At 39.7% G+C, this 72,089-nt stretch overlaps 4 protein-coding genes across 6 annotated transcripts; 3 read left to right on the top strand and 1 right to left on the bottom strand.

Moving 5' to 3' along the window:
- Positions 1-5,801: 5,801 nt before the first annotated feature.
- LOC148853414 (nucleolin) lies at positions 5,802-6,682 on the bottom strand. Its single transcript, XM_088941574.1, has one exon. The coding sequence runs from the start codon at positions 6,479-6,481 to the stop codon at positions 5,939-5,941; it is 543 nt and encodes a 180-aa protein (XP_088797700.1). The 5' UTR covers positions 6,482-6,682; the 3' UTR covers positions 5,802-5,938.
- A 14,167-nt stretch (positions 6,683-20,849) lies between these two features.
- LOC148853413 (protein TIFY 9-like) lies at positions 20,850-24,751 on the top strand. The gene is made up of 6 exons (XM_088982287.1): positions 20,850-21,241; positions 21,386-21,608; positions 21,724-21,811; positions 21,988-22,087; positions 22,237-22,294; positions 24,307-24,751. Exons 1-6 carry the CDS (start codon positions 21,175-21,177, stop codon positions 24,395-24,397), a joined length of 627 nt encoding a protein of 208 aa, XP_088838413.1. The 5' UTR covers positions 20,850-21,174; the 3' UTR covers positions 24,398-24,751.
- A 19,854-nt stretch (positions 24,752-44,605) lies between these two features.
- On the top strand, positions 44,606-59,827 carry LOC148853412 (long chain base biosynthesis protein 2a). Its single transcript, XM_088983771.1, has 12 exons — positions 44,606-44,873; positions 44,965-45,030; positions 46,232-46,320; positions 48,872-49,017; positions 49,086-49,210; positions 49,322-49,415; positions 49,565-49,728; positions 52,542-52,703; positions 56,981-57,107; positions 57,227-57,393; positions 57,699-57,806; positions 59,327-59,827. Exons 1-12 carry the CDS (start codon positions 44,748-44,750, stop codon positions 59,420-59,422), a joined length of 1,470 nt encoding a protein of 489 aa, XP_088839897.1. The 5' UTR covers positions 44,606-44,747; the 3' UTR covers positions 59,423-59,827.
- Positions 59,828-61,988: 2,161 nt separating this feature from the next.
- Positions 61,989-65,476, top strand: LOC148853411 (Tetratricopeptide repeat (TPR)-like superfamily protein). 3 transcript variants are annotated; one of them, XM_088982554.1, is made up of 3 exons: positions 61,989-62,092; positions 62,228-62,992; positions 63,073-65,476. In XM_088982554.1, exons 2-3 carry the CDS (start codon positions 62,927-62,929, stop codon positions 65,035-65,037), a joined length of 2,031 nt encoding a protein of 676 aa, XP_088838680.1. In that variant the 5' UTR covers positions 61,989-62,092; positions 62,228-62,926; the 3' UTR covers positions 65,038-65,476. The 3 variants fall into 3 exon arrangements, with proteins under 3 accessions (XP_088838680.1, XP_088838678.1, XP_088838679.1); XM_088982553.1 differs by lacking the exon at positions 61,989-62,092 and having other exon boundaries at positions 62,196-63,367; positions 63,440-65,476; XM_088982552.1 differs by lacking the exon at positions 61,989-62,092 and having other exon boundaries at positions 62,127-65,476.
- The last annotated feature ends 6,613 nt before the right edge of the window (positions 65,477-72,089 follow it).

Raw genomic sequence — 72,089 nt, 5'->3', positions numbered from 1 at the left:
TGAATCCGGAGGAGACTTAAACAACATATGGATAAACAATCAAATGAATTCAGTTTTAAGTTTTAATTGAAGAGGACTACGTATCGTCGACCCATCTAATTACCTCTGTAAATATCACCCCAGCTTTTAACCCTTTCTCATGGACATGTCTTAAGTTTTAAATTAATCAAGTGGAAGCGACTTGTATGGACTAGATCACTAGACTCTCTTAATTAGGGCAGTACTGTCTGTTTACATCAACGACCAATTTAATTTGGGTTCATCAAATAATGAATTTTGTTCTGCGGACTGTATCATGTGGGAGTACTGAGTTTCCAATTTAATTTGTAATTGAAAAAGAACGTGGTTATTAGTTATTACTTACTACGAGATAGAATTAGCTGAACAGCTAAAGCGTTCAGTTCTGTTACCACTAACTCGCTAGGTAAGTAGGTAATGTACCAAAGTGTCTGCATGATAGTGAAAGGCGTCTTACATTTTATTTCGTCTCTTAAAGTCTTAATTAGAAGGAATAAGGAAAGAGGAGGGTCACGAAAGCTCATTAGTGCCTTTTTCTTTTTCAGTTTATTGCTTAGAGCGCAAATAATAGCAATTACTTATTTCATCATTGCTCAAATTTTAAAGGTCGTACAACTTTGAAGCACAACGTACCACAGATCGATCAAATCATTGGCATTGGCATGGTATGTAAGATTACAATTAGATCCCCCTTCACGGGTTAACCTGGGCCAGACCCAACTGAGCAAAATCTCCACCAAGGCCCAAGCATAACCAACCCCCACAATCTGGTCCATAAATAAAGAAGCCCAAGACAAGACAGGGGCAGAGACGGCTTCCATAACCAGCCACAGTTTTAAGCCAAAACAAGAAAATATAAGGGTGAGTATGGACACTAACGTTCTTTCGGATTGCTAGGGTTGAGTATGATGAACAATCTACCGAAACAAGTACAAATGGTTTTTGGTGTAAATCGTTAGATCCGCCAATCAATTCAAATGCCTTCATCCCATCTCAAGATTCCGCCACCACCACCAGACACACACACAGAGAGAGAGAGAGAGAGAGCCAGTGCCCGAACCCAAACATCAGCGGAAGATCAAGCAAGTTAACACACAACGGAACGAAGACGAACCAATATGTTACAAAAGAATAGACAAGATTAATTGGTGAGAAAATTGCCCTTCGTGCCCATTTGAGAGGATTTCAGATTCTAGCTTTGCAAGGTAAGCCCTACATGGACAGCCCAAATGCATTGTTGTTCAGCCAAAAATTGGCTTTCCGGAGAAGCTTCTTTTAATAACTTCTTCCAAGCTGCTCAGTGAAAACAGCTCAACCAAAACTTAGCCCTCCCAGATGGGCCCCTACGTCTACAGATGGGCCCCTGGTCTACCACCAAGAGAAGCCCAGCGGTATTGAGTTCGATCAAGCTCCAAGAAAGCTGATTTCTGAATGAGGCTGAGCTGACGAAGTTGCCAGAAGTAAAGAAAGTTAGCTGAACTTGCTATTTAATCAAAACCATGTATACAAAGGCCAATTATTTGTAAACTATTTTCAAAATGGATCACAGATTATAACAATTGCTCATGTCTTTCCAGAACAGGTATCAAGAAAGTCGTTCAATTGTATCCTATATTAGCCGATGAACCATTTAGCTGAGACCTGAGAATGAGATGGATCATCGGCTAATAGGATACAATTGAACGACTTTCTTGATACCTGTTCTGGAAAGAGTTATATTCAAGGAGGTTTTCTAATTACAGCTTCTACGCTTCGTATAGCGCTTCTCTTCAAATAGACTCTTCGCCTAGGCTCGTTCATTACAGGTTACATCAACAAGCTGATGTTATCATGTTATCATCTTGTCCCACCTAGACTGTCATAGTTCTCAGGAAATTGCGAAACGCCGTCAACTTTTGAATCTGCTCTAATGAATGTTTTAGTGAAGTATTATAGAAAGAGGCAAGTTCATTCCCTGCAATTTTCTTCCCATCACATATTTTGGAATCTTATCTCATCCCTATGGCTATTTGATTTATTTGTTATTTTCAACATATGTATTGATTTGTTATAACATATGTTTTATATACCTCGAAAACCTCTCTCTCTCTCTCTCTCTCTCTCTCCGATGTGTGACTGTGTCCCGTTACATGTTTCAGACATGGGTATTTCACACGTAACAGGACCACTGCCACAAACTTAATGAAGATGCAAGAAAAAATGCAACAGAGCCAAAACACAGACGCACACACAGGATCTGCGCTTGCTCAAGGCAATAGCCAACAGGCTTCACAGTGATGTCTTGGGGTCAAGCTCCCTACCAAGATTGATTCCTCCGCTATAACCACTTTGGTGTAAAAAACAAAGCAGATCTCTTGAAACTAAGATATGTAACCATGTTAGCCTTAAGAGCAAGGTCAAGCTGCTGTTAGCCTATATGTTCGAGAACAAACCAAATGGAAAAGATCGGGGTATAGCCCAAACTAAGTGTAAGTAAACCTAGAAAAGTTCGGGGATTTAAAATAGTGCAAGTAAATCTGATTTAGCGATCTGTGTCCCTTTCATCTCAAAAGTTGGATTTTGTTCCTGCCATCCATTGATATCTTTCTGTAATATTTTCTTCAAGTTTTTGTAATCATCAAAACTGAATTCTTTTTTTTTTTTTTCTCATGCTTTATTCTGAAACTGCCTTATTAGAGAACCAAATCAACCAATCACAGAAAGGATAAAACATAGCCAGGAACAAAACTGGATAATGGCCCTTTCAGGTTTATCCCGCATTAGTACTCGTTAAGATCACGTCTCAGGAAATAACATGCCATGTTTATTCAAATGCACCTTTTTAATTTCTTGGCATGGAGCTAAGAGATTAAAAGTGCAATTCAATTACAAAGCCACTACAATCCAAAAACAGCTTTATATATGAAGAGAAACTATGACAATTGAGAGTTGTTAACTACACCGAAGTGGGCTAAGTGAACGAGATGCAAAAATATTCAAGAACAAGGAACAAAAAATGAACATATCACGGTTGTTCACATCATGATAAAAGTTGCTCTATAGGCAATGACAGGGAGAATTCAATGGCATAGCTAATGCATGGTACCACTAAAAAGCAGAAGGTTGCAGTTGATTGGATGGCTGAAGGGGCAGGTAGATCAACTTTAATGGCTAGGAATTTTTTGCTTAGTTTTTCAGGCCATGCAGGTGATGGTATCTCTCAAAGAACTGTTCGCTCTCCTCCCACAAGGGTAAAACTAAGATTCTTGTCAGGCTGGGATAACCAAATGATAAAGCTATAGCCTTAAACCTTAAAGTTTTTTGTTAGAAAAGCAATAACCCTGTCAATTAGTGTCAACTGCTCATTCAGGTAGACTCTATAAGAGTGGAAAATAGCATGGCTGACTCTCTACCTAGGCAAGGACCAAGGAGCTTAAAAGGAAAGTCTGATTTAGGGATTTGTAAGCCAGTGAAAATATTTAGTATTACATTGTAGTCGATCAAGTGCTGTCCTGAAACAGAGTCCTGGCACACCTGAAGTTTATCAAATTTCAATATTAAACTGACTTACTGATGCTTATAAAAAGGATTTTTGCAGCTATTGCTAAAGAACAAATTGAATGAAACCATGCTCACAAGGTTTAACGCTGAAAATAGATATAAAAAAAAGCACCTAGGTATTTTTCCCAGTAATATATCTTCACAAGCAACTTATGAGAAAAGGCCTAGCCATTTGCAAGCACCTTTGAAACTTACACAAAGAACTTGTTTGGAACAATAGGGGCACAAGCAAAGAACCAATGAACTTTACAGCTTTTGAGGTGAATAAAATGATTATACGCCATATGTCCTATACGGTTATACAATGGAAATGCACCCTTCCTCTTATTGGGACCTTAAGAATTCAGATTAGAATGCTCTGTACGGCAGCATTTAAGACAGATGCAAAGAAACAGGGCAATTAGTCATGTTATCTAGAAAAAAAAAGTGGACTAAAAAGTATATGACTCTTGCAATTCTAGAGTGTCTTCCTTCCTCTAACTGGAGCATTTGACATCATCAGGGAAACTCTTAAGGAATGTGCAGGCCCAAGGAAATTATGCACTGCCTACAATGATCATTACTGAACACTGTTTCTCAAAAAAAAAAATTACTGAAAACTGATCCAGTTATGTGGGGTCTTGGGAGGAGTGGACTAAGAATGCAATGGATAATTCATTAAACCTAATCAGTCATGTTATCTGGAAAAGAAAAGAAGTGAATTAAGCAAATCACTCTTGCAATTCTATAACAGCTTTCTTCCTCTAACTGGAGCATTTGATATCATCAGAGAAACTCGTAAGGAATGTGCAAGCCCAAGGAAATTATGCACTGCCTGCAGTGGTCATTACTGAACACTGATCCCAGTTATGTGGGGTCTTGGGAGGAGTGGACTAATTGGGCCCAACCTTCAACAAGTTAGCATGGAAAGGCCTTTCTAGACTCTAACTGCATTTATCAGCACAAAATTTTGTGCACAGCCCAGGCATCTAAAATGAATAATAAAGGAGTAACCATTCCTTGGAAAATTTTGGTATCTGGTTTTAATGGCATATAAAGTTCAGTTTGTGGGATTTGTTTACTGGCACTAGCTCCTGAAATTATTAAGCTTCATCCTGTAAGAACTATCAAGATGAACTTCAATTGTTCCAAACATGAAAATTTGGAATACTGATAAAAAAAAAATGACAATTTGGAACGTGTGATACATGCCCACATCCTCAAGATTCTTGCTTTTTTCATTTACCATTTTATAGCATACAGACTGCAGAGTACAGAGATGCACTTGATTATGATTAGGAAAAAATTACAAGAATGGACTTTGTGAAAACTCCCTAATTTATTGTGCAGGCCCAGCTTGTGGTACAGAAGATTTAATGTGGTTCAGCAATTTGTTTCCATGTTCACAGCTAAAATTTCAATATTCTCAATGCAACAATCTAGCACACAAGCTGTTTTATCATCAAATTAGGTTTTCTGTGCATCCCTAATATGTGGTATAACAAATACCAAAAAGACCCCTCTACCAACAAGGTACTGTCAAATTTTGCCTACCATTCGTTCCCGTTTTTCTTATAACAGATCCTTTGAAATGAAAGGCATCTATTCATCACCTCCTAAAATCATAAGACCTCAGAAAATATCCAATAACTGAACTGTGTTTCCACAGCTATTCAGCTACTGAGTGTAAGAAGCCTTTAACAATCAAAACTCGAAGAACCCCGCATGCTTCCTACCAATTGTAATTTAAATGGTCAAACTACCGATAACAGAAGGCAGTGGAGTGGGAATTGAAAGGCTAAATTAAATTCTCTGTGGTTTTTCCAATCTAAGTGCTAGTACTCTGACGCTCAGTGAGCATCTATATCCCCTTTCCTAAGAATCCCTATAAATATTATGAATTGTAAGTGAAAAAAATAAATAAATGTATGAAAATCAACTGTTCATAAATATATGTGACAGAGCCCAGTTGATAAGTTATTCTATTAAGAGGCAATGTTCTTCCGTTCATTAACAAAAATCTCTCCTTTTTTTTTTTGCAAATTTCCTGGTTAGAAGCCTATAGAGCGACGTCGTGAACAAAAAATAAAAATCTAGCTAAACAAGGCTCCCCTCTTGGGGGGGAGTAAGCCATATGAGAAAGAAAGCCACAATGAATCTCATGTTGGGAACGCATGACAGGTAAATAATGAAAACTATAAAGGGAAAAGAAGAACAATGACAGTGCGTGAGGCAAAAGATTAGGGCATTAAAAGGAAGGAAAATAATCCATAACAGAGAAGTTGTATTATATCATGTGTTCAATGATACTACATTGTTTGTAGGACAGGCTTAAGCTTCCCACATGAAGTCCAAGTTTTCTAAAGAAAATGTAGCTCCACAGCTACTAACCTTGCTCAAATTAAGCATCACTATCGTCGCTGTCGTCATCCTCGTCAAGATCATTGACAAGATAAGCTCCAGGTTCAGCAACTCGCCTCCGAGTTCTAGAAGGAAGGATATTATCTAGATCGACTTCAGCAAGAGGATCGTCAGAGAGATCGCTATCGTCGTTTGAGTGATCCCCACCATCACTGGAATCGTCGTCGTCGTCGTCGCTTCCATCTTCTGCCTCCAGCTTCCCTTTCCCCTTGTCTACCTTCATAATCCCTTTCCCTTTAGTATCGGCAACAGATTTTCGATTAGAATGCTCGTCTTCTTCTTCCTCTTCGCCGTCTTCGTCGTCTTCATCCTCTTCATCTTCGTCGCCCTCAATATTCTCCGCCTCTGCTTCGACGTTAGTCTCGATTTTGTCAGATTTCTCTTCCACAGCGGGAATATCGTTATCAGAAATATCTGGTCTTTTCTTTTTTCGGTCGTCGTCATCATCTATGCATTCGAGTTCAGGTTTTCGTTTGGCAGGCAACGGTGGCTCCTCTGTGGTTTCGTTATTGACCCCGGCCATGACTTTGCTTGAGAATTAATTCGAGAACAGAGAATAGGGTTTTCAGAAGCTTGGAGCATGCTAAGAGGAGAGAGGGTTGTATTGTCTCTCTCCGACTGTCCGCTAAGCTTTTACTTCGAAAGCTGTGAGGTTAGGGCTTTGTGTCAGGGTGTTTCTCCATCAGTTTTAGATTGGGCCCGGATCTTCTCTATAAACAGCACTACACACACCGACCTCACGGCATAATAACTTGTATGTTATTATTAATAAGAGATGTTCTCAATATACGGTAAAGTGTGGCTGTGAGGTCGGCGTCAGGAGCGAAGAGCAAATCCCAATTCTTTTAGATTACGATTTTACCCTTATAAGTCAGCGGATCATCTACCGCTAGATATTATGATTTTGGGTAAATTATAATCGTCCACCCCCGACTTTGGGACAGTAACACTTCACCCCCCTAAAACTTTCTTTTGCGACGAAAACATATCCTGAATTTTCAGATTCCAACACTTTGCCCCTGCCTCGTTAATGGCCTCAACCTCAAACGTAGTATTACTAAAATTCTCATTTAAAGTCCGATGATAGTAGAAAATATATAAAAACGAATATATGCATATTAAAACACAATATTTCTTGTTATATTTTAATTTTTAATTTTTTTTGTAAATTTAGTGTTTTCTTCGTTTATTCAATTTTTTTTGTTGTATAATTTCCTACTGTTCCTGTTATTTTATGTTTTTCGTTGCATATTGTCAATTTTTTGCAAAATAGTTTCATAAAATAACACCAGGGCAATTTGTGGTTTTATAATTATTGAAACACTCGCATAAGTAGCATAAGTAGCATAAGTAGAAGTGCAAGTCAATCCGGATTAGGTCGAATTGAGGTCAATCCTAATCCAATCCAATATTTTTTGACTACTCAACACTCTACTTCATACAACATAATTAGACTTACAATAACTTTATAGATTTTTCCTTTTAAAATAAATGCTATTCGCCTATCATATTAAAATCCTTATGCATCCCTTCCTTTTGCCTTTTGCGCATCATACTCAAATTCTTTGGGTGATGTCTTCTTCAATTTTCCTTTATTATAAATTATTGAACAAAGGTACCAAAATGGTCATATTGAGTAATTTCTTGGCTTTCCAATTCTAAATAATCATATTTTACTTTTATTATTACTGTATATGTATATATAGCATACTTTATTTTAGTCCTACTTATTTTTTATATTATGCATTTATTAGTTTCATCAACTAAAACAATATCATATACAAACAAACGATATACGATATAAAATTTTCTCATGAATATGTTAAAAGGTCAATTGTTATTGACACCTTTATCCATGGTTGCCCGTGGGGTTGAAGTGCTTTGGTGTTTTTTTATGCTTCTAGCAGGATTATTCCCCGCTAGTACTACTTTCTTTATTTGTATTAAAAAAAATAAAATAAAAAGGGTGGAGCACGTAATATAACTCAACTTTTTTTTTCTTTTGTTGGTATTAACGGTGGATGCAAATACCGAGCACGTAGGCCTAGGCCCATAAGCCCAGGTTTTTACTTTTTTCAATAAAAGCCCAGGTTCTTACCACAAAGGCCATATTTACTTTTTGTATAGTTTTGAGCTCTGACTTCTGATTTATGGTCTCGGTGTCAGACGAGGCATGTGATATTGCACTGCGATAGTGATACACCAGTGGTGACAGATACTAATAGCTCTAGAGTATGGACTACTAGATGACAGTCCACATTGTGTCATGTGCATACGAAAATTGACGTGGTAAAAAGAATGGCACGAGCACTGAGCACGTATAAAAGATGTTTTTCAGCTCATATTTTGAAGAATAGCTGAGCAGGGTTAACCTAACGATAGATGGAGGCCCAATTAAATGGAAAATTTTCACGCTGAAATGCCTGACTCCTATTTTTTAGTCATGACTCATGAAAACATTGTTTGTCAGCGCTTAAAGAATATCGAGATGGCCCATGATTTCTTGTGGAGCGGTAGTAATGATGGGTAATCGATCAATCAATCATAACGCTTGGGCTGGATTCATGAAGTCGAAGGCCCAACAGACATGTGTGACCTTGGGTTCAAAGATGAGGGTGCAAGAGCAATTACCCTTGGCCTTGGGTACTTTATCTTAAGGTCTCATACACCTTTTATGGTGTCCGGTTCGACAACATATATCATTCGAGTGGCCGGTTTTATCGATCAAGAAGAACGGACGTAGATGGGTGAGCATTTGATGCACTCTCAACTGAAGCAATTCTTCGAACACCTTTACGACGGGAGAATATGGACGAATCGATGCGAACGACAATGGACAAACCGGTGTGGAGTGTGGACGACACCCCAGCACCGCCGCCGCGTGTACAATTTTCATTTACTTTCTTCTCGACCTATGAATTAGTTACTCAATATGAACCTGGTTCTTCAGCAATCAGCACCGTCTGTGACGGCCCATGGCCTTGCTATATCTTGAAAAGATTTTTGGACGTTACGAGCCTATGACTACTACCACTTCGGTTGCCTATATTCTTATGTATAGCATCATAGCATTATAAACTGAACCTGAGGATGATGTATAACTCACATTATCAAAATTTGAAATCCATAGAATGATGGAGTATTTTTATTTGAATATGCAAAAGTAGGGATTATTACTTATTGATTAGGAGAAAACCAAAGACCGAGAAGAGTTTTCATTAATAATCTGGATAATTGAGTAATAATAAGAGATCGGCTTCAGTCAGAGCAAGACCCGCCAAACAGTGTTTGAACAGTTTTACAATCTTTCATCAGGAATATCTGCATACTTCTGTGCTTTATTTCATGGAGAGATATTCCCAATGCAAGGCAGTGATAGCTGTTCAAAGGGACTTTGCTCTAATTGAACCCGACCTCGGTATTAACATATATCTATAGCCCAAACAGCAATACAAGAAAATTTTTGCAGTCCACACAAAGAGAAATTCATAAGTGAATTCACATATGTGCCCTACAACGTCCCACCGCTATGTATTGAAAATATCTCCCGATGATGGCGTTACCATTTTTAATATTATCATCGGTATATGTTCCCAATAAACGGTGGGAATTTATTGTGAGACGTTGGGGAGAGCCCCCTTGTGAGGCGGAGATGTGAACTCTTCATAAAGTACCCAGATGCTTATTTTGTGTGATACCACATATTCGTGCATTTATGGATGATGTTTAGGAAGGATGGATGGATGTAGGACGATGGAACGCCATCCTCTAATCATGCAATCTACGTGATACCTATAAAACATTCTAACTTTAATTTAATAAATAAGAATTGCACAATTGGATGGATTAAGACAAATATTCCCAACGTGGTTTGTGATAGAGGGTGATTTGACCCCACCTATGAAACGGTGACACATGGACACTGACTCAGCACGAGCAACAGCTCAGCGTTGTAGCCCGGTACGACCAAGTGATGAGCCTATAAAGCAGCTCGCTATATTGTAGCTCGCGAAAGGAGTTCGCCGCGACGCGAACCCTGGGCTCCCCGAGCTACTTTGAAGAGATACTCCGAGGCAATTTTAGCTCGTGAGCTAAAGTCATTAGCTTGTCCGAGCTCCCAAGCAGACAAGCCATCCCCAAGGCCAATTCTACTAAGGGTGACCTTGGAGTGTTCCAAGTTCGCTACAGAATAGCTCGCGAATGAACCGCACGAGCACGCCCTAGGAAGCCTCCGACTGACAGATAGTACCAGTCAGATTGTGCCATATCCCTTACTAACGGTGCAGTCTTAGTCCTTTCGGCAGTCTGTGTCCACGTTTCACAGCAGGCAAGGGTGTGTCTGTCACTCCGGAGACGTGTCATTCACCCGGGCGAGACGTACGCCACAACGACCACTTACGCAGCCCTGGCAAGTAACGGCTGTGGTAGGAGCCCAGTGGCGGTTATGCCCGACTTGATGTAAATGCCCCTATAAATGCCCTCAGGGCAGAAGAGAAACTTCTTGTTGAGATCTCTAATCTCTAAAGTATAGTGAGAATGCACTATCTGCACTCTTACCCTTCGTTTCCTCCTTGCTTCTCCTACATAGTACTAACTTAAGCATCGGAGTATCCCCACTGGGTAAACTCCTCGAGGATTCTTCTTCTTCCTCGTCTCAGGTACCTTCCAGGAGCCACATGAGTGCCAGATAGGAGTGACCGGATCGCGCTACATTAGCTTGTAATGGAGCAAATAGTATCATCACATGGGTCACATTTAGGTCATTGACTCATTGTTGTAGATATAGTAAAAGCTTTTTTAGAGAGAGAGAGGGAAAGGTTCATCTATTTTGAATATTCTTATCAAAATATATAAATCTAATAATCATAATTAATCTATCTATATCTATATCTATATCTATCTAGATACTAAGACGATTCACGTCAGCATGACTCCTTACTCCATTATACCCACCTTTCATCTTTCTTAACTCTCTCCCCTTTCCTCTTCCCACCACTCCCATTAAACTATATCACCATTCTAAACTCAACTACCTAAAAATATTTATAGAATCTTTCTATAAAGGTATCTTCTCTAATCTATTAGGAACTATCATGTTACTCCACTCTCTAATCAATTTCTAAAATCTCTCTTCCAATCTCTATCCGCTCTCTCTCATTTAAAATACTCATATTAATTAATAACTAGTTAAATATTGTTTTATTTAATCCAACCCAAATTCAATGAGTATTAAATAGTCTTATTAGCAAAAGTTAATATGGTTAGTAAATTACCAAAAATTAAATATTATTATTAATACGATTAGTAAATTACCAAAAATAAATAAATATTATTATAAATTAGCTCATCATGACCTTTTAAAATATTTTGGGCGCCTCGCCTTAAACTTGATCGACACTTAAGACGAGGCGGGAAATTCAAGAATTCCCCGTCCCAAACAGGGAGTGGGTGCCTTGCCTTGAACCTACCTGACATTGGGGACAAGGCGGGGGGATGGGGTAGAGTGTCTTGACTATAGAGTGGGGATAGGGATGGAGTACCCCCACCTTTAACTTGCCCCGTTGCCACTCCTATATAATTTTTTATTATTAGTGAAATTAATAAAATCATTATCTTTTATAATTATTTTTATTTTTTAAAGCTAATAAAAAATTCGTATGAAGTAACGAAAATAATAATAGTTATTAAAATTATTAAAAATGATTAATAAAATTAAATTTATTAAAAAATATTTAATTATAGTAAATTAACAATAATTACTTTCTATAAATCAACATTAAATAGAAAATACAATTATTAAAATTTTAAATGTTAACAATAACTTTGAATACTTTTAATTAATTAATAATAAATTTTAATTATTAATTAAATAAAATTATTCAATCTTTCAATATTTCGTCGTACATTGCATAAGTCCCCGCTAATAAATTAAATTAATACGGAGATGGATATATTTTGTTCGCATCAACCTCTGGCGATCCAACACATATCCCTTGGTGAGATGTGTCCCTTGTGGCTTGGAACATGCAAGAGTTAAAAGTTAAAACCGACCCAATTATTAATGAAAATAAAATCATAAAACTAGAGCCAATATAATCAGTAAGCCTTTAGGAGTGTTTCATCGCCAAATTGAAATCATTCCCCTCTCATTATGGTAATTTGGGAATGCCAATAGTTTCATCATTTAATAGTTGGTACAGCTGTGATGTCACTAATAACTATTCCCTAGTCTTCTTTTTTGGGGGGATAAAAACTATTCCCCAGTCTTCTCTCTTCCGGTTTCGGCAATACTCTTTAAAGTTCAAATGGTTTATGTCATTGACCAGACCAAATATGGATCATTTTGTCCAAATGGCAAATGCAAATTATCGTATAAAAATTTATGATAATGGGAATAAAGAGTAACCACACAAATTAATGATAATTCTCACATGTTATTATAACCCGGGTTGGCAAATGCTGGTATAACCTTTGGGATTTGAAGGATGGAAAGATAAAATCTCTGAATCTTTTAAAGGCTGGCTTAGATTTCATTGACCGTCGAAATTCAATAAAAGACATTATCACATTGACGCATGTCCCCGGTTAGGTGATTATGCAACCTGTGAAGCTGTGATCCAATTGGTGCCGGTCATACCAAAGGATAGCACCGACTACAACTTTGTTGCGGTGCGAGTTCTCGCAAGTCGCAACGAAAGACGGAAAGAGAACAAGTGGACAACCAGCCGTCCAATCTGATTGATGTTGACGAATGACGACACAACCTTGTCCAATTCCCATTCCCGACCCGCTGTGTAAATTATAGTAAGGAACCGAGTAACAAACCCAGTCCAATCCCTAAGAGGCTAAGACCACCCCTTATGGCCTATCCTATGCCATGGAAATTAAAAGGGACCCAAACAAACCTCCAACCAAACGAGGTACAACCAAACATACACGCACGTGTCAATGACTCAATGCCCCTTTACCATTACCCATCAGCACTGCGCCCCACCCATAATAAAAAACCTAGCAGAGCATTGAGCGCGTGGTTGGTAGACCGTGGACCTGCACCGTCGTTTTGGAAAAAAAGTTATTAAAATATTTCTCCCAAAAGTGGAGTAGGAAACTAGCTATGACTATGACTCACTCGTTTGATATATTACTCCTGTTGGGGATTAATAAGTGAAGATCCTTGGATTTATATCCAACAGTTTCTGAACCGGGTGGGGGGGGTCTCTTTCCAATTCCTACACTCAGAAATTTTATACAGAGGTTTCCTTCCCTTTTCTTTTAAATCAAATATAACCTTAAAAAAGAATTTGGCATTCTTTATGGTTTTGATTATGATATGAAAAAGAAATAATATCCGAAACACAATGATCAATAAATTAGAATCATAAACGTAATAACAAATAAATTATTATTTATCAAAATTCATGGATGATTTTAATTGATCAAAACTCTTTCTTTACCATATCTTTTTCGCATCATAGATTTTAATTTCTGAAACCATGGATCGAAAACCAAAAATGAACAATTAACTAAATCTTTTGAAACAACGTCGGAGTTGGAAAAAGAGGAATAACAAACACCAAATATTTCTATATACCAGTAGTAGGGTTATTAATTAGGCAGTTAGGCTTGTGGGTGGAGCCACGAGTAGAGCAAATTTTCAAGATTCTCAAACAAACGATTTTGTTTCAACGCTGACAAAAAACATCATTGGATGCATAAAAGTGAAGTAAGATTATCCCTCCATCAGAATAACAATGATCCATCATCATCCATCCCTCTTTTGTTTACCGTTTTGTGTTTTGTCCCGCAACGTGAGAATGTACTCAACTTAACGTCCCACGTTTTACACAAGCATGCTTTTATTAGTAATTAGAAAATCATTTCTGTCACGCCAATCGCCAGGTCGCCAGCCAGCCCATCGAATTAATTCTTCACGGGACGGGATCATCTCCCGATGCAACACCTTGCTTACGTTTCACAGCAAGCGTAAACGGTCAGTTATTTCTCCTCTGTTGGGACTTGGGACTTGGGAATGCCTTCAGTCCAACCTTACCTACCTTCGCCTATTCCATTTGGACAACTCCTCGTTTATCAGCCAGTCAAGAAGACAATAGTAACCCCGTTCATTACTTACCCTAGGTAAGGACGCGTTTGGGATGGCTTCGTTGAAAATTAAGCTCTGCTCTGCTGCGCTTCAACTCCCTTTAAAAGCATGCACTGACCAACCTATTAAGCATACAAGCTGTTGGAATTTTTTACCAAACAAATCTCAAATCTTATAAGCGAGGCCCACCTCGAATAGCCACTCCACCGCTGCTCTGCAGCCCTCCCCAACTTGCAATTTTGCATGGGTTGGGCTTGGGTTATTAATTCAAACTTGACCTCAGGTTGGATTAAGTATGAATCCGAGGTTAATCTCTTTGTATGTATTTACACTATACATATTTATATTTATAATCTTTTATACAAATACATATATATATATAGTGTCAACTGATTGGTTTTGGGTTGGATCCAAACCAAAGCGAAACTAATCACATTGGATTTTAACAGTTTTGATATAAAAATTGGGTTGGACTAAATCCAAAATAAATTTGTCTGAATTCCTGTCGGTTTGAGTTGGACTTAAATCAAATCTTCACAATAGAACCGAAAATCAGAACCAAACCCTAGAAATTTGGAATTTTGAAACGATGAAAAACCCTTGTTCGAACTTTGAAGGTTTGAAGTCTCAAACCCTTGTTTGAAGGCTTGAAATCTCACTCTCCGACTGTGCTTCTCTTTACAAAATAGAAAGCAATATCTTCTTTCACTCTCTGACTTAAATCAAATCTTCGCTTTAATTTTCCTCGGTTGATTATATACTTTCTTTTTCAATTTCTCTACCGCCATCTTTTGCTCCTCCACCGTCAATCTTGAGTTACCTTGTGGAGGTGATTGTATATTCCCTTCTCCCATCATCCTCCCATGTGGGAATTGTTAGACAAAATGCCTGAACAGATCTAGGATTCACCATTTATGCCATCTCATTATGGAGAACAAGAACTCTTATTGAACTGCCAAGCCATTCATGTTGATGGTAGTATGTCAGATGATGATAGATAAAAGAAAAGAAGGTATAATGAAGACAAACAACTTGGATAAGATAATATCTTGGACATTTTCTTGATAACATACGGTTTCAGAACAAGTTTTAATCTCAACATTTCAGTTTCAGAATTTCCTAGACCTTTGTTTCTCTCAAAAAGCTTGGAATTTATTGACAATGTTAGTTTCTTTTTCAAAGCTTGTTTTTTCTTGACTTCTATCATTATCGTGTAATTTTAATCAATTATTAACTTAATGTTATATGTTTTACATTAGTTATTTGAAAATTAAAGAGGAAAAGAGAAAAAAGCCAACATATTGTTATCACATTTTAAAAAATTTTCATATTTGTTATGCTTTTAATATTTTTATTGCTTATTTTATCTTTAGGCATGGTAAGAACCGTTTTTTCTAAGAGGATAAAGAACAATATAAGATAATTTCAATTCCTTTCTGCTTGGGTAAGTTTATGAGAGGCTGTGGGGTTCTAGTCTTTTAATGTCTTTTTATTCTCTCTTGTGTGAAAATGGATGTGTGTTATTGCCTTTAACTGTCACGCACAGGACTCATGTAGCCAACCCCTTATAGATAGGACAGGGTTTATGATGATAGTCTTGAAAAAAAAAGTCATGTTCATTTGAGTTTGATATTCATAAGTAAATCCTGTAATTTGTCAGGCTTGTTAAGAAATGCAGAACTTGAAGAAATAAGTTGTTCATGGACTTCCTTGTTGCACGATTTATTGACTGCTGATTTAATGATTTTGTAGGATTTAAGGTTTTTTCTTTTTCTTTTTTTTTTTTTTTTTGACATGAAGTGCAAGTTGAAGCTGCCATATCTTAAGGTACCCTTTGTTTATTCTATTGCAAGTAGGTTTAACTACAAAAATAATTGCTTCACTATACCCATTTTGCCCTAGAGCTTTAGGGTTGGATGTTTTTAAGCATGACACAGTTTTTCTAAGTTTTGATTCAGTAAATCCCATTTTTAGAACCCATTAAATGAGAAGGCACACTTATCCTCTGTATTTTCACAAGAATATACATTGATTTATCTTCTGTAGGGTCCATGATTAATGGTTTAGAATCGGATTGAAATAGTTGCATGAATGTGGACAGTTTTCATTTAAGCTCTTTGCTGAACTGAAGGGATAGAGCATGGGGTGATGGGTCTAGTCAAAACAGTGTTCTTAGACTTGGATTGCACAGAAAACCACACCAGAATGCTGATGGAGTGAGCTCATGGATTGGTTAACTAATCACCAGGTCGAAATTAAAGAGTCCAGATATAGAGCATGGGGGAGATGTGAGTGTTGGTTATTTATTGTAACTTTGTGGTTTAATTGGCTAATAGAGTAGTCAATGTAATGTTTTGTTTCAAATGGTAAAACATATTGTTTGAAGTTGGCTAGCTTGAGTATTTTCCATTCCCATAACCCTGTTCCAACTGATTAATTAAGCATCCCACTAGATTGAAATAGCATCCAGATACCATAACTTGGTTATATATTGATTATTAGGGCATTAGTCACATTAGATTGATTATTATGGTAAAAAGAACATTTTGTGAAGAAGTTTTGATTTTAATGTTTCAGATTTTCGTCATTTTAATATACTTTTGTAATTTTTTATATATTCTAATTTTTAATATAATGTTTTATATTTTACTGGATAATCCAATCTATTTATATTTTAGTAGTGATGAGGGTCGATTTGGACCTCCAATGATATTGTGGCACATGGCACATGCACGAATTGGCGGCCTGGCCCATACGCGAATTGGTGGCCCGGCCCTATCGCAACCTAACGGCTTGGCACAGGCGCGACCTGGCGGCCAGGCCCTGGCATAAACCGGCGACCTCACACAGGGGCCGACTTGACGACCTGCGAGACGTGCTCGCCGACAAATTTGGCATGCATATCCCAACACTCCCACAAACCTTTGAAGTTGGCCCACGTACCGAACGATCCAGAGGGTGGTCAACGTGCATGGTGGTTGCCTTTAGGAATCTCAAATTACTTAGGCGACCTGTCGGAAATCTCGAATATGGTGCGTGAAGCTCACGCCAAACAATGCCTATATAAAAGGCACAAACGCCAATGACAGGAGGGGGCAAATTAGCATATTCTATCTCTTATACTTTGTGATTTTTAGCTCGCAGTCTACTATGAGAGTACTGACTTAAGCATTGGAGCGACCTCATCGGGTTAGCCACCCCGAGTCCTCTGACATTGGTTCCTCACAGGTCCGTAAAGAACTACGAGGCTCAACAATCAATCCAGTTCGGCACCAGCCAGCTCGGCACTCTGGTCAGCTCGACAACTAATAGGCAACTCGGCCCTCTGGTCAGCTCGATAATTAATAGGCAATTCGACCCTCTGGTCAGCTCGACACCTAATAGGCAGCTCAACACTCTGGCCAGCTTGACACCTAACCTGACTAGCTCGGCATAGTCAGCTCGTCACCTAACCTACCTAGCTCGACCCAATCAGTTCGACACCTAACCTGCCCAGCTCGGCCCAGTTAACTCTCGGCACCTAATCTGCCCCCAGCTCAGCCTAGTCAGCTCGGCATCCAGGTCCTCATCCAGCAAAAGTTCACTTCGGCCTCTGAGTCATCGGCCACTTGGAAGCAGACCAAATGGCGAGGTACTTAGCACAAAAAATTGATACATCACCAAAAATTGATTCATCAATTGGCGCCATCTGTGGGATACGCTACAAAAAGCTAAGTTCTCATCCTCCGTAGGGCTAAGTCCTCTTCTTCCAGAAAGCTAATTTCTTACCTTTTAGAAACTAAAAGCTCCCACTTTCTAGCTTCCATTTTTTTATGAACTCAAAGACTATGCAAGAAGTTGATGGCCAACATACTAAGTACCTCTACCAACTCTATTTCAACTCGGATAAAACATCATCAGTCCTCTTCGCGAGGTACCCTCTACAAAGATGAGCTCTTCGTGGCTTCTGTGGGAGTAGGCAGCCAACAGGCTGCATGGACGCCCCTGCCGGTCAAGCCTTCCAAGGCTCCTGTGTGAGGTGGTGGCCTAAAGTCAATAGTGTTGCCCCCGTAAGTCGAGCTCCAAGTAGCTTCTTGTAGGAATGGGTAACTAACGTCACAAATGAGGCTGATGCAACGCAGCCGTAGCTCTAAAGTGTTGAACTGATAAAAGGCCTCGGCACCACATAAGACCCAATCGCCTCTTCGGCATGGGCAAAATCAAGGGTAAGGATAGTGAACTACGAGTCGCTCCTAGAGCCCAAGGGCTAAGGTATCACATAAGACCCAATCGCCTCTTCGACATGGGCAAAACCAAAGATCAAGGAGAGTGGACTACGAGTTGCTCCCAGAGCCTAAGGGCTAAAAAGACTTTGGCACCACATAAGACCCGGTCGCTTCTTCGGCATGGGCAAAATCAAGGGTAAGGAGAGTGGACTGTGAGTCGCTCCTAGAGCCTAAGGAATTGAATCGACGCTTACGAGCTCATCGAATTAGTCATTTCAGGCCAAAAGGAGCAATCTACTCCCTTCATCGAGTTACTTTCAGCTCGGGAGTGGGGGACAAATGATGAGGGCGGATTTGGCCCTCCAATGATATTGTGACACATGACATAGGCGCGAACTGGCGGTTTGGCCCAAACGCGAACTGGTAGCCTGGCCCAGGCGCGACCTAGTGGCCTACACAAGCGCGAACTGGCGGCCTGGCCCTAGCGTAACTTGGCGGCCTGGCCAGGCGCTGAACTAGCGGATTGGCCCTAGTGCGACCTGGCAGCCTGGCCCTGGTGCGACTTGGTGGCCAAGCCCAGGCGCCGACCTGACGACCTGCGAGACGTTCTCGCTAACAAATTTGACATGCATATCCTAACACTCCCACGAAACTTTGAAGTTGGACCACATACCGAACGATCCGGTGGGTGGTCAACGTGCATAGCGGTTGCCTCCGGGAATCTCAAACCACTTAGGCGACTTCTTGAAAATCTCGGATATGGTGCGTGAAGCCCACGCCAAACAATGACTATACAAAGACACCGACCCCAATGACATGAGGGGGGCAAGTAAGCATATTCTTGCTCTCATACTTTGTGATTTTTAGCTCGCAGTCTACTATGAGAGTACTGACTTAAGCATTGGAGCGACCTCATCAGGTTAGCCACCCCGGGTCCTCTGACATTGGTTCCTCGCAGGTCTCTAAAGAACTACGAGGCTCAACAATCAATCCAGCTCACCACCAGCCAACTCGACACTCTGGTCAGCTCGACACCTACTAGGCGGCTTAGCACTCTGGTAAGCTCAACAACTAATAGGCAGCTCGACAACTAATAGGTAGCTCGACAACTAATAGGCAGCTCGGCAACTAATAGGCAGCTCGACCATCTGGTCAGCTCGACAACTAATAGGCAGCTCAGCCCTCTGGTCAGCTCGGCACCTAATAGGCAGCTCGACACTCTGGTCAGCTCGTCACCTAACCTGCCTAGCTCGGCCTAGTCAACTCGTCACCTAAACTGCCTAGCTCGGCCCACTTAGTTGGGCACCTAACCTGCCCAGTTCAGCCCAGTTAACTCGGCACCTAATTTGCTCCCAACTCGGCCTAGTCAACTCGACAACCAGGTCCTCATCTAGCAAAATTTCACTTTGGCATCTGAATTATCGACCACTTGAAAGCAAACCAAATAACGAGGTACTTAAGACAAAAAAAAATTGTTACATCAAGTAGATTGAATTGGATTCAGTTTATATTTGATTTGGATTAAATCGGGTCAAATCTATTTATAAATAAATTTACATTGGACTGGATGGAAATTGAGTTTATATATATATATATATATTCATTGGGGTGGGACCAGGATTGAACCTCTACCCGACCCAACCACGGATCATGAAATGGGGGTATAAGGAAATGAAGAGAAAAAACTTTGTACCGGCAGTAATTGAGTGTGCTTGTTTCACGGATGATGATGCTTTGATGGCTGATGCATGGACTCAGGATCTCCTACCTAACGAGAACTATACCTACATTTACCCACAATACACTTGGGAATATCTCCCCTGTATAATACTATGCAGAGCAAGATATTCTTTATTTATGGCTGCAATGCTTTATAGGTAAATGTGGGCAGTGTTTGTGTGGGCAGAAAATCTAAACTCTATTGCATGGCCCCACCGCTTGTACGAAGGTGCAAGTGCCAACTTTCGATGTAATCTTGCGGTTGTCAGTTGTTTTTTGCTTATCGCCATACAACACCAGATCCTCGTATTTATTGACTTCAAAAAAGTAAAAAAATGACATCACCTCACTTTCCCTCCTATTTCTAAAATCACGTTAATGATATCATCATATAATTTTAACAATATCTTCCCTAATCCGGATCTGCTCCGCCTCACATCGATTTCATAGCATATCTTAACCGCACATCAGAAAGTGTCATGTGGCTATTAAATCGGTGTGAGGCGCATGCTGTGAGTAGCAGTTCCCAATATTATATTTCTATTATCGCATCCCATTCAAATGGAGTTTTGTCCTCATGTCACTACGGCCTATACCCTAACCTTTGTTACTTGAATTTTAAGCTGAAGGGTTTTTTTCTTTTATTCCTCCACCCTAAAAACTTTTAAAATTTTAAAAAATTTATACAGTTAGCAGAAGAGGGTATTTACATATTCGGCTTTTTTGCATAAAAGCTCTAGTAATACTTAACGGCAGGGGCTTGGACTTGTTAAACATAGAGATAGGGGGACCAATGAAAAATTAATCAAAAAATACATACATCACGCCCAAAAGTCCTTATATATGGATTTCCTACTTTTCCGCGTATTTTCATTATTTTTCAAAACCCCGTGGAAGACGTGCGATTTCAGACTTGTCAGCTTGTTCTTTGTGAATTTGTTGTCCTTCCCCCCCCGACCCCCACCCCCCAGTCCCTACTTTTCTTTTTCCTTTATCTGTACGCTGTAGGCTGTAGCCCCTCCCATCCCTCGCCTTTCTCGTGGCCTCCATCAATTTATAACCTTCCGCCCCTTCACCACTCCATTTAATTGTGATTTATTAACAGTTAACTTATTCCTTGGCAAAACCCAAAGCGAGATATCGAAGGGAGCAAAGTTGTCCAGAGCCACTGTGGAGCTCGATTTCTTCGGCATGGAGAAAGAGAACCCCAGCAAATCTCAGTTTCAAAAGTTTCTCGATCAACGGAAAACTATTCGAGGTCTGCCTCTTTCTGCAGCGCACGTCTTCTGAATCTTCATCTTCATCTTCATTTAGTTAATTATCCACTCTCGCTGGGAGTTTCTTCTTTCTTTCCTTTTTTTTTTGTGCGTTTCACTTGAACTCCTCATTTTCTTTTATACAGACATTCAAAGCGCCATTTCGAAGATCAACCCTCAGCTTTTGAAAACCGTCATCGCTTCCGGAACTACGGAGGGGAGTTTGGATGGAAAGTTTCAGGTAAACGGAGGCATTTTCCGGCAAAATGGAGGCAAGTTACCACCGGAAAATCCATTTTCGGTGCCTTCAACCCCGAAAGAGAATCAATGCCTCCCTTCGAATTTACCCGTCCTCGACCGGTTTCCTAGGTAATTAACTGCACTAGGACAGGCGAAAGTCTTAAACCCTCCAATCCATTTTACTATATTTTTCGTACAACGAAAAAAAAAGAACAATTTGTTAACATCCAAACGTAAATTTCAGGTCCATTTCTGATCTTCCATCAGAGACAGCTCCTTTGACAATATTTTACAACGGTACCGTTTCCATTTTCGACGTTCCTCGCGACAAGGTTGGGATTTCTCCCTCTCCCTATTTATTTTTATTTTATTAATTTATTAGTTTTCATGTTTAAGGCTTAAAAACTTTAAAAACGTAGGTCGTAGGTTGAAGCATGCTCTCTCTCTCTCTCTCTATATTTACTGATTACTTGACGATAAAGTAGTTTTTACTTGATTCCTCGTCTAGGCGGAGAAAATCATAAAACTTGCCGAGATAGGAAACGCCAAAGCAGTTGAAATGGCCGATCCAAGCGGCGAGCAGCATCTGCTGGAAAACTTTAACGGAGGTCAGCATATATTTTCCCTTCTTTTGTAAATCCTTCCTGTTCCCAGTTCCCAGGGCACAACTGGAAAGTAGGAAACAACATGACAGACACAGTGCGAGGGATTTTAAAACTTTTTCTAAAATAGCTAGCTTAATGTTTTGTCTCTGCAGATCTGCCCATCGCCCGAAGCAAGTCCCTTCAGAGGTTCTTCGAAAAGCGCAAGGAGAGGTAACTTCGGGTGATTACGTGTTTAATCTTTCTGTTAATTAGAGCGATCTGAAATTCTCAATATACGTTCATTTCTATTAAATCCCCTTTGAAATTAATTGGATTCGTTTTTTTTATAGTGATCTCTGTAGATAAAAAATAATAATAATAATAATAAGAGTTCGTATGCTTTTGCTATTCGTAAACATTTGGGTGGGAAAAATAAACGACCGGTTGTTGACTTGTTGCTGATCGAAATAAATATTTTAAAAAAACTGTAAATTGTAAAATCTTCACATGTACCTTGTTGGTTGCGAGAAGCACACACGGCTCGAGGACGCACCTCAAAAGAGAGCCGCTGCAACGTGATTCACCACGTGACCAAAAGAGATGACCATCAAACGGTGTATGTGAAGCCACCTCATCCGGTATTTAAAAATTTTTAAAACAAAAACAAGGAGGCTTGGCCTTTCATCCACACCGAACACAGCGATTAATACCTACTATAAAGTTTTTTTGAACCACGTCGTGGCTTTAGCCTTCAAGACTAGCCCCATTTTTTTCTTATTATTAAATACCCTAAGAACATTGCTTCCAGTTCCAGCTGCAAATGGGAATATCTACGGAAATTTTTACCCTGAGAACATTGCTTTCTGTAGATCTGGGCTAAGTAGAAATCGCGTTATTACTTATTAGTCTTAAAATATCGCATAAACGATTTGTTTATTGCCACGTGGTCAATAATTTTCGCCATGTCAGAGAACGAGTGAGGGTGACTCACCAGCGAATGACCCAATCGTTAATTCATGAACGTACAAGAGAAGACCCTGACCCTAAAATTCCCTCCCAATTTTGAGGAGAATCCATGACTTGTGTTGAGTCACATATGGTGTGTCATGTACCCTACAACATTCTGTTTACCAGAACAACCCAGCTGTTTGAACTTTGAACGAATTTCAGAAGCGGCTTACTTAAGAAACTCAGAAGTCGAGGTCCAGAATAAATGGTTCTGTTGTGCTCTGTCGGTCACTTGGTTGCAACTTCTGAATGTAGCCGATTCAGACCACGCTTAGGTCAGGGTCAACCTTGGATTAGCTATCCTTGCTGGTTAGTGAAGAAGACACTAGGAGATCGTGGATTCGTTCTGGATCTGGTTTGCCCTAAAAAAAAGTTTAAAACAACCAGCCACACGGCAAATCAAATTGCGGAGTTTCCGCGTTTTAGTTTAGACAGCATGTTCTCCGCTTGACTTGACTCGGTATCTGCTGTCGGCAAAAACCATCTTTTGAGTGTTTCCCGGAACAATTGCCTTTGCCTTATGGGTTAATTGAACCTGTGAAGGGAAGCCACGTATCGTCAATATTTAAAAGTCTGATCTCGCTTCTTGGCCAAAACGTTTTCTTTTTTCTGTTTTCTTTTCTTTAATAAGAATGTACCATCAAATGAGGGAAGCCATTTATCGTATCATACGGATGCAATCTGGATGAATTGATACACTATTGTGTATGTACGGTGTAGGTACCATTTGTAAAACCGAAAAAACTGTATGGAATTTAAGAGAAGACACAGTAGCTCACTTCACATTTATTTGAATATTGATATTTCATATATTGGAGTTTTTGTTTTTTTTTTTTTTGAAATATCATTAGAAAACAAAAAATTATATGATTACATTTTAAGGTATAAGAGATAAAAATAAATAAATAACCAATTTTCTTTTAAAGCTAAAAGATTTAAAAAAAATAAGAATTAAGAAAAAACAAATAAGCTCTAAATGGATTTGTCATTTGTCTAGGATAAATTAATAATATTATTATTATATTAAAACAACAGGTGGATTGACTGATTGAAAACCTTTATACACGTTTTTTTATTTAATATCTATCAGAAATGATATTTCATTTGTTAAGTGTAAACTAAATTTTTTGCGAGGATGCATGTATTTTGAATAGGCCTGTTGCCTGCTGTTTGTATTTTTATTGATATAAATGAGTAGCTAATATCAACACGTGGGCTTGACATGATTGCTGCAGATTGACTTTGATATCACCTTACGGGAGCTCGTCGGCATGTTCCGTGGAGAAGAAATTGACTGTGGCCTGCGTGCAGCCCTACAGACCATAGATAAGTCAAATTAATGATAGAGATATGGCAGGGATTCTATCTATCTATATATATATATATTGGTCGCAAAAAAAAAGGAGGACGTGGAGATAAAGCGTATTTGTTTGTGCTGTTGCAACTGACTTCACTTACTTTATTTTTATTTAACTTGTATTGCCTTACCTCTGTCTGGGGGTGGCGGTGGTTGTTAGGTTACCAATCAGTATTGGCCCTTTTGGATTGGGCCTATTACTACTACTATGTTCTTTCGTCTCACCTTCCTTTCGTCTTTCGTTACAGTCTTCTTGTTTTACTTTCTACACCATGGATGCTACAAAGTACAAATATTCATATATAAATATTGATGTTTTCATATGCTTTTGTTCTTTGCTTTTACCTATTAACATGATCTCCTCTGAACAAAACACTTTCAACATCCTACCAATAATATTTTAAATCTTACATCTTATCATTAGATTATGTTTTGAGGGTTATAGATCTATTCCTCACACTCACATCCTACCATACATTATGAATATTTCTTATATTTAATCATTATTATTCACAAGAGATTTTTTCAATGCACTGTAGATGTTCTTATAAGACACCCATCTATGAGGAGCAGATCCCATTCCAGACGGAAAGGGATAGTTTCTTTGTAATTTGTTCACGTGTTTAATCTTTATGTACTATTTTATTTATTGGGAAATAATAATATTTTCTCCTTTAAATGTATAATGCTGTATCACACCGGATTTAATGTAGGTGGTAGGCGCATTACATAAAAAATAAAGAAAAAGGAAACAATGACATTCAATGCTTGTATTTCACTGACTAGAAATAATAATAAAGAAAGTAAACTACTTAACCACGAGACGGGATCTGTTGCTCACAAATGGACGCTTTATATATACATTCCTGGTGTATTGAGAACATTTTCCATGAATAAAAATTAATTAATACGGGAGATATTCCCATGATAAGATGTACATGTAAGGCGCCTGTGAGATGCCCCGTGTGGGGAGCAGATCCGGTCCCCTTAACCACCCCCAATCAGCCATCAGCCATCAAGAATCTGGATGGATATACACCTAACAAACTAACGAAGAAGCAGCGGTCAATTATGGTTCCTGCAGATTGAATTTAACTCCACGTTTTATTATTCTTGTTTACCTGCTCAAGCAATGTTGCTTTCATTACTTTATCATTTATCAACACCGCGTGGTCAATTTAAACGCCCCCTCCCTCGATCTTCACCCACCAATGCAAAACGTGAAAAGAACCAAAATCGGCAAATGCTGGCTTCTTCCGCCTTTTGTTTTATGTGCATTCTTCACGCGTATAACATTTTATTATATATATATATATATAGGCGTCTAATTGCAAATTGATCATAGACAGACCTGCGTTATAAACGGGATCCATGCTCAGTCGCAATGATTTTTTTAATTATCTAACGTAGCCATTTAAACCAAGGATCTTGATATCTCTTTAGGGTGGTGCCTTAAAAGGTAGATTTGATGGTGCGCGATTTGGCTAGAAGAAAAAAAATATGAGAAAAAGCATTTCGTTATATATACATTTGATGGTGCGCGATTTAGCTATTCCTATATAGAAGGCAATTCAAACTCCAATTGGGCAGTGAGCTGGATCATTCTGTAAAACAGTGGATCATAGAACCCGGGGTGCCTAACCCGGTAAAGTCATTCCAATCTTTAAATCAGTACTTATGTTGTGAATGCGAGTTGAATGCTTTAGAACTTGAGTGTTAGTGAGTAGAATAATCATGCATACCATTGCCTTAAGGTTTCATATCTTTATATACTGGAGTAGCCGTGGGCCTTACGAAAGATCTCTGAGATCTCCGGAATGTGCAGGTAAGGTTTGTTCCATTTTTTAAGGAAAACAGTATGTTGATAAGGTTCATCATATTACCTCCGATTCAAGTAGAGCTAGGACGAGCCTTATCGTGATCCCGAGAAATTCGGGGCCTGTTGGGGAGGCCTTTGGAGTCGATCATGTGACGTTTCGGCTCTCTAGTCCTGAACTGCCACTTTGATTCTTTAGTCCCGAACTGGATTGGGTGTTGAGGTGCCTCTACACCGAAGTGGTTTTTTGGGCCGAGGTGGCTGATACCCGAGGTCCGAATGTTACGAACTAGGTTCGCTTGGCTGAGTTGTCACCCCTCGATCAAATCGCGCCTACGTGTCCCCTACTTGCTAGGTAGTGCCAAATCACCTTCATCAATTGCCCTCCACTCCTCATGCCAGGGGTCCTAACCCAGTGCGGGGAGTTCATGGCGAGTCCAGGTGGCTTTGGCACGAAGTCTAGATGAATTGAAGGGCGAACCATTGGTCGGGCCTGTTCAACCACCTGGCTCAACCATGAAATGGCCCAGGTCGCGTCTCAACCACTCGCGGACGTCACATTGTTTATAAACTCCGCGGGCGTCAAAACATGCGCTAAATCGATTTGAACCTCGGGGGGCGTGCAACTAGTTTCCTTAGGAGTCGTCAGATCGTGTTGATCTTAACCGTTGATTCCCAGATGTACCGGTTATAAATAGGGGCCAAAGGGCCCATTTTCCTCGCCACAAGTCCGCAAATCCACAATTTTTTAGGTCGTGCTCAAATCTTCCAGTTCGGTATCAGACTTTTCTGGGTCCGAGGTCGCCTTCTTTTCTTCGGTCTTCCTTTTGGTGAGTTCACCTTCCTTTGCTTTTTCCTTTTGATTCCATTGTCCTTTCCTTTAATATGTCTAGCCTTAGCTTAGATAGTCTTTTAGACGGGAGCAACAAGTCCACTGGGGCCGATGTAGGTACCTCGGCTCAGACCGTAGATCCTCGTCCTACCGAGGTGGTCACTTCGGAATAGGACGCGATCCTCAGTCCGCTCGGGGTTAACTCACCTCGGCGAGAGCGAGAGGCCTCTAGTAACTTGGCTTCCACCTCACACCGAGGTCAGCTGCGAAACAACTTCTGCCCATCGATAATGATGATGGATAGGCTTTTAGCCTTAGTAGCCCGATACAGACTCCCTAATGACCTTGTACATAGCATCCCCTTAAGCAACTTTCCTTGGGATCATGATCACAACGAGATCGTGATCTTCGAGGAGCATCTCGTAGCCGATCTGCGTCTTCCACTTCACCCTCTTATAATTGAGATCGTTAAATTCTTTAACATTATCATAGACCAGCTACACCCAAACTCTATCCGTAATATCGTAGGGACCATTTCTCTTTTCCATGACTACAACCGTCCCCTTGACCTCGACATCTTCTCTTCGATCATTTCCATTAAGAAAAAATCGTTCCACATTCTGCTCGAGCACAGGCAAACTTACTACTTGTCACCTCGTCCTGGATACGACTATTGCACGAGCTTCCTAATAAGGTCCCACCTTGAAGAGGCGTTACTTCGTGGTCCGCAACACCGAGGGGTGGCCCTTCCCGACTCATTGGAGGGCAGCCATCCAGGACCCCGGCGTTAGACTAGACCTTAAGACAAGGAGGAGGTCTGATCTTGGGCGGAGCTCGACCTAAAGTTCGAAAACTTTGTGACCGAGGAGAAGCTCGTGTAGGCCGGCCTAAGTCCTCCTGGTAGGTCGCTATTTGCTGTACTTTTTCTATTCGTTTTACTTTGGTACTGTATCTAACTTAGCTCATTTTTATCGCAGAGCCCGTCCTAGCAACCGCCACTTCTTCAGGCAACGATGCTCCAGTTCGGAGCATTTTGACTCCAAAGTTCAGCCTTCTCAAGAGCAAGGATGCGGTGTTCACTGAGGAGGTTGCTCATTGGGCCGACTTGCCAGTTGCTTAACTCGGAGCCCGAGCGGCCACACAATGTATGGTGGTGCACTCTTGAACTTGTCTTTCAAATTGTCTTGTACTTAGATTTTTTGTATACTGATAATCGTTTTCTTCTCTTGGTAGGTGAACTCCTCCATCCACGCCTTGGCTTATCAATCCGAGGTGAACCAGAAGCGGGCTCTCGAAGCCGAGGAATCTGCTGTTGAGGAGTACAAGTCCTCAATGGAGCTTCAGGAAAGGCTGGTCGAGGTAGGGACAATGGATTACCGCAAGGGGTTCAAACTTAGCAGGTGGTTGACCCGGCGTGAATTTCCCCACCTCGACCTTAGCGCCATAACCACGTCGAAGATCACCAAGGAGATGGCCATCGAAGCTACCAAAGATTCAGACTCCGAAGCAGAGAATGATGATGAGCTACTTGACGAGGAAGAGGAGACCGATGCTGGTGAGGACTGTATGGAGACAGATCCTCCTATCGAAGTGTTCAATAAGGATTAAGAGCCCCAAACTAATTGAAGCCTCTTTTCTTGGACCCCCTTCTTTTTGTAATGCTCAATGTTCCAAGCCTCCGAGCTCGGTCAATTGTAATCTTTCTCTCGTTTTTTCTTTTTTTTTTTGTACTTGAAGTCCTATATCAATGAAATACAAGTGTTTTGCAATCTTTGTGTGCAAATTTTTCTAAGTGTAGATTACTCCCGAACTAGCAAAATAAACTAAATAGGAGTGAACTTTTCTAGATATAGGTTATTCCAGAACTGGTGAGCTCGACACTAGTAGGAATGATCTAATTGCCATTGTATGCCAGGGCGAATAGACTCTGTAAGGTAAATACCCGATTTGTCTATGCCTGGGTTACTCATTTGCCTAAGTGTTGGTTATCCCTAAGTGTTGAGATAACGAGCTTGACTCCAGGTGGGATTAATCTTACGTTGTTATATGCCGAGGTGAATTAGACACCGTAGGGTTTGCACCCGAGTTGTCTATGCCTCATAGGCGTGTTAGACTTGTCTGCCTATGCCGAAGAGGCGACTAGGACTTCTCTACCTATGCCGAAGAGGCGACTAGGACTTCTCTGCCTATGCCGAAGAGGCGAATAGGACTTTTTCTGCCTATGCCGGAGAGGCGACTTGGACTTGTTTGCCTATGTCGTAGAAGCGACTAAGACTTGTCTGCCTATGCCGAAGAGGTAGCTAGGACTTGTTTGCCTATGCCAAAGAGGCGACTAGGACTTGTCTACCTATGCTGGAGAGGCGACTAGGACTTATCGTAGTGCCGAGGTTTTCTGTTAGCACGACGCCATAGCCCTTAGGTTTCTAGGAGTGACTTGTAGTCCTCTCTCCAATTAATCGTCTTTTTCGACCAGTTCGGTGGTCACATAGACTTCAAGAAATTTTTCCTTAGAGTTAGAAGTTCATAAGTATTACCTTCTTAGGTTATCGATATTCCATGCTCGAAGTGCCTGCTTCCCTTCCAAAGTCTCGAGCTCATATGTGCCTTCCCCGAATACCCGCTTTACTCGGTATGAACCTTCCCAATTCGGTCTGAGCTTACCAATGCTAAGCTCAGGTAGCATAACCTTCTGAAGAACTAGGTCGCCGACACGGAAGTGTCATTTTCTGACCTGGGCGTTATAGTACCAAGCTACTCTTTGTTGGTTAACTGCGATCCGAACGTAAGCCAGGTCTCGTACCTCCTCTACCAGGTGTAGGTTGGTACGGAGCTCGTTATCGTTCATTTCTGAAGGGATGAAAGATCCATCATATGGATGGCTAAACCCTGTAGGAAGGTTGGGTGAAATTTCAAAAAAATTTCTCTCCAATGTGGGAATCGCATTCCCTATTTTAGAAAACTGCCTTTTAAAGATTCAATCTTTAACCCAAACCAGACCAGATCTGAAACCAAAAGGGAGTGGAGGGATATACCTGATACGAAATAATAATAACCTCCAATGAAGGTGTTCACGCCCAAGGAAAAACCCAAAAATTGCTTCCACCGAAAACGGCACGGTGCAGGATGAAGCAGAATCAATAGGATGGTTCTTCAGCAAGAACCGAATTCTTTAGCAAGAATCTGATAGAGGGCTAAAGATTGAGATCGAACTAGTATGGCGGCAAGAGCAAGAGGGAAGAAGACAGTGCAGTCAAACTGTGTTGTCTCTCTCTGGAAATGAACAGTCAGTTAGATGATCTGGAGGTTCACCCTGCTCTTCTATTCATAGCCTTAAAGAGAGGTTTTTCTAATCCCATTAGGAGTTTCCTAATCCAAATCTTGTATTTGGATCTGGACTCTCTTTAAGAGATAAGAATAATCCCTTATCTTATCTACGGATAAAGATCAACCCTCTTAATCTAATTAGGAGTTTCCTGATCCAAATCTTTATTTGGATCTGGACTCTCTGAGTGGATAGGGATAATCCCTTATCCTATCTGTTGATCTAAATCCCAGAACGACCATCTTTTAATTAATCTCATTAAGTCAGTTCGAATTGGGCTTTAGGCCCATTAAGTCCATCTGCTCACTTAGCTTCCTATCTGGTACCCAGATGGTTATCCTTGTATGGCGTGGGACCCAAACATTGATCTACACATCAGCCACATGGGTTCAGCCCAGTCTCTGTTACAAGGACTGGCCGAATTCACTATAGGAGATAGTGAATCCCTGAGTCCATCACCATGGGCTCTTAATGGTTCCAACATTTACAGTAAATGGTCCCTGGGTCAAGCCACCTTATAAAAACCCAAGGACTGTGAGCAAATGCAAGATTAACCCATAAGGTATTACACTCAATGGTCTTACACTTAACCTCTCAGCCCATAATGATCAAATACTACCCAACAAAAGAAGACCTCTCCCTCGGCTACAAGGTATAGTGTTGCACTCTGTAATCACATGGATCCCGGGAATTCAAACATTTTGCAAACATTTTGAAACCATAATATGTATATATAGTACTGCTGGTACAGATAGTACTGTTGGTACTAATGGAACGGTTGGACTTGCTGCATCTGGATCTGAATTGCCCGGACGCACTGAATGAGGTCATGAAACTGGGAATGCCCGATTCCGGGGGGAGGGGGGAACCACGGATGGCTCAAAAAGAGTCGCGCCTACCACTGGGGGAAGTGGGACGCTCACTTGCGTGGTGCTCTGTGGTGCGGACAGGGACGGGACTCCGGATACTGTGAGCGGAATAGTAAACTAACCGATGCATACAGTAGGACCTTGGAGGAAGGTTGATTGCTGGGCTTGCCCCCCGGTGACGTTCATCTCGATACTTTTTCCGGTGTGGCTAGAAGATGCCATTAAAGTTGCAATTGAGTTTGAAACTGTAAAGAAATAGGGATGAACTTTCGATCGTTTCCCACAGACGACGCCAATTGATGGTGTGCGATCTGGCTATTCCTAGCTGGAAGGCGATCTGAACTCCAATTGGGCGGCGAGCTAGACCATTATGCAAAACAATGGATCATAGAACCCGGGGTAGCTAACTCGAGAAGGTCGCTCCGATGCTTAAGTCAATACTTATGCTGTGAATGCGAGTTGAATGCTTGAGAACTTGAGTGCTAGTGTGTAGAATAATCTATTTACTGGAATAACCGTGGGCCTTACAAAAGATCTCTGAGATCTTCGGGCTATGCAAATAAGGTTTTTTCTGTTTTTAAAGGAGAGCAGTATGTTGATAAGGTTCATCGTTTTACCTCCGATTCAGGCGGAGCTAGGACGAGACTTATCGTGATCCCAAGAAATTTGGGGCCAGTTAGGGAGGCCTTTGGAGTCGATCATGTGACATTTTGGCTCTCTAGACCCAAACTACCACTTCGATTCTTTAGTCCCGAACTGGATTGGGTGTCGAAGTACATCTACACCGAAGTGGTTTTTTGGGCCGAGATGGCTGAATACCAAGCTCCGAATGTTGCAAATGGGATTCGCTTAACTGAGTTGTCACCCCTCGATCAGATCATGCCTACATGTCCCCTTCTTGCTAGGTCGTGTCAAATCACTCTTCATCAACAATCATTTAACATATCAAAATTGCCTTTAACATATCAATTGAAAGATTACCATCCTTCAAAATGAAAATTGAAATATATGAGGCAACGCCATACAAATAACCCTATTTAAGAATTTTAATACGCAATTAAAGTTAGTAAAGAGCAGATTGGCTAAATTTGGGAAAGAAAATAATTGGTGGGAAGGCAAACTCTCGTGTGTCCAGATCCCAACTTTCAATTTTCAAACGGATATTATTGTAGTATGTTGTCGTGACCAATTAGAAAACTGGGGTGGAAAACTGGAATTGTCAGCTGATTCGCCTCTTTTGAACTTTCAACCACAATCAACGCAAGTAAGTATGATAACGTGCAACATCAGATCTTAGACTTACACAATGATACTTGATGTAACCGTTTTCAGCCACGTACCAATGTTTTGTGATGTAAATTTTTTTAGTTAAGTACCTCGTCATTTGACCCGGTGGTGGCGTGCCTTAGTGATGAGCTACTTGGTGGTGAACTGCGTACTGGCGAACTGCTTGGTGGAGAACTGCCTATGGGCGAACTACCTGGTGGCGAACTGCCCGGTGGCGAACTGCCTGGTGGCGAGCTCCCTGGTGGCGAACTGCCTGGTGGCGAGCTCCCTGGTGGCAAATTGCCTAGTGGCGAACTGCCTGGTGGCGAGCTTCCAGGTGGTGAACTGCCTGGTGACAAACTGCCCGGTGGTGAGCTGCTCGGTGGTGAACTGCCTGGCGGAGAGCTACCTAGTGGCGAACTCCCTACTAGGAGGTCGATGACTTAGAGAATAGTGGAGCTCCCTGATGTAGCGCAATCCGACTACCCTCAGCATGAGGCGGTCTTCTTTCATTTGTAGGCAGTGGGAGCTGAGGGACCTGTGAGAACTCCATCTTTTCCTCCTCTTTGTAGGTGGCGGGAGCTAAGGGACCTGCGAGAACTCCACCTTTTCCTCCTCTTTGTAGATGGCGGGAGCTGAGGGACCTGCGAGAACTCAACCTTTTCCTCCTCTTTGTAGGCAGCGGGAGCTGAGGGACCTGTGAGAACTGAATCAGAGGTCCCGGGGGTATTTTCCCGACGGAAGCTCTCCGACGCTTAAGTTAGCACTCTGATTGTAGAGAGCTTTGAAGATAATATGAGAGAGCTAGAGAGCGGGGGTTACTTCCCTTTTTTCATCCTCTTCCCCTTTGGGGGTGAGGTCTTTATATACCGGAGCCCTCGCGGGTTAGGTGGGTGAAAAGCCTCCAAACGGTAAGACTCGTCACATCCTGCCAGAACCGGGGTACGGTGATTAACTCCTCGAGGTCGTCAGGCTGGAACTTGTGTCAGGCGGCTAGGTTAGCGCCTGGGCCAGGTTGTCAGGGCGGCGCCTGCGTCAATCGGCGGGTCAGTGTCTGGGCTAGGTCGTCAGGCAGGAGATCTTCCTGCGATACGCCAAACTACTCCTGTACTGATCTTCTCTACATGTGGCGAGCTGCCTATAGCGAGTTGTCTGGGGGCGAACTCCCTGTGGCGAGCTCTGCCAAATTGTTTGTGGCGAGCTCTACCGAGCTGCCTGGCTCTTTGGCGAGCTCCCTGGTGAGCTACCAAGCTCGTGGGGTATGTATGCCACTGAGTTTATCGGTGGGCGTCTTATGGGCGGCTTGGCCGGATCATGTGCTAGGCTGGTCCAGGTCGGCCAGGTTGTGCAGGCCGCTTGCTAGGCTGCGGCCAGGTCGCGCAGGCCACGTGCCAGGCTGCGGCCATGTCGGCCAGGTCACGCAGGCCGCGGCCAGGTCGCGCAGGCCGCGCGCCAGTCTGCGCAGGTTGCGCCAGGCCGGCCAGACTGGTGCCCGGGTGGGTCACCAACTTCGTAAGTTCGTTGGCTAGGTGTTTGCCTAGTTGTCACAAGGTGCCACGTGTCACAATTCAACCAGAGGGCCAAATCTGCCCTCATCAATAGCCCCCCACTCCCGAGCTGATAGTAACTCAGCGAAGGGAGCAGATTTATTTTGGCCCGTAAGTCGATGAGCTAGTAAGTGCTAATCCAATTACTAGTGTGGCTCGTAGGCTTTGGGAGCGACTCGTAGTCTACTCTTCTTTGACTTTTGCCCGTGCCGGAGAGGCGACCGGGTCTTAAGTAGTAATGTGGCCCGTAGGCTTTGGGAGTGACCAGTAGTCTACTCTTTTCTAACTTTGCCCGTTCCGAAGAGGCGACCGGGTCTTAAGTAGTAATGTGGCCCATAGGCTTTGGGAGTGACTAGTGGTCTACTCTTTTCTGACTTTGCCCGTGCTGGAGAGGCGACCGGGTCTTAAGTAGTAATGTGGCCCGTAGGCTTTGGGAGTGACCAGTGGTCTACTCTTTTCTAACTTTGCCCGTGTCGGAGAGGCGACCGGGTCTTAAGTAGTAATGTGGCCCGTAGGCTTTGGGAGTGACTAGTGGTCTACTCTTTTCTGACTTTGCCCGTGCCGGAGAGGCGACCGGGTCTTAAGTAGTAATGTGGCCCGTAGGCTTGGCCTGTGAGGTGTCGAGCTATGATGGTGCTGCATCAGCTTCGTAATACCGATCACCTACTCCTATAAGAAGCTACTAGGAGCTTGACCTTTGGGGGCAGCACTACTAACTTTAGGTTGCCAGCTCACACGGGAGCCTTCGAAGGCTTGACCGGTAAGGGCGCCTATGTTGTCAGTTGGCCGCCAACTCCTTCGGAAGCCACGAAGAGCTCATCTTTGTAGGGGGGACCTTGCGGAGAGGACTGATGTGGCATTAACCGTTTTTGGCCACGTACCAATGTTTTGTGTTGTAAAATTTTTTGGCTAAGTACCTCGTCATTTGACCCGGTGGTGGCGTGCCTTAGTGATGAGCTACTTGGTGGTGAACTGCCTACTAGCGAACTACTTGGTGGAGAATTGCCTGGTGGCGAACTGCCCATGGTGAACTGTGGTGGCGAGCTCCCTGGTGGTGAACTGCCTAGTGGCGAACTGCTTGGTGGCGAGTTCCCTGGTGGCGAACTGCCTGGTGGCGAGCTCCCTGGTGGCGAACTGCCTGGTGGCGAACTCCCTGGTGGCGAACTGCTTGGTGGCGAGCTCCCTGGTGGCGAACTGCCTGGTGGCGAGCTCCTTGGTGGTGAACTGTCCGATGGTGAACTGCCGGGTGGCGAGCTGCTTGGTGGCAAACTGCCTGGCGGAGAGCTACCTAGTGGCGAACTCCCTACTAGGCGGCTGGTGACTTAGAGAATAGTGGAGCTCTCTGGTGCGGCACAATCCGACTGCCCTCAGCATGAGGCGGTCTTCTTTCCTTTGTAGGCAGTGGGAGCTGAGGGACCTGTGAGAACTCCATCTTTTCCTCCTCTTTGTAGGTGGCGGGAGCTGAGGGACCTGCGAGAACTCCACCTTTTCCTCCTCTTTGTAGGCGGCGGGAGTTGAGGGACCTGCGAGAACTGAATCAGAGGTCTCGGGGGTATTTTCTCGACGGGGGCTCTCCGACGCTTAAGTTAACACTCTGATTGTAGAGAGCTCTGAAGATAATATGAGAGAGTTGGAGAGCGGGGGTTACTTTCCTTTTTTCATTCTCTTCCCCTTTGGGGGGTGAGGTCTTTATATACCGGAGTCCTCGCGGGTTAGGTGGGTGAAAAGCCTCCAAACGATAAAACTCGTCACATCCTGTTAGAACCGGGGTATGATAGTGAACTCCTCGGGGTCGTCAGGCTGGCACTTGTGTCAAGCGACCAGGTCAGCGCTTGGGCCGGGTTGTCAGGGCGGCGCCTGCGTCAGTCGGCGGGTCGGTGTCTAGGCCAGGTCGTCAGGCAAGAGATCTTCCTGCGATACGCCAAACTACTCCTGTACCGAACTTCTCTACAAGTGGCGAGCTACCTATAGCGAGCTGTCTGGGGGCAAACTGCCTAGGGGCGAACTCCCTGTGGCGAGCTGCCTATGGAAAGCTCTGCCGAATTGTTTGTGGCGAGCTCCCTGGTGAGCTACTGAGCTTGTGGGGTATGTATGCCGCCGAGTTTATCGGTGGGCATCTTATGAGCAGCTTGGCCGAATCATGTGCTAGGCTGGTCCAGGTCGGCCAGGTCGCACAGGTTGCGCGCCCGGCCACGCGCCAAGCCGCACGCAGGTCGCGCGGGCCGCACGTCAGGCCGACCAAACTGGTGCCCGGGTGGATCACCAACTTCATAAATTTGTTGGTTGGGTATTTGCCTAATTATCACGAGATGCCACGTGTCACAATTCCATGTGGTGCCACATGTCACAATTCCACGTGTCCCATCCCCATCCCCGACCCTGAGCCCGGATACCCGTCGGGACGGGGAAAATAGCCATCCTTATCCATGATCATTCGTAACTTCTTTAAACTCTATCTCAGTTTCTATCGACCGGACAGTCAATCAATCAATGCCGCCTTTTTTATTTTAATTTAAAGTATATTAAATTTTAAAATATGTAAAACGATTAAAAACACAGTAGCATGTTTATACTTCATTAATTGCTCCCACAAATTCCATCTTGATACCATGCAACACTGTCGTATCTGCGTATCTACACTTTTGATACAAAAAAAAAGCTTTGGGCACACTAGTCAATTTATTTTGATAAGGCCACAAGGCTTTATTGTGTACAGCCCTATGCTGTGTAAAGTTGACACTTTGACAGCTGAATTTTTTATACCTGGATGACCTGACGCTTACCAAGCCCGTTTCTCGAGGGCAGATTTCGTCCTCACGAAATTGTTGCCACAGCTTTTTTTCAGTCTTGGATTGGGAATATTTTCCTATTTATATTTTGATTGGGGAAGATATTTGCAAAGCATAGCTACAAGGGGTTGTGAATATGAAGTGATGATGATGTTATAAGGACCAAATCCAAATTCCCATACCTTACCATTTGGCCAGTTTTATATATTTTGATTGGAGGAGATATTTCCAAAGCATAGCTACAAGGGGTTGTGAATATGAAGTGAGGATGATCTTATAAGGACCAAATCCAAATTCCCATACCTTACCATTTGGCCAGTTTTAAGGAATTGGGATCTGTTCTTCACACCAATCTCACAATGTGTCCCAACCCCAACCCCCAACCGCATATTGAAAACATCTCTCATATTTTGTACTATTATTCATGAAAGATATTTCTAATACATGGTGGGATGAGGTTGTAAAGTCAGTGTGAGATGCCCTCAATGAGGAACAAATCCTAATTTAGTCTCAGGGTATAATTTTTTCTCACATGCAAACTAATTAATGTTTGAAATTTTGAATGGCGAAATTTATGGTGTTGGAAAAACATCAGAAGATTTTTGACCAGTCAAGACCCATCCAGAAAATTTTGATAAATTCCACTGACTAATTAACATGTTTATGATAACTGTTGATTGATCACAAATGTTTGGAATATCATGTCTTTTTGTCTTTCCAGTATCAGAGTCGAGCCCTTTTGAACAGCCTCGCCTCTGATTTTTTTTTTTTTTTGGTGAATGCCTTGAGCTAGGTTCGGTATTCTCTCACGTGTAATGTATTTCAAGCCCTTATTATATCAATTTTTAATATGAAAATATCTATCATTGTTTGACACGTTTATTTGTCTAGTGGTCTTATGAGCATGGATTTGAGACTTGGACTTGGTCCAGTGGCAAATCTATTCCATCATTCCTCAATGGTATGGCAAAGAGAAGAGTTAAATCTATTTTTTATGATGAAATGGTTAAGAGCATGGTTTTTAAAACCAGACCGGATGGTCACACCGGAAAAACTGGGAATCGGTCAGCTGTTTTTTCTCAAAATTGGATTTTTATAAAAAAACCGTTGATTTGATCAGTAAATTGTTGATTGGGGCATTTGAATCGTTCAACAGTTTTGACCGTTTTTATTTTTTTATTATTTTGTCAGAATGGGCCGACCGTTCAGTTTTGACGGTCGAACCTTCCACCCAGGGAATGGACCCCTGACCGATTCAGTGTCCGGGTCAGTTTTAAAAAACCTTGGTTAGGAGTATTGTTGGAATTTGGGTCTCTAAACCAGTCGTTGTGTAGCTCATGATACCCTAAGTTTAGACTGTCACCCCTCAGAGATTTTGCAAACTTCCTCATGCTTAAAGTAGCTAGAAGCTGATAGTTTAGAAACCTCAAGAATGGGTGTGATTGATGGAGACCTGTTCTGGAAACATACTCTTATTACTCCTTGCATTGTATGAATCTATTTATTTGGAGGGCTGTAAATGACTCACTACCCCACTAAGGTCAGCCTAGCCAAGCACCAGGTCCAAGATGAGGAGTGTCCTCTTTGTGGTGAATAAGAGGAGGGCTCGGAACATGTTTTGTTCTACTGTCCTGTAGTTAAGCCAATCTGGTTTGTTTCCACTCCATTTTTGCATATAGACTATGTTTTCAAGTAAAAGTGTAGGAGAGTGGCATTGAATGGTGGAAGGAAAGACATGATCTCTTGAGTGGTGCTGATTGATGTGGTTCATCCGGTGGCATTGGAACAAGAAGGTATTTTGAACATCAACCTTTTTATTCCCTTCTCAGTTCTTTTAAGAGCACAAGCCAATATCAACTTTGTGTTTCAGTCAACCCAAAAATATTTCTTTTCCACTGGTTGAACAGGAGTTGCCTGGACATGTTTCGAGTCGATGGATTAAGCCTCCCTAAAACTGTATAAAAATTAATGCTGATGGAGTTACTAGCACGGAGGCTGCTGGTGTTGGTATTATGCTCCGTGATCATAATGGTTCCCATTTATTTTCATGAGCAATCCTCCTTTTTCCTTGCACATCACCTAAAGCGGAAACTCTTGCTTTTCTCTATGAACTAGAGTTTGCACTGGAATTGAATCTTCATCAAGTGGTTATAGAAGGTGTGCTTTAGTTATAGTTCAGCTTTTGTTGGAGGACACAATACCACCACCGTGGCAAATCAGCTAGCGCATTTGACTTTATCTTGTAAGACCAAGTAATTGGTCTGATGTGGTTACCCCTATTGAATCTTTTGATGTTTCTCACCCGAGATAAAAAAAAAAAAAAAAAAAAAAAGAAAGAAAAAAAAATCCAAACATACCGTCCACATTTACTTGCAATATACGATTACAAAAAATATTTAAGAAATAAATGGATATATATATATACCACTTCAATAAGTCAATCTTAGTATTTAATTTTTTAAAACCAATCTCAATCTTTAATGGATTGGCTAAATAGCGTATGTAATATATAGGGGCATATTTGAAACTGTGGCCGTTTTTCATAAAAAAATGGTGTCACGTCGGATCACATAGGTGTTTCAACAAATGCCCATGTATCTCATTGTTTGGTTCAACCGATTATTAAAAAATCGGGCATGCCTCGAAAACCAGGACCCCATTGATGCATGAAACGCCCACAGTTGACTAATGTGTATCCTATGTGGTGCTTACCAGCTGTCATTACATACATGAAAAATGGTGATGAAAATCATCTTACCAAACAGCATAGTGTTGCTTACTGCCTAGATTAGGATTGTCAGTGAATCAAGGTCTATGGGATAGAATCAAATTGGCAGAATTGATTAAGTCAATTCTGGTTATATGGGTTTGTCCCGGTTAATAATTGGATCAAAGTTGGTTGTTGTTGTTGTTGTTGTTCTTAACCAATTTAGATCCAAACTGATTATGTGGTTAACAATATATAAATGCCTATTTTCTTTGTAATTTTTTTATACTAGCGGGGACCCGTGCAATACACGGTAAAAATGAAAGATTTAATAATTTTATTTACTATTAATTAATATTAAATTAATAATCAAAATTTGTTGTTAATTAACTAAAAGTTTTCAAAGTTATTGTTAATATTTAAAATTTTAATAATTCTATTTTTCATTTAATGTTGATTTGCAGAAAATAATTATTGTTAATTTAATATGAATAAATATTTTTTAATAAATTTAATTTTATTAATAATTTGTAGTAATTTTAATAATAATTATTATTTTTAAATAAAATTTTGATTTTTAAATAATTAAAAAAGCTAACATTTTTTTATTAATTTCACTAATAATTAACAATTATATAGGAATGACAACGGAGTGGGTTCAAGGTGGGGCACCCCATCCTTGTCCCTGCCCCATAGTCAAGACACTCCACTCCATCCCCGCCCCATCCCCATATGTTAGGCAAGTTCAGGGCAAGGCAACGACTCCCCAATGTTGGGTGAGTTTAAGGGCAATGCACCAAACTCCTCATTAAGGATGGGGAATTCTCGAATTTCCCCGTTCCGTCCCCCGTATTGGGCATGTTAAAGTAGAGGTGTAACTCGGGTCGTGTTGGGCCGACATGGCACGACCAACAAGTGGCCTGCACAAAGTGTGGGTCGTGTCGTGCTGGCCCATGGGGCGTCCTGGGCCATGCCTCCCTCCCCTGGGATAATTTGGGGGTCACTTCAGCATGACCCATGGCCTGAGTAGAGGTGTAAAGTGGACCGTGTCGGGCTGGCACGGCATGGCCCGCACAAAGTGCAAGTCGCGTCGCCCTACCCGCTGAAAATTTTGGGAGTCGACCTAGCACAGCCCACGACCCAGGCCCACGTGGGCCTGTGCCGTGCCGCGGGCCGAGCTGGCCCATGGGCCAAGCCTTGGCCCAAGTTGAGCAATGAATTGGACCAAAGCTATTTTTGCCTATTTATTTAAAAAATTTGAAAAAAACTTAAAATTTTAATTTTATATGAATTTTGAAGTATACAATTGCTTATATATACAATAATTAAATAAATTAGTATAATAAAATTGAAAAAAATATTAACTTTATTAATATATATTATATTATTATATAATTATAATTTATATAATATATTGTATATATAAACATATAAAATATATATAATAGTATATATGGGTCGTGTCGTGGGCCGCAGGCGGCATGACCCACTTCATCGTGTTGTGTCGTGCCGGCCCGTGGATGGTCCATCCTGATTTACACCTCTAGGCCCGAGCACGCATGGGGCCATGCCATACCATGGGCCGAGATGGTCCATGGGTTGAGCCTTGGGCCAGGTCAGGCTACGAACTAGACCAACCTATGAGAGGTCCATTTAAAAAAAATTGAAAAAGATGTTTAATTTTTTATGTATACAATTGTTTATATATACAATTAGTCCTATTCATGGGCTGGGTAGCCTAACGGCTCAGCTCGACCTAACTCATTATTTTTCAAGCTTGGGCAAAATTTCAGACCCGTGGGCTCAAGCTCGAGCTTTCTCAAATAAGCCCGACCCGGTACTACTACATGTATAAAAAATTACTTATGTTATATATATATATATATATATATATATATATATATATATGCATCTTAAATTAACAATAAATATCAATTTACTATTAGGAAATATAAATTGGACATTTTGTGTACAGATTGGGCTTCAGGCTCGAGCTCGCGCTTCAAGCTTTATATAAGGGTTGGGCTTGGGCTCAAGATCTAGTCCTGATGGTTAGGTCAGGCTCTAGCTTGCCCATTTTCTATTGATTAAGAGGCCCGCGTTGATTATAAAACTATGATTTTATACAAGTTAAAATTTTTATTTAATTATAGTATAGAATAGTATAGTATAAAAAATACATAACATTTATATATATATATATATATATATATATTAATATAAAATTTGTTATTTAAATATTATAAAATAATATTTACCATATATGGATATAACTTCCAAGTTGAGCTTATTCAGGGTTATTTAACTTGGGCCCTATCCGCTAAATCCATCATTGGACTTCAAAAGTTTGATACCCAATTAGACTTCAAATATGATTATCCCTGATAATGTGTGGGTATGGTGCATATCTCAATTAGACCTAATTCAAAAGAAAATAGTTGCTTTAGCCTGCAAATTTATAGATCTAATAGTTACTTAAGTTATAAACGATTTGTTAAATATTGTTAGCTATTAAAATATTGTAATTCTTAAATTACTATATTTATTTAAAATATAATAATTTATGGAAATTATCATATTTTCAAAAAATATTGCTAATTTCTTGGATAAAACTAATAAAATGTAATTTTCTACTATTTATAACTTAAATTATAATTATTGTTAATTACAGTTTAAAAATAATTATTGTTAAATTATTGCATATGTTTCTTGAAGCGCACCACCAAACAGCGTGAAATGGAAAAACGTTTAAAGTGGGCATTTACCATATAAACGCCCACCCAATAAACATAAATGGAACCAAACACATACTAAATTATTGCTTATGAGTAAATTTTAAAATAAAACATGTTCTACATTTTAAATTTTCATTATGCACAATAAAGGTCTCAACTCATAAAAATTATTAATTAATTAAAAATGCATTTTTACAATAATAATATTATTAAAACTATCAATTAATATTTTTATATATAAATTTATTTTTTAATTAATTGTTGGTATTTTTCATTATTAATAAAATGGGTTCTACATTTTCAATTTTCATTAATTTTTATCGTTTTTAATGAGTTCATTATGCACAATAAAGGTCTCAACTCATAAGTTATCTAATAATATTATTAAAAGTTTAAAACTATCAATTAATATTTTTATATTTAAATTTATTATTTTTATTAGTGTTTATTAAGTTTGATTTTTAAGTGGAATTGAAACACATTTTTAATATTTATATTTAGTGAAAGTTTAGTGGATTTTTAAATTAATAATTTTTTTATTGTTTAACCTTAACCTATTATATTATTACTACTCTCTCTCTCTCTCTCTCTCTCTCTCTTAAATGTCTTTTTTAAATGTAATAATAGCATGCGAGGCCTTGTAAAACCTAAAGGTCTTTTTCTTTAATAGTATGCAATTTCATTAATCTAATCAAGATAAGCAATGATTACTGTTTTATATTTTTAAAACAAAAGAAAATAAGAAAAAATATAAAAATGGAGAAAATAGATAAATAGCTTTTCTCAAAGGAGAAACATGGGGACATGGAGAGACTGATTTTATGTACAAAAGGGCAAAGTTCATATATAGTATATAATATAAGACAATTTTGGTTAAAAATATTGTTTTATCAACATATAAATAATTACTATTTTATTAATATTATCAAAAATATATTTTTTAATTATTATTAATGATATATAATTATAAATCTCAAGTATTATTGGGCCCCTATTGTCCCGATTCAATAATTATTTTTAATAAGACTCATCATATAGGCTATGTTTGGTTTGAAGGAAAAAGTAAAAAAAGAAAAGGAAAGAAAGTGAAACCTTTACAAATCTTATATATGTTACTCTGCATTTCCCTACTTTTTTCCGTCAAATCAAACATAACCATAGGGATTCTGATTTCTAAGAGCCGCCAAAGCCCGCAATCACGTAGTACTCAGTCGGATACCCTCTCTAAGTCTTTCTCAATCTGGCCCTGTCCAACATCGGAGACCAGACAGGATGCGTAACCAAGAATGACACCGGGTCAGAACTCCAGAGAGGGCATAGGATTGGTTCAACCCTCAACATGACCCAGAAGTCATTCCAATCCAAATCGAGCCTGACCCGGCTACAGCCACCCTTAAACAGAAGATCAACGATGGTCTTCACATCAACCTAAAACCTAGTTGGCTTAAATCGGTTTGGGTTCCAATTGAGTTGATGTTTTCACTTTTCAGAACTCAGGTTGGCCAAAAATCAGTTTCAACCCAACCCGATTTCGATTTGGTTAGGAGTTAGGACAAGGTCAAAGGTTGAGACTTTGCCAACTTTTGAATCTGATTCCTTATATTTCATTTATGTCAATATAACATTAACATGTATGAACTATTATTATACCCCCTGTAAATATCTTTTAGTAATTTTAGTTTTTAACGACATCCAGAAAAAGTCATTTTAGGGTCAAGGTAAGGCTTTGGCTCATCAGGTCGAGGGGTCAGGGTTAAAGAATCCAAGTATCCAATCTTTTCATCAGGTTGGGTTTGGATTGACTTCAACGCGGCCCAACCGGCCCGAATCCCTGTAACCGACCGGATTGGCAGATTGAGTGTACCAGTTGCCGCATAGTTTTTTATTTTTATTTTTATTTTTATGCTACGTTATCTATCAGGGAGAACTTACGGCGAGCCACTGATGGTAACAGCCTGTGTGCAGTCGGAAGCCAACAGGACTAAACTATTGTTCACTATTCACTTGTAGTAGCAACGGAAAAAAGAAGGGAGAAGTACAAATCAGCCCAGCTCAGAATAGGTCGCTTCATTGGTTTTGGTTGGGCCCATCCATCAAGATTTTTCGTTTGAAAATCTCTCCTCGGCAATTTCCGCGAATCCATCAAGATAACGATAACGAGTTGCTAGTCTGGTTATTCCACCATTCCTCTCTCTCTCTCTCTCTCTCTCTCTCTCTCTCTCTCCTATCGTGGAAGAAGAAGTCTTGAATGGCAGTTTGAGGATCTCGGATCTCCGACACTCGACCTCTCTCGACCGACGAACACTGACCTGCAAAGATTCACCTTAAAATAGAACTGACTCGTATTATTCTAGTTTGCAGATCTGGTCTTCCATGCTCGAATGATCGCAGGTTCAATTTCATAGCAAATTTTCTAGGTTTCGGTTACAGATCGAAATGATTACCATTCCCTACTTGACTGCCCTAACCACGTACTTCAGCTATGGGTTGCTATTCGCATTCGGGCAAATCAGAGATCTTTTCAGAAAAATTCTCGATTGGTGGAGTGCCAACAACCTTCAGGTCTGTCTGTCTATCACTCTAAGGTTCTGTTGGAGGTGTCATTCTCATTGAATGTTTTTATGTTCGGTAACGGCGTCTTTCTATGGAACAGGGTTATGCGCCGATCTGCTTAGGGCTGGAGGATTTCTATATCCGGCGTTTGTATCTTCGTATTCAGGTATATACTTTATTTTGTTCGTTGCGTTTTGTGCCATCTATTGGTAATCATTTTTCTCAGAAAAAAAAAAGATAATCACTTTTTTTCAGTTCATGGTAATTCGTCCTGACAGAGTTAACTTTGCTCTTTCATCGTAGTTACTTTTTATTGGATTTTGTCTCGATATTGCAGATTATTTTGTTCTGACATATTTTAGTAGGCATATTTCACATGCCTATTTACTTGACTTGATAATTCTTGGCATAAGACCAAGTTAAAAAACCTCAAAAACAGAACACGATTATGTCAATGTGTGAAGAAAAATAGATAGTCCTTGATGTTATTGATTAACTATAATTGAACTGTAAATGGATTTGGCAGGTCATCATTTGAACGCCTGATAAAATAAGTTTCTTCTCTATTTCATTCTTTAGGAATGATCTGATAGTGTTTCAAATGTCAGGACTCAGGATTGCATACCACCCAGCTAAACCTCGCAGCATGTAGCATTTAAGCATGAAAGAAAGACAACTTGTAGTTGTGAACAAGAATGGGAGAAGTTTGGTGTTTTAATGTCAGGACTCAGGATTGCATACCACTCGGCTAAACCTCATAGCAGTCTATCTGCATCTAGCATCTAAACATGAAAGAAAGACAACTTATAGTTGTGAACAAGAATGGGAGAAGTTTGGTGTTTTAATGTCAAGACTCAGGATTGCATACCACTTGGCTAAACCTCATAGCAGTCCATCTGCATCTAGCATCTAAACATGAAAGAAATACAACTTATAGTTGTGAACAAGCATGTGAGAAGTTTGGTGTTTTAATGTCAGGACTCAGGACTGCATACCACCCAACTAAACCTCATAGCAGTCCATCTGCATGTAGCATCTGGGCATGAAAGAAAGACAACTTATAGGTGTGAATAAGAATGCGAGAAGTTTAGTCTTTAGAATCACCTTCAATGATTAAATTTGTAATATTCAGTTCTCTCACATGCTGCAATCCATGAAGCATTGCTAGAAGGGTTAAGTGAGTCCCTAGCCTATGTTGTGGGATGCATGACAGGTTGTAAATAACATTAGTTTTGTTATTCTAATAAAATTGTCAGTAACCAATAAAAAATATGTAGAAGATTATTATATGTTACTACATAGCAATCTCTCAAGTTCTATTTGTAAAATAGGAAATGAAATTCTCTCTCTTTTACTCCTGTGGTCAGGACTGTTTTGGACGGCCAATAGCAAGTGCTCCTGATGCTTGGATTGATGTGGTTGAGCGTTATTCCAATGACAACAACAAGACATTAAAGTGAGTTTTTTGTTCCTATTTTATTTTGGACTTTCCCCCCCTTTCAATAGTATTTTAGCTTTTCCTGTATGTACACTTCTGTTTATTTTCTTTTGGTAATTTTTATCAACTTCTGTTGCACAGATACATTTATTAATGATTCTGTTGACAACTTGTAATGCTTGTTATTGTAAACTATAAAATTATTATTTTTTGTGTGAAAACTATAAAATCATTTAATGATTCTGTTGACAACTGGAAAGTGGTGGATCACTTTCCAGCTGTTTGGGGTATTAGGCAAGGGGACCCTCTCTCCCCCTTCCTCTTTACCCTAATTGCTGAAGTGTTAGGGAGGTTGATTGAGAGGGCAGATTCAAGAAGCTTGATTAGTGGATGGAGAGTGGGGAGGAATAGGGTTTCGGTCACTCACCTACAGTTTGTAGATAACACTATTCTGTTTTGTGATGGAGAGAAGATTAGTTGGGTGAGTAACTTGTTCTCCGTGGAAGTCGATCCACGCCATCCTTTAATCTTTTTTTTCCCTTCATCAGGTATGATCTTGGCTCTAGCTTGTTAGTAAATTTTTGGGAACACATTTGGGAGGGGGATTCCCCCTTGAAAGAGCAGTTTCCCTCTTTGTTTGCTCTGGCTAGGTTTAAAAATGAACCTGTAGCTACCTTTGCTACCTTGTCTAATTCTGCTATTGATTGGAACTTGGGTTTTAGAAGGGCACTTAGAGATCCCGAATTGGAACCCATTTCGAATTTGCTTATGATCTTGGATGATGCAATCCTTGAACCTTCCACTGGGGACTCTAGGGTCTGGTCTCTTGTCCCTTTGGGTATCTTTTCTTGCTCCTCCTTTTCCAAAGCACTGACACAGCCTAGTCCGGTTCTGGGGTCTTCTTTTCTAGTCCAAGAAATTTGGGGTAATCCAATCCCTCCTAGGGAAGGCGCATTTTGCTGGGAAGCATTCCTAGAAAAGTGTAACACTTGTGACTTGCTACAAAAGAAAAGGCCTAATTGGTGTTTATCCCCGCACTAGTGCATCTTATGCAAGAAGAATGGTGAAAATTGTTATCACTTGTTTGTTTCTTGCCCTTTTGTTTCAGATATTTGGTGTTGGTTTTTTTCTCTATTTGGTTGCAGGTGGACCTCCCCTTCTAGTGTGCAAAGCTTGTTTAGCTCCACATCAGTGAGGGGTTAAAAAAGAAAGGGAAAATATTGTGGAGTTGTGCTAGAGCTGCTGTTTGTTGGACGGTATGGGAAGAAAGAAATCGAAGAGTATTTCATGAAAAAGAAAAAAGTAAGGAATCCATCATAGAACTTATATATGTTAGGGTGGCTCATTGGGAGGCCTTTAAAGCTCTTTGAAGATTATTCAGTAGGAGACATCATTAGAAAGTGGGAAGAAGTGGCTCAGTCAGCTCCCATGTCCACTGCTCTTGGACTTGTTTGGACTCCACCAGATTCGGGTTTCATCAAATTGAACTTCGATGGTAGCAGTGAAGGAAATCCAGGCCATTCAGGTATAGGTGGTTTCTTCAGGGATGAGGAAGGTTGAATCATTGCTATGTTCTCAGGACCTATAGGTTGGGGGGACTCACTGAGAGCTGAAATCTTGGCAGCTCTAGAAGGATTTAAGAGAGCTAAGCAGCTGAATATTAGTAAGTTGTTGGTGGAAGGTGACTCTCAGTTGACTATTAGATGGTTGCAGAAGTGTCCAGCTTGTGGAAGTTCTCTAATGAAAGAAAGAAAATTATTCAGTTAACTCAGAATATGATTGTAAGGTTCAATGGGCCAAGAGGTGTACTAACTCCATGGCTGATACCTTGGCTAAACAGGGAGTGGGAAGAACAAATCTCTTTTGGGCTATATTGTAACATGTGTTTTCAGTTTTGTTAGGGAGGGTTAAGACTTTTTACCCCTCTTCTAGTTGTAATTTCTATATCTCTTCTAATAAAATTACTGTTATTGATAAAAAAAGCGTGGACTTGTTTGGGCTTGCCTCGAGGGGCATGGCACAAAGGCGACACGTAGAATCAGGAATGTAATATATTTTACATTACATTAGCTACGTGAAGTAATGCAATTGAGTGAAAAAAGAGATTAGAGGTTTTAAATGCTTGAAAATGTTTTATATGTGTGATTTTATTTTTAAATTCTTATTTGAATACGCTTTACAACTTATGTTTATGTATTTTAATTTTAGATAATAGGTTTTTTAAAACATTATTAAAATTTAAGTTTATATTTTTTATTAATATTATGTTTAATAATTTTTTTTTTGAAAATTTTGGCTTTTTTTTTTAAATTTCTGACATTTTTTTTTTATTTTTAGCATTTTTTTATAATTTTTCCCTTGCTTTACAAAGGCGCACGCCTCGCCTTGACCCCTGCGCCTTGCGCCTCAAGCGCAAATTGACCCCTGCGCCTTGCGCTTTTAAGACACTGAAAGAGCATTGAACCACTTCTCATTAAAGATCTTAATATTCATATGTAGAAAATTCCTTACATGTAAATAAAATCTGAAATGTGTTTAGGATATATTCTAATAATTGCTTTTATTACAGACGGACAGCGAATATAAATAGATGTCTAAACTTGGGATCATACAATTACCTTGGGTTTGCTGCATCAGATGAATATTGCACTCCCCGTGTATTTCGGTCACTGGAGACGTTTTCAGCAAGTACCTGTAGTACTTGTGTAGATGGTGGTATGTATGTATTACAGGATCCTGTTCTTTGTGTTTCTGTATTCTAGCTAATGCAAGTATTCCATCAGGCACTACTGTATTGCACAATGAGCTGGAAGAGTGTGTTGCAAAATTTGTTGGAAAGCCAGCTGCTGTAGTATTTGGTATGGGCTACGTCACAAACTCCGCCATCCTCCCAGTTCTGATTGGAAAGGTTTGCAGAATTGCTTACTTTATATAAAGTTGTACTTTAGGTTCATTATCCCCTGGGCATTATGCTCTGGTAGTTAGAAATTATGCCTTTACTCATGCTGATCATCTACAGGGAGGGTTGATAATTAGTGATTCTTTGAATCACAATTCAATTGTCAATGGTGCTCGAGGATCAGGAGCCACTATTCGTGTTTTCTTACATAATAGTAAGTTTTTAGCATGATACATTGTTGCCTCCAACCTCAGAGCTGCAAAAATGTAACCCTAATAGTATTTTTGTTCATGTCACTTCTTTACCTGCCTTACTGATGAAAACAGAAATATTTACCTGTCATATTACTTTGTTGCTTTTTAGCACCATCTCACCTGGAGGAAGTTCTGAGAGAACAAATTGCTGAGGGACAGCCGCGGACACATAGACCTTGGAAAAAGATCATTGTTGTTGTAGAGGGAATATATAGCATGGAAGGGGAGCTCTGCAAACTTCCTGAGATTATAGCAGTCTGCAAGAAATATAAGGTTGTGCTTCTATAAGATGGTAACTTTTCTATTTTCCTTTTTGAGTTGGTACTTTTTCGCATTGACTATGTGCGGATTCTGAGTTCATGACATATAAACATTATGACGCTAATGAAAAGTAGACATAATTGTTCTGTGAAATGGTGTTAATGATTGCCAGCAGAACATACATAATCACATGTGCTAAACATGAGCAAATGGTGGTGAAGGAAGTCAAAGGGAAATGCGTGTAAGTACAACTGAGTGGGACACCTACAAAGAGGAAATCTAGATAATGACTTCATTTTTCCACAGTTAACCACTTTAAGGTTTCCAATTACAGTTTTGGACTGCTTGAAGTGGAAAAATGGGAATAATAACACAATGAGGTCTTCCCATAAATGATAAAGATATAAAAATGCTTATATACTGATAAAAATAAGCATAAGATGTAATGGTCAGTTTGGTGTACAGTTTATTGCCAAGGTTCTCAAAAGTTGTTTCCCACTATCACCTCTTAGTTTCTAAGAGCTTTCATTAAAGGGAGAGTGGGAGACAGATAACAGATCAAATCGTGGTAGCTACTAAAGGGAGTGTGTTCAAGAGCTGCAAATGGATTGAGTCAAATTCAGGTATATCTATACAAGGAATACTTCATATCCAGATTCAATTTGATATCTATCAAAACAAGAATTTGAGTTCGATTTGATAATAGATTAATAGTAATTGGATTTCTGAATTAATCCAATGCGGTTAGTTATTGATACATACTTAAAAAGATTCAAGAGCAAACAAACCTAAAAAATCCTTAAAAATCATGAGACAAAATAGAAATTAGCTAAGGGATGTTTTGATGTAAGTAAAGGTATTCCAGGTCAAGGATAACATTCTCAGATTTCCTACAGTGAACTGGAGACCATAAAAGAAGCCATATATAATCCCCAGCTACTACAATTCCACAACAAAAAGTCGTGAATTTTCACTTTTTCAGTCAAAACCCTAAACCCATCTCAGATCTCCCCTGACCCAAAGAAGTTAGAAGTTTGAACTACACTTATTCAGTGATGAAACCAATGACATGCTTAGAGAAAACTTCTAAGATTGAAGGATTATAGATCGCTACAAAACCAGTATTCTACTCTGTTGAGAAGTCCTTTGCTTCTAGGAAATCCAACATTTCAACTAAAACATCAACATGTTGATAGAAAATCTTCCAAGCTCCACAGTGGACAATTGGGTGGTGGCTGTTCTGACTTCCAACTCCAGAAACTTCCAAACTTTTCTCAGCTTCTCAATTGGCAGGTGCAGGTGGCAGTAGTTGTTCAAAGTTGTCAGCCTCTTTTCAACAAAAGAAGGTGAATAAAGTCAAGAATAGATGATGCCTAGCCTTATTCAGGCATGTTTTCTTCTTCTCAACTCTCCAGTTCTCAACTTAACCAGTAAGCAGTGGTGTCTATCAAACCCTCTTCTCATGAAAGTGAATACTAGAAAGAAATGAGGCGAAGAGGATTTTCCTTGCCTTAGGAGAAGTGTTTTTTAAAAGTTGAAAATAGGTTTGACTTTTTCAAATCCCTTTATAACTCTAAACATGTTTAAGCATATAAGAGGGGGTATATATAATATTAAAATGTTTTATGTGATGTACTTGTCTGGCCATATCAGATTGAATCGGAGTTTATCTAAATTTAATCTTATTGATAAACAAATCATATTTCCAGATTTGACTCAAATGGATTAGGCTTGAATCTAATTGGATCAATGTCTGAATCTTTTGCAGCCCTAGTTCAAGAGGTATGGAAACTAGGAGGAAAAGCTGGGTGTATTAGTTGGGTCAAGAAAATGGTTATGATCTAGGGGGATGGGGATTGGTCTTTCTTGAATCTGGTGATGGAAAAGTGTGGGTTTGGGGAAGACCAGGATATGGAGAAAGAAGATTTAGTCAAGGGAACTCTTTATCTCCTTTCCTATTTACCTTAATTATAGATTTTTTAATAAGATCATCTCTAGAATGGATAATTTTCACTTAATAAAAGGAATGAGAGTGGGGAGGGATGAGGTTTTGATTTCTTGCCTTTATTTCTTGCTTGCAATTTGCAGATGCTATTATTATTCTCTAAGGATGGAGGGTGGAAGGATTAAAAAACCTACAGACTTTAATAAACCTTTTTGAAACTTGAAAATATCTCAAACTTGATAGGGAATTTGGAAAGAGTTGACTTAGGATTGATTACCTTTAGGAGGCAACCCTAGAGCTATTAACTTCTGGAACCTGATCCTTGATAGGTTTTTCAAGAAACTTGCATTTGGCTAATGAATGACAGCCTTGTCATATTGCAGTTCCAATTTATTGTGATGGAGTTAAGAGGCTTGGTAAATGATACTATCATAAGGTTTCAGTGGCACCAAAAACTGCTAACACAATGGCAGTTGGCAGGTGTGGCAAAGTAAGGAGTGAATAGACAGCAGCTTTTTGGGGGGACAGATGGCGTCTGTAACATAACCTAGACAGGGTAAAGATGAAATTAAAAGATGTGGTTTAGTCAGCCTTGCTGGCCTATGCTTTTGGGTGCTTATCACTTGTTGTAAATATTATTCTTTTCCCGTAATTAATAAAATTCAACTGTTATCCATAAAATAACGTAGAAGGCATTTGACTCTCTCTCTCTCTCTCTCTCTCACACACACACACACACAGTGACACAGATGCAGGCATGCACATGCATTTGCGCATCCATGCACATTAGCATGCCATTCATGTTTTTACTTCAATCTTGTTCCAGGTTTACAATTTTTATTTATTTTATTTGTTTATGTTATTTTTAATCTTGTCGTAGGCATACACATATTTGGATGAGGCCCACAGCATTGGAGCAGTTGGGAAAACAGGAAGAGGTGTTTGTGAGCTCTTAGGTGTGGATACTGCTGACGTGGATATCATGATGGGAACTTTTACCAAGTCATTCGGATCATGTGGTGGCTATATTGCAGGATCTAAGGTTTTATTTCTTTTGCACATCATCTTAGTACTCTGTTTGAATTCAAGGAATTAGAGCATGATGCATCTTTTGACATGGATTTACCATATCATCCAGAAGTCACATGACACTACTGAAGTTTACTGCCCTCAACAAACCCTACCTATTGTACTGTTTGCAAGCCATCATAACTCTGCAACATGTAACCTTTTCATGATCACTAACCTTAACTAAAGTTTAGAAAGTTTGAACCATGGTGATGGTTTGGAGCCTATAATTTAAATATCAATGAGAAAAATACCCTTCAGTCTTTAGGGGATACCGCAAAGGGAGGTGTTGAAATTAGAGAAGGCTATTAGGGATTTATTTTATTTTACACTTTTTTTGTGGGAGTGGGGGGAAGGTAGGAGGGATCATTTGATAAATTGGAAAACTGTGTAAAGGTAAAGAGCAAGGAGGCTTTGGCATGAAGTGGTGGAAAGCGTACATGGGTGAGCAGGCAATGGATGGGATGCTGGTCTATTTCAGAGAACAACTTTATCTTCACCATGGAAAGCCATTCATGGCATTCTTCCTTCGTTTTTAAGCCTTACTAAATATAATGTCTACACTGGAGATAAAGTTTAATTTTGGGAAGACTTCTGGATTGGTAATTCTACCCATAAGGACCTTTCTCCTTTGTATTCCTTGTCACTGTTTAAAAATGAACCTATTCAAAGGTTTGCTTCTTTTGTCTCCCTCCTCTGGTATTAATTGGGACTTGGGTTTTATAAGACACCTAAGGGACCATGAGCAGTGTTTTAAAAGCGAAAGGCGCACAAAAAATGACAAATTCCAAATGCGCTTGAGGCCCAAGGTGAGGTGCACAAAATAAAAAAGAAACTCAAAAATAGAAAAAAAAACATGTAGAAATTCTAAGAAATCAGGAAGAAGAAGAAGAAGGCTTCCTGATGATCAATCTTCGAAGGTGGCAAGAAGAATCTAGGGGATGAGGAGCTCTGAACTTTCTGTTCGACACTTTGACTGAGACTGGGAGAGTTTGAGAGTCTGAGACGATTTGGGTGAAAGCCTTGTATAGCAAGTTTTTGGCTCTCTCGATATGGGTCGTGTATTCTCTCTTTCAAATTTGCCATAAAGGAAATAAACAATTTATATACAATTATAATTGTTGTTGTGCGATCTAACTACTCCTAGCTGGAGGGCGATCTGGCTTCCAATCAAGCAGCGAGTTGGATCTATCTGCAAGACAGTGGATCAAAGAACCCGGGGTGGCTAACCCGACGAGGTTGCTCCGATGCTTAAGTTAGTATGCTGTAATGCAAGTTGAATGCTTGAGAGTTTGAGAGCTTGAGAGCTAGAGAGCTAGAGAGTAGAGTAATCACGCGTACCTTTGCCTTGAGGTTCCCGTCTTTATATACTGGAGTAGTCATGGGTCTCACGAAAGAGCTCCGGGATCTTCGAGGTGTGGAGATAGGGTTTGTTCCGCTTCCGAAGGAGTAGTACGTAGATAAGGCTTATCGTTTCACTTTCGACTCTGACGGAACTAGGATGAGTCCTCATCGTGATCTCGGAAAATTTGGGATTTGTTAGCTCATCGTGATCTCGAGAAATTCGGGATCTGTTAGCTCATCGTGATCTCGAATAACTTGGGATCCGTTGGAGAGACCTCTGGAGTTGGTTACGTGGCGATTCGGGTTGTTAGCCCCGAGCTGATACTTCGATTCTTTAGTTCCGAACTAGATTGGATGCTGAGGTGCCCCGACGCCGAGGTGAGTTTTGGGCCGAGGTGGCTGAATCCTGGGCTCAAACGTTGCGAACTAGGCTTGCCAGGCTAAGCTGTCATCCCTTAGTCAGGTCGTGTCCATGTGTCCCCTTCTTGCTAGGTCGGGCCAAATCACCCTTCATCAATAATCATGTATAAACTTAAATTTAAAAACAAATAAAAAACCAATGGGCAACCTAAAAAGTGCTCGCTTGGGCTTCCTGGCGCCTGACCCGAGGTGCATGCCTTAGGCACAGAGGAGAGCACCTTTCTAAAGTCTGGCCGCCTTGACTCATGTGAGGTGCCTAGTCTGGTATGTGCCTCAGGCACGCCTTTTAAATTACTGACCATGAGTTTGACCAGGTTGCTTTGCTTTTGAAAATACTTGAACTATTTACTTGGACCCTTCTTTGCTGGATTCTAGAATTTGGACCCCAAACTAAAGGTGTTTTCAGTTGGGCCTCTTTCTTTTCCTCCTTGTGTTCAGACTCTTCAATCCCCTCTTTTCTCTCCAAAGAAGTCTAACCTATACCACCTAAGGTTTGTGCTCTTTGTTGGGAAGTCTACCATGTAAAGTTAGACACTTTGGATGCCTTGCAAATTAGAAGACCTAACCTTTGCTTGTCCCCTAACTGGTGTTTTCTTTGTAAAGCTAGTGGAGAGGTCTGCTATTATTTGTTTGTCTCTTGCCCGGTGGTTGAAAGTCTTTAGGAAAAGTTACTTGTACTTTTTGGGTGTAGGTGGTCAACACCCAGATGTTTATGGCCTATTTGACCTTCTTCCTTGAGCTGGTCTAGGCGGAGGGGTAGAATATTGCGGAGGTGTACAAGGTTTGTGTTGATTTGGACCATTTGGGAAGAAAGAAATGCTAGAGTTTTCAATGACACAAAGAAAGACACCTGGAGGGATCTAGGGGGGTGCATCAAAACAAGGGCTATACACTGGCTGATAAAAAAACAAGGGCTATAAACTAGCTGATAAAAAACAAGGGCTATAGACTGGGTTAAAACCTTAAAGCTGTTCTCTCCATTCTCCTTTGGTGTGATATGGAGGAATTGGGAAAGCAGTGGTACTCTCCTCAGACACTAAAGACAAGCTGATCCAGAATGGGTTCCATTGGAAGAAGGGTACCTAAAACTTAACTTTGATGGCAGCAGTCGTGCCTGTCTTGGTAATCCAGGCCATCAGGTATAGAGGGTGCTACAATGGATGAAGGTGGGAATATAATTGCATTGTTTTCAGACCCGGTTGGTATAGGGGGTCCAAGTAGTTCTGCAGGGGGTGCAGCCAGCTTGCAAAACAGCTAAATATGGACAGATTGATAATTGAGGGGGATACCAAACTGGTAGTTGGGTGGCTAATAGTTCCAGACTCTGTTATTTGGACCTACAAGGAATCTGCGAAGAAATTCTAATGGTTAACCTCTAATATGGTTGTAAGAATTTAGTGGCAAAGAAGGTCGGCTAAAGGCTTAGCAGATTCTTTAGCTAAGCAAGGGGTTTTTAGGAAATCTATCTTTGGGGCTTACTTGTAAGCTGATCTGTACCTGAGGCTGCATCTCACACCTCCTTTTGGGATGCCTGTCTGTACACATTTTAGTTAATTCTTAATAAAATTTTCCTTGCCTATCAAAAAAATAATCAATGAGAAATATGTACTATCGACAGCTTTTGTAGTTTATTACTGCAGCAGTTGTCTGCTACATCCAGTGGGGACTTGTTTAATTCAAATCATTTACCTGATAACTGATGGATTGAATGGATTAGTCGATAGGTATGTAGGGTTGTAATTGGGTTGGATCCAACAACATCAGAAACCAATCTGATTACTGTAAATTGAAATGCAAGCATGATCTGAAATCCGATCTGATCTAGGGGCCTTGGATTGGATTTTGACTTGATCTGAGCAGTCTTTATATTTATTTAAAGTAAAGAAAAACTAAAAAAAGGTTAATTACTTTTTAGCTTATATTTATTACTATAAATTTTATCTATATTATCATCATGATCATCCAAGCCTTACACGAACTGATTATTCGGTTTAGATGGGAAGGGATTAAATCCACATCCAATATGATTATTAATTGGATGTAGGTTATAAAACCCAAATCCAATTATGTAAATAGATAATCAGATTGGATTTTGGGCTTTTGAAGTCCATTGACAACTTTAAGAGTCTTGCGGTAGTTGCTTGGTGGTCTTAACAACAAAAAAAGGCTGCTTAACTTGACATGAACATGGTACATTACATGATTTGCTGCACTTAATTGTTCCTAAAGAAATGCCAGATAATGGTTTTTCCCTTTATAGGTGCATTTTAAATGGTGGAATAATGTTCTGCATACCATGCCTATGGTTTAGTTGACCCCATATGATTGAATAAGGCTTGGATGATGTTGATAACATGCCTGTAGCTTGCTGTTGAGGCTTGTCATTGGCATTACTTTAGTTGTATAGCATTAGCATTTGGATGGATAAAGCAATCCCTGAACTTGGTTCTGCACTTTCTGTGGTTAAGCCTTTCTTCTCATTTTCAGGAGCTTATTCAATACCTCAAGTACACTTGTCCTGCTCATCTATATGCAACATCAATCTCACCACCTGCCGCCCAACAGATCATATCTGCCATAAAAGTTATTCTTGGGGAGGATGGTTCCAGTAGAGGTTAAAGAACTTGTCTTTGGATTTCTATTTATTTGACTATGATGTGGTTTGCAATGCTGACTCCTTAATGTGTTTTATTTGATGATTTCTTGAGCAACCATTTTTTTTTTTTTTTGTAGGGGCTCAGAAGCTAGCACGAATACGTGAGAACAGCAACTTTTTCAGGTCAGAACTTCAGAAAATGGGATTTGAAGTTCTTGGCGATAATGACTCTCCAGTAATGCCTATAATGCTTTACAATCCAGCTAAAATCCCTGCCTTTTCTCGGGAGTGCCTTAAGCAAAATGTGAGTGAGTCTTCACTTGCATTTCCAGATTAGCTGTCTTACATGCAATAGATCTGAGCTGAAACAGTTATCCAATGAGGAAGCTTTTATTTTGGAATATATCCTGTCGGATGTTTCCTCAAGAGAACCATCGAATGCTGGGTCCTTTCTTTGCTTGCTTCCTTTTAAGTGGTGCATGGAGCCATGGACCATAAATTCTTGTCTATAGACTCAGACCTTAAATTTCCAATATTATTTAGTACTTGTTTAGTGGCAGCATAAAATCACATTTTATGTGGCTCAGCATCAAAGCTTTGTTGTTACAGGTGGCTGTTGTGACAGTTGCATTCCCAGCAACCCCACTACTGTTGGCCCGGGCACGTATATGTATATCTGCTGCTCATACCAAGGAAGATCTCATTAAAGCCTTGGAGGTAATTTTCCTGTAAAGAAATATACATTCTCCCTGCATTTGTCCTCATCACAAGTAGTTGATCGAAGATCTGTGTTTTTCCTCAAACTGGTTATAGTTTAGTAAAACTGTGATTAGGTATGGCCGTCCTTACCACTTGATTTGGTAACATTTTTGAATGTCATTTATTTTAGCCTGAGTTAGATTCTCACCACTTCCTTGATAATCATCATGTATTATGATCATCTAAGGAGAAGGGAGTGATGGTTTCTAATAGGGTTGTTGTGGTGTTTCCTTTAGGTGAATAACCAAGGCTGTCCTTAAGCTAAAACCATCTGGTTGAGATTACTTCTATTGGCGTTCTAGAATTGACAGGGGACATTTTAAGGTTCCACCACCTGGATTGTAGCCCTTGTAAAATGAAATAAAGGTTTTCAATACAAATAGTGTTCACAAGTGTTCCTGTAATCCTTGACATGAAAGCATTGTATGCCATGCTATCAATTCCTAATTTGAAGGTCCCAATTTAGTAGGGGTGCTCATAAAAAAACCGAAAAACCAAACCAAACTGATCGGTTCAGTATTTCTTGAAAAACCGGACTGGTTCGGTTTTCAGTTAACCTAGAAAAAACCAGCATTTATCCAAACTGACTGGTGTATATATATATATATATATATATGTATATTATATTATATATCTTAATAATATAATAGTATCTATATATTAATATATATGCATTATGTATATATACATTTACAATTATCTGCTTATTATATATAATATATTATAAATATAAAATCAAAACCAGTCAACTGGTGGTACCGGTTTGATTTCAAAAAAAGACCCCACGGTTTGGTTAACCCCTAAAATTTAGCCATTTTCACCCTTCAAAGGCCATTGCTTTCTGCCTAAGGATGCCACAACCCTCCACCTTAATGATGTTTAGAATCTTCAGATGCAGTAGTACCATTGAGTATCCACCGTATATTGTGGAAATATTATTCATGGTTTTCAAAACTGGACCGGACCGGAAAAGGGAACCTCCATTTTCCCCCAAAACCGGATTTCCCCCAAAACCATTGATTTTGGTCAGTGAACCGCTGAACCGGACGGTTTTGACCGGTTTTTATTTTTTTGATTTTTTTTATTTTTTTGTCAGAACTGGCCGAGCATTCGGTTTGAATAGTCGGACTGTTCAACCCGGTAACCGGACCCCTGACCGGTTCAGTCACCGGATCGGTTTTAAAAACCATGGAAATATTAGTCTAGACTTGATTGCCTCCTGGAACCTCATTTAAGATGCACTCTAAAAAGGATTTTATTCATCTGTCACCCTAACAATCCGTTTGTTGGCTTTTGCTTACTGATTTTTTTTTCTAGGATTTCCTTAATGTGTACTCACAATTGGCTGCATTTGGTATATGATCTGGTTAACCATGTCTACCATACGAAATCTTGAAATTTCGAAAGTATGATCTTGTCCTTAACTTTTGTGACAGCCCATCCATAACAACTTTCTTGTTGGGAATGCTATTTGCCAGGTTATCAGCCAAGTTGGTGATCTTGTGGGCATAAAATATTTCCCTGCCGAGCCCAAGAAGCAGCAAGAGGAGGATGACAGGCTGAAATTGGACTAAGAGATGTGCTTGGGTTGTTAAATATTCTTGAGGACCAGGATGTGATTTAGATTTGTTAGCTTTTGTCACGACTTTGCTAATACCTACCAACAACCTTGTACTTTTGTACTGTTCTGAAAATCAGGCAAGCATCTTGTGTAGTTTCTGTAAGAGACGGATCCTCCTTGTCCATACATACACCAACCAGACAAAACTTATTACTGGTTCGAACTAGTATTTATATAATCTCCCTCTAGTGTTTTTTTTTTTTCCTGTTTATGCCTTGTGCAATTGTTACATGCTTTGGTTTCCAAGTTGGATTCTGCTTTGATAGGGAATTCCTTGTATATGTATATTACTAGTAGCCTCATTTATTGGAACTTCAATGCAACTAAATGGAAATTGTGACTGATCTGTTTCAAGCAAGGATCAGAGTATTGATGCTCTCAATACTGATTTTTCACATATTGAACGATTCAAAGCATCGGCAATTATTTTTTCTTATACGTTGCAGTCTGTTCCAAAAATTGATACTCAAATGATATTAATCTTTTTAGTAATGATATTCCTATTACCAAAAAAAAAAAAAATTAATGCCAACTTTAATTCCCATAAAAAAGTATTAGACGTTTCGGCCATGCCAAAAATCGATACGTATCGTACAATGCTCTCTAATTTTAGTCCATTTGCACAGGCTCAACTTGGAGCCTGGTCCATTTCCATCATGGTTTTCGAAACTGGACTGGACCGGACGGTTGGACTGAAAAAACCCGTAATTGGTCAGCCATCCAGGTCTGGCTTTACTAAAAACCAGAAATTTGAAAAGAAAACCACTGACTCGGGTGGATGGACTGCTAAACGTTTTGACCCAAACAGCGGCTTGCGGGTTAATATTTTTTATTTTTAATGTTTTAAATAAAAAATAAAATGCCAATTGTATCCCAATCAGTTCGATTTTCGAATCCTAATCCTAGTCTCTTATTCGGTTTAGCCTTTAAGGTTCCCGAGTTCCCTCTTCACTCAATCCTCTCAAGTCTCAACCCTCACGCCCTACCACTTGCGGTGGCCATCAACTCCAGCATCCAATGGCGACACACATCGACGATAATTGGTGAACTTGCAACGGCAAAAAGAGTCACCCAAGCACTTGCAACGACAGACTACCTGAGCCCACGACAGTGAATCCCTAAAGGTATAATTTTTTTTCTGATTTTTTTGTGATTTAATTGATTTTTTGAATTCTTTTGGCTCATTTGTTAGGATAAAACTCGCGTTAGTTAGGATAAGCAAGGAATATCTTAAATTTTATCAAATCAACACATTCTTCTTCTTCTATCATTTTTATTCTTCGTTTCCTATGAAAAAAATAGGGTCTCATCCTATATTTTTCAGAATTTTCTTTCTTTTTTTTTTCTTCTCAAAATATGTTTTGATATGAAGTTTATGCTTTCTTCTCAAGATATGTTCAAATAACTTTTTTTTGAACTGATATGCTTTTTTTCGTCTAAAAAAATAGGTGCTCATTACATATTCTTGCTTACATATTTTTTCTATAATTTTTGGAAACTTTTCTGTATTTTTTGGAATTTTTTCTATATTTTTTTTGTATTTATTTAAATTTCTATAGTATTTTTTATTATATATAAGTATTTTTTTGTTTTTTTTATTTATTTATAACATCACAGGTCGAACTGTTCGACCCGAACGGTTGAACCGTAGAACCGGAAAGCGGTGCACTGATCGGTTCGGTTTTAAAAACCATGTTTTCCGTTCCATGTCAACAACGCCTAGACGGGAATAACCACTGATTTTAGCAGCTGAGCTAGCTGTTCTGCTGCCATGCTCTTGTATTTGTATTACAATTGATGATGGTGTATTTGGCCCTCCAATGATATTGTGACACATGACACCTCATAACAACTAGGTGACACTTAGAACCACTTTGGCAACAACTTGCCTTAGCCAAGTTGATGGTGTCCCACCTGGTAGCCTAGCACAAGCGCAACCTAGCCCTAGCACGAGCTGGCAGCCTGGCCTTGGTGCGAGCTGGTAGCTTGGCACATGCATGACCTGGCGGCTTGCGAGACGTGCTCACCAACAAATTCGGCATGCATATCCTAACACTCCCACGATCCTTGGAAGTTGGCCCACGTGCCGAACGATCGGAAGGGTGGTCAACGTGCATGGCGGTTACCTCCAGGAATCTCGAACCACTTAGACGACTTTGCAGAAATCTCGGATATGGTGCGTGAAGTCCACGCCAAACAATGCCTATATAAAGCCACCAACCCCATGGGCAAGTAAGCAAGTAAACAAATTCTAGCTCTCATACTTTGTGATTTTTAGTTCGCAGTCTATTATGAGAGTACTGACTTAAGCATCGAAGCAACATCGCCGAGTTAGCCACCCCAAGTCCTCTGACATTTGGTTCCTTGCAGGTCTCTAAAAGAGCAACGAAGCTCATCAATCCAGTTCGCCGCCAAGCAACTCGACACCTGGTCAGCCCAACACGTCACAGGCAGCCCGGCACCTCATAGGCAGCTCGACACTATAGTCAGCTTGCCACCTAGCCTGCCCAGCTCGACTCAGCTCGACAGCCAAAATTCTTCACTTCGGTCTGTGTTATCGACCACTTGACCAAATGACGAGTTAATTAGCCACAAAAGTGACACTCCACCAACAATTGCCTTTGTAAGTTGTAACAACCTATTTTTCCCACAAATAAAATTTAAGATCCACCTTGCTATGTTGGTCGCACTCCCAAATTATATCTCTTCCCTTTTCAATTATCTGAGTAGCTTTTTTATTTATTTATTTTTTTTTCAGTTCTCGTTTGGTGTCTGGTGCATGCCATGAGTTCTGGTATCTGTGTTGTCGGACTTCGACCGATCAGAATCCAGGAAGCTTACTGGGTCAATTTTTTAGTCAAGTAGGCATCTTACAACTTACTTGGTGGGGGGAGACCGGCAGCTGCTGACTTCCTGTGACTAACGACTTCTTTTTATTTTTAGTGTTTAATTCTGCGTCTACCTTCTACCAGGAAGATTATTCACAAGAAGAAAAGAATGAAAGAAACCAATATGGATGAATTTTGAAAATCCTTGTCTTATGATTTCTGGTATAAAGAGCAAATGGTTAGACTATCTCGTTATAAAGTACGACGGCTATGGATGAATTTTGCAGCTTATCGTACACCCGTTTCTTGCAGCAGATTCCAACAATGTAGCTTCTCAGTTCAGTGCGCTCAAGTGGCCTACGAACGTGAGAATGATGTGCTCCCAGCAGGTCCAGAGTTCAACTCTCATGCGTACGCCCGCCTGCTTCAGGACTGTGATTGCAACGGTGAGGCATCAAGAAGAGGGATGGGTGTTCACTGTGACATCCTGAAGAGGGGTGGCTGTTTGGATCTGTTTGCTTGGAACATTCTTCTTAATATGTATGTCAAATCAGATCTCTTGCTGGAGGCACGCAGATTGTTTGATGAATTGAGGGAGAGAAATACGGTTTCGTTTGTTACCTTAATTCATGGTTATGCGCAAACCCTCCAGTTCACTGAGGCAATGGAGTTATTTCGCAGACTTCATAGAGAAGGTAACGAACTTAACCCATTTGTCTTCACAACTATACTAAAACTGCTTGTGAGTATGGAACTTGCAGAACTTGGTTGGCAGGTCCACGCCTCCATTTTTAAGCTTGGTCATGACTCCAATGCATTTGTTGCGACGGCTCTGATTGATACCTATTCTGTTTGCGGGCTTATCCATGGTGCTAGGGAGGTATTCGATAACATCGTCGAGAAGGACATGATTTCTTGGTCTGGAATGATAGCATGCTATGCTGAAAATGATTACTTCGAGGAGGCTCTAGAAGTCTTCTATCAAATGAGGAAAGTTGGCTTGAAGCCAAATAACTTTACTTTTGCTAGTTCACTTAAAGCCTGCGCTGGCCTGGCATCTCTTGACTTGGGTAAGAGCCTTCATGGGTGTGCGTTAAAAACTCGATATGAGCTGGATCCTTACGTGGGTGTTTCTTTGCTAGAGTTGTATACAAAATGTGGAGACGTTGATGATGCTCAGATGGTTTTTGAAGAGATGCCGCACAAGGATGTGATTCTTTGGAGTTTCATGATTGCGCGTTATAGTCAGAGCAATCGAAGTGAGGAGGCTATGAAGCTATTTTGTCAGATGAAGCAAGCCTTTGTGGTACCCAATCAGTATACATTTGCCAGTGTTTTACAGGCCTGTGCTACCATGGAGGATCTCGAACTCGGTAAGCAAATACATGGCCATGTTAGGAAGGTAGGACTTGACTCAGATATTTTTGTCAAAAACGCCCTTATGGATGTCTATGCTAAATGTGGAAGGATGGAGGATGCAATGGAACTGTTTGGTAAGTCGCATCTTAGAAATGATGTCACCTGGAATACAGTGATTGTTGGGTACGTGCAATTAGGGTATGGTGAGGAAGCACTGAGACTCTTCTCTGAGATGCACAATGACCAAATACAGTCAACTCAGGTTACATATTCCAGTGTTCTTCGTGCTTGTGCAAATTTAACAGCATTAGAGCCAGGAGTTCAGATTCATTCTTTAATTGTCAGAACATTTTTTGACAAAGATATGGTAGTTGCCAATGCTCTGATTGACATGTATGCCAAGTGTGGAAGTATTAAAGATGCCCGTCTTGTCTTTGATACAATGCATGACCGAGATGAAGTTTCATATAATTCTATGATATCTGGGTATTCTCTTCATGGCTTGAGTGATGATGCTTTAAGAATTTTTGAACGGATGAGAGAAGAAGATATCAAACCAAACAAGATAACCTTTGTTGGTGTATTATCAGCATGTAGCAACACTGGTTTGGTATATCAAGGTCAATCTTATTTCAATTCTATGGTTCAGGAATATGGCATTGAACCATGCATAGAGCACTATACATGCATGGTATGGCTTTTAGGGCGTGCTGGTCGTCTTAATGAAGCTGTGAAATTCATTGAGGAAATTCCTTTTGAGCCAAGTGTTATGGTGTGGCGTGCTTTACTTGGTGCCTCTGTAATTCACAATGATATTGAGCTTGGAAGAGTTTCCGCACAACATGTGCTTGATATGGAACCCCATGATGAGGCCGCCCATGTGTTACTCTCCAATATGTATGCCACCGCCAGAAGATGGGATAATGTAGCTTCCATCAGAAAATACATGAAAAGGAAAGGAGTAAAGAAAGAACCTGGTCTTAGCTGGATTGAAAATCAAAGTGGCGTTCATTATTTTACTGTAGGTGATAGATCACACCCTGACATACGGGCAATCAATGGGATGCTGGAATGGTTGAAGATGAAAATTAAAAACGCTGGTTATGTACCCAACTGTAATGTTGTTTTGCTTGATGTGAAAGAGGACGAAAAAGAACGCCTCTTGTGGGTTCACAGTGAGAGATTAGCCTTGGCTTATGGGCTTGTTAGCACACCACCCGGAAGTCCAATTCGTATCATCAAGAATCTCCGCATATGTATCGATTGCCATGCTGCAATCAAGTTTGTGTCCAAGGTAGTCCAGCGTGAAATAATTGTGAGAGATATGAACCGCTTTCATCATTTCAACAATGGTATTTGCTCATGTGGTGATTATTGGTGATGGTTGTGAACCAGGAGTCCTGTGAATGATTGTGTTACCAGATTTTAGTTAATAGCAGGCAGGGTTGCTTGGTTCTCTGTCATAAGTCAAAAGTCAAGATTCATGCACTTTCATGCACAGCCATCATACAGTGATAATGCATAACCATCTACAGTGATAAGTCAGAAGTCTCTTTGACCATAAGGATATTGTACCAAACTACCAAAACCGTATAGATCATTCACATGCAGGTTGATAGTCTGTGCATCTCAATCTCACATTTGATGAGATTTGCTACAATTTCCTGCTCTATCCTGGTTGGATAAATCTAATATCCACCCTGTACCCCCTTCTGCCTTGCTTTGTTTCAGTCTGTCCAAAAGAGTTGCACAGATCATATACATTAAAAAGAAAAAGAAAAAGAATGGAGTGGAGTAAATCGCATCATATTTACAGTTGAGTCAAATCAACTTTTGGTGAAAGATGTCTACTCTGCTGGTATATTGATAACCTATAAAATCCCCCATATGGATGATAGATAATTTTAGTCTAATACTTTAGAAAAAACATCACATGTTTCCTCAGGTTAAAATCGTGTCAAAAGTAAGAGAGAGAAAAACATAAAGTTTGTTTTTTATTTCCTATTTGATCAACTTGTGTTCTATGCGTTGGTGAAGTACCTTTTTTTAACAAGAAAAAGTTTTGTTGGTTTTGAAATGGTACATGAATTCTTTCCCTCTAAAGCCATTCCATCTAGGCTATATTTTCTTTTCAACAAGTAAGCTATCAGACACCACATCTGTTCTTACAATCTTAGTAATTAAGTCATTGGTTTTTAATCCACTTGACCAAACCATCTAAAATTGAGGTTTTCCTTCTTTTTTCTTATGTTATTTTAAAATTTGTATAATAAACTTGACAGATTCATAGACACCTCATGGTCTTAAGATGATTATTATTCGGGCTTCATTCTGAACTTCATGGTAACTTAACAATTTGCTTCTTCTAGAACTTTGTACTCTTAGCTTTCAGTTTCAAGTTATGGCTATCACTTGTTAATTTTTCTTTCAATTTTAGATGTCAAACTTCGGTTGTGGCGTCCAACACAATTGCAGTGCTTGGTCCTTGTGCAAATAAAATATTCTTCGGCTTGGTGAGACTCAAGCATAGTCCTTGTAATTTATTTAGCCAGATTGGGAGACCGGCTCTAAGTGAATTGTTTCACATCCAGTTTCCATCTTCTGCACAATCAATTTTACAAATTATTTTGCTCTTCTCAAAGGGAAAGATTATTCAGAATAGCGTTGAAATTGTGGAATTACTCTGTGTGGTAGCCTGAAATAGAGGGATCCCCCATTGAATTTCTGAAGGTGATGATGAAGCTGGTTTACAATTGGAGTAATATATACTTTTTTGATTGGAAACAGTAGCATGCATTCAGTAACTTAAAAATATTAAGTACAACAATCACAGCACCCAAATTAAGGGTTTTAGCCCCAATTGGAAGTTACTCTTACAAAGCAGCCCATATTAATTGTTCCCTACTTGTTCCTTGTTTGGCTAAAGTGTCATCCAAACCATTAACTGATCTTCTAACCCATTTAAAGACGACACCAATCTCCCTTGCTAGACATGAGACCTCCCTCATGACCTGTCTATGAGAAATTCACAAACTATTTGTTTTCGTCCACCCTACCACCAACCTGGAGTCCCCTTCTACTTCAATTTGCTTGGACAATTGGAGTAATATTAACAGATGGATCTCTTATGCACAACTGGGAAATTGCTCTGACCAAGCATGTGGGTTCCCAAAATAGAGTTGCCACAAGCCTAGGCTTAATAAATGCCTGTAATTCTGTATGTAAGAGAAAAACAACTTGAAGAGATGCCATTTCCTAAATATTTAACATGGAGATACCAATAAGACTCAATTAATCTTCTATAAAATCAGGTCATTTTCTATAGTTTACAAGTTCTAACCTAAATCTAAGCTTTCCTCCCTTTAAAACTGTATGGTAGGGAATTACCTACCAACCTCAGTGTTCTGGCTTCACATAGCTAATGGTGTTGGCAAATAATTTTCCCTCACCTTCTTTAGAATTTTGTATAAGCATCCGAGTTGGACAAACTGTATGTGAATCTTATTTTCATCTGCATGCACACTACATATGGCAATTTCCTTGCTTCAGAATTTGGCATGGTCTCCTAGTTGGATCAACTGTATGTGTGTATTATTTTTGTCTTGCATGCATACCATGTATACCAGTTTGATCCTGAATAAATTGTATTAAAGGGTAGCTGGGTTGCATTATTTCGTATACTGTTGCTCGTAAACCAGGAAAAAATTAAAAAGAAAAAAAAGAGAGTAAATGATTTGAGAGCAAATCATCGAAAATGTGAAATCATATTTCAAATTAGAACCTCTGACTTGATGATATCTCAGTTATGTTGTTAGAATAATGATCTTTAGCACTGCCATAAACAGAGAGCACAGGAATTAATGTTTAATGTACATGCAGGCTGAAAAAAGTATTTTCTCAACCTAACATTTTGGATAGACCTTTCCTTCGTGTGCCAAAAGGACAGTATGGAGCACTGAACACTTTGCTTCCTAGACAGCTTCTCTTCTATACTTATAATATACCATAATGTATATGCAAATTGATGTTACACAATTTGCCGTGTTACTATGTAATATTGAATGTATTTTCTGTCCACCAAAAGAAAAAAGAATTAAGTGTTTTCTTAATTTATTTTGTTGTAATGCTGATTTCATTTGCCTTATGATATTCTGTGTTCCTATAGTATGCCGTCTTATTTATTAGCTTCCTTAATTTAGCTATCAAAAAGTAATTGAGTCATCATATGCATTATTGCCTTTGAATGTCCTGTTACATGACCTTGCCACATGAAACTCAAGTTTTCTTATTTCTTGAATGTATACAACTTCCAATATGTAATGAAGAAGGACAGAGCAAGACACAGAACTACATCCAAGGACACTTTTCAGTTAGAAGAATGGGGAATGGATAAACCTTTCCAAGAATACTCTTGTGATTTATTAAAGTATTTTCCTGGAACTGTAATTAAGAAAAAAACCAAAATAACTTGACATGGTATAGAAGTATAATAATATGGATGATTCCTTCCTTGACATTCATATCATCTTACAACACCTCGTAGATCAGGAAGCACCCTCTGAAGACGAGATTTTCAAACTTCATTTCTGAACTAGATTTAGAAACTTCAATCCGGAATTTAAGTGGTTATGTTTGGTCGTTTCCAACGCTATTTTATGAGCTCTGTAGTAGCTGTATTTCACTTTTCGCTTTCTTCTCATGTATTTGAGATTATACAGAATTCCATCAGGGAAAGAAAGGAGGTTGCAGACACACGAGGACTTCTCATGAAGTACATGTACTGATTAGAAACAAGAGGTTTTAAAGTGATTAAACAGAATGTATGCAATGCAAATTTGATGATAATAAGAATAGAAATCAGGGTACACTTTGGATTGGAGACCCAGAGATAGCTCAAAGTGATCTCTTCCATTACCTTCGTTCAATGATCCATAACAAGGGAGAGATTGAGTAGGATGCCACACATAAAATTAGAACAGGATGGGCAAAATGGAGGGGGTGTATCTGGAGTCTTACATAATAGGAGAATACCACTTAAGCTAAAAGAAAAAATTGAGTGTTGGACAGTTAAAAAACGAAATATCCAAAAATGAAAAATAGTGTGGCAGAAATATAAATGTCAAGATGAACGAGTGGAAAAACTAGAAAGGATAGGACTAGAAATGAACTTACTCAAAGGAACCTAGGATTGACTCCAATAGGTGATACAATGACAAAAAATAGACTAAGATGGTTTGGTTACACAGAGAAGCCATCTACAGTACTAGTAAGAACGAGTGATCTGTTACAAGTTGAAGGGGATAAAAAGAGCTACGGACAGACCAAAAAGGACATGGGTTGAAGTAGCAAGAGATGATTTAAGGGCTCATAATTTAATAATGGATATGACACTGAACAAGAATGGAATGGCAGAACAAGATTCATCAGCCAACCCTATATAATCGGGACAAGGCTTAGATGATGATGATGCTGATTTACTGAAAAAGGTATTTGAGATGGCTAAAAAGTGGAATATTTTAATATTTTCAGTTGTTTCCCTTTTTCTTGACAGATAAGCTTTGGTTGAGAATGATTGCATTAATTCATGTTGTTTGGGGAAGACTTGAAAGTTGAAAATCATATAACCATCTTCATCTTTCTGCTAAATTGGTGATTTCTATGCTACTGATTCCTATTTTCTGCATTTAAAGAAAGTAAAGCTTTATCTGTAACCTGCCAAGTTTTGTTGTCAATCACAATAAGATGTTGGAATGAAAACTTGTTAGCAATTAGAACCGCGTGATAGAAAACTATTCGCATTTATCTTGCCATCAACTATCTTGGATGTTACATAATATAGGTATGAGTTATATACATGATCAGAAAAGTCCAAAATATATTTGCAAATGATTAGACCTTAGAGAAAAGAGAAGTGAGGTAAGACAAACTCCTTACTTTCTTCACAGTGGAGGAATGTAGGAAGGTTTTTGAAGTCTCATTCCTTGACCATTAAATTTTATTTATTTAGATTGACAACTGCTAAGTTTATTACGTTGTGGAAATGAATGCCCAGTAAATATTTATTTGGCTGCATGTATAAAACTCTGATGCTTCTGTAAAACATTTATCAGCATGATTCTGAACCAGTTCACCAGTTTTTACTCTTAAGCATAGAGATTTCAAGGGAGGGTGACAGGGCATAATCATTGCTTTACAACCACTGAACCCCCAGGTTACTCAATTCCACTTTACAACCCACTTTCTTCCTTGAATGAATTCAAAATGTTATTTCTGAGGTGCCTTGTAGACTGATAAGTACTGCTACCTCTAAATATTTTTGCTGACTTATTATCTTTTATTCGCTTTTGGTAGGTAATATTCATTTAACCAAAGACGTCTACTCATCCTAAAATTGGTGCCGCAAGAACAAGCATGTAAGACACATCCTTCTACATGACATGTTAAGTTACGACTTACGAATATGGAGGTATATAAGATTCCTGTGATGTTCAGTCATATTTTGCAACAGCACAGAGGATATTGATCGGTAATAATTTGATAAAGTAGTATTACATACAGAAACCTTTGGAAAAGTTATAATTATAACCTTTGGGAACTTTGATCTTAAGAAAATAATAGCTTATCTTACAGAACAAATAGCTTTGGTTAATTGTCACAGTCAATCCCAAGAAAGAAATTGACAGGCTAACTATGAATTTCCATTGTTACTTCATCAATCTATATCATTTGGATTAATCCTACCCGTGTCCACCTTTGGTTTCAATGACCAGGCCAAAGTTTGGCCTTTGTGATAGATAAAACCTTTTGTGTTTGCTCAGCTAGAGCTACAACAGTGATATGCCCAGCAATAGCCTAACCCTTGATTCACGGGCTCAATGAGATTTGATAGTCCAAGAACAAGATCTGTGTCATCTTGGCTACAGTAACACAGCTGCTATATGTACAGATACACAGTTTAATCTTTGAAAGTTTTTTTTTTTTATTATTATTATTAAAAATAATTTTGATACTGCACTCCTTTTAACTTCTAGATGTGATCATTGTAAAACATCTTTTCAAATAGTAATGTCAGGGATATCTGTACCAGTTGATCATGGTTCTGGTTCTTATTAGTCTCGTAACACAAGGAGTTACCATATCTCCCTCTTTCTAGGACAATCATAAGGAACTAATGATCTAGACTTGGTTACTCTCTTAAATCGTGATATGTGGTGGTGTTTTAAAAACCAAAGCGGTGACCAATCCAGCTTTCTTTTTTCTGGTGATGGGTTACTTATACGACCACCCAGGGTCAGACCATCAAGAGATCATAGCCCTTGGATCTGAATATTAGGGCATCTTCTCATTTAATATATGTTATGATGAAGAAGAGGAGGGGATAAGGAACAGAGAACCCCAGCAGTCATTGTCGCTGGTAAGTGCACCCCCATCTCTCTCTCTCTCTCTCATCCCTTCTCATAGCTTCTCTTTTCTCATCTCTTTCTCTGTTTCTCATTCACTATCTTTTTATTGGTTAATATATTTGTATACATAATATAATTTGCTTTCGAAAGACTTGGTTGGTTGGATAGTCTACCATGATGTAGAACCAAGAAGTTGTTAGAGTTATATGATGATGTGATTCTGAAGCCTCCAGTCATATAGTAGGTGTAGCACTCGTTGTAGGGGAAGGGGCAGAAGGGGAAACAGAGTCTGGATTAGGGCTGTAATCGGATCGGATTCAGCAAAATCCGAATCCAATCAAATTTGAAGACTTGATTCGAATTTGAATATTTGGACTCGGATTGGATTTGGAGTTAATCCGACTAAGCTCTATTTTTAGAATACAAAAGAATTTAAAAAGTTAATTACTTTTTAATTTTTTATAACATCCTGAATTTATTATATATATAAATTTATATATAATATATTTTTTATAAGTTTAATATAAAAGCAATAGATATTTTAATATAATCAGATTTGGATTTTAATCAAATCGGATGGGTCAAATTCAAATCCGTTCTGATTATATAAACACATCATCCAAATCTAAGGTAATCGAATGGGATGCCAGGTTGGGCTATGGATTGGGAGATGTTTCCAATGTATAGCTGCAATAGAACCATGTGTTAGGGACTTAGATTCAAATTCCTCGCCATCAAAGACAAGGGAGATATTTCTAATATGTGGTTATAATAGCCGTTGGAACCACGTGTTGAGAATAGATTCAAACTCATGGCCATGAAGAATAAGAGAGACGTTTCCAATGGCTGTTGAAACCATGTGTTGAAAGTTTGGAACCATATCTGTACTTGAACAAATAGTCCAGTCTTGAGGGCTGCTGTATTTATGTTTTTTTTTTTTCTGGGCCCGGGCTTGGATTTATCCTCTGATCCAAACCATTTTAGGGTGATCCGTTGGTGGGCATTTTGTTTTGGTCATGTTGTGTGGGTC

This window comes from Nelumbo lutea, chromosome 4 (assembly GCF_056320005.1).
Source record: "Nelumbo lutea isolate HS-2025 chromosome 4, American lotus-T2T, whole genome shotgun sequence".
Lineage (NCBI taxonomy): Eukaryota > Viridiplantae > Streptophyta > Magnoliopsida > Proteales > Nelumbonaceae > Nelumbo > Nelumbo lutea.
The sequence above is the reverse complement of the archived record's forward strand: the minus strand, read 5'-3'. Positions and strand labels throughout refer to the sequence as shown.

Coding starts and splice junctions, on each gene's coding strand:
- LOC148853414 (XM_088941574.1), bottom strand. CDS start 6,481: ATGGCCGGGGTCAATAACGAAACCACAGAGGAGCCACCGTTGCCTGCC.
- LOC148853412 (XM_088983771.1), top strand. CDS start 44,748: ATGATTACCATTCCCTACTTGACTGCCCTAACCACGTACTTCAGCTAT. Junction 44,874..44,964: donor GGAGTGCCAACAACCTTCAG/GTCTGTCTGTCT, acceptor TCTATGGAACAG/GGTTATGCGCCGATCTGCTT. Junction 45,031..46,231: donor GTTTGTATCTTCGTATTCAG/GTATATACTTTA, acceptor TCCTGTGGTCAG/GACTGTTTTGGACGGCCAAT.
- LOC148853411 (XM_088982552.1), top strand. CDS start 62,533: ATGGTTAGACTATCTCGTTATAAAGTACGACGGCTATGGATGAATTTT.
- LOC148853413 (XM_088982287.1), top strand. CDS start 21,175: ATGGAGAAAGAGAACCCCAGCAAATCTCAGTTTCAAAAGTTTCTCGAT. Junction 21,812..21,987: donor TCGACGTTCCTCGCGACAAG/GTTGGGATTTCT, acceptor TTCCTCGTCTAG/GCGGAGAAAATCATAAAACT. Junction 22,088..22,236: donor GCTGGAAAACTTTAACGGAG/GTCAGCATATAT, acceptor TTGTCTCTGCAG/ATCTGCCCATCGCCCGAAGC.